The sequence below is a fragment of the Pelophylax lessonae genome (assembly GCF_965119305.1).
Source record: "Pelophylax lessonae genome assembly, chromosome: 4".
Classification (NCBI taxonomy): domain Eukaryota; kingdom Metazoa; phylum Chordata; class Amphibia; order Anura; family Ranidae; genus Pelophylax; species Pelophylax lessonae.
In genome coordinates, this window is record NC_138771.1 from 389136392 (window position 1) to 389208480 (window position 72089).

Below are 72089 nucleotides of genomic sequence, written 5' to 3' on the forward strand. Positions count from 1 at the left end.
CTCCTGCAGCCACAGAATGCCTGCAGAAGGGAGGAGGAGAATCAGGCATCCATCCAGCGGCAGCAGGAGGAGGAAGAGGGAAACATCAAATCCTCTATATGAAGCCGCCCCATCCCCCTCCTATTCAGTAGCAGACAGTACACACGGCCGGTGACACCAGGGCTGCACAGCACTGAAGAAACTGGCGTCGTGAGGAGCCGCACTTACCTTCTCTCTCCGGCCCGTCGCCGCCCCCGCGAGCAGCCCGGAGTCAGAGTGAAGGAGCTGCCATCTGCAGCTGATTGCTTCCATGGCCGATCCTGCGAGTGCGGGCTGTGCTGCTGGCCGCGCCGGGCAGGACACCGGCTGCGGCGGGAAGGAACACACATACGAACTTCTCTTCACTTCCGGCTCCCTAGCCAATCAGCCTCCTGCTCAGGGGGGTGTGACTCACAGCAGAAGGCTGATTGGCCGCGGAGCCGGTGTAGCTGGCAAGAACACCGGCCGCGGCCGCCGCAGTGAGGGTACTTTACATTCTACTGTGAGGAGTCGGACTAAGTGAGAGCGGGCGCCGCGGCCCACCGGGATTATGCCCGGTCCGCCCGATGGTCAGTCCGGCCCTGGCGGAGTTCCTTCTTGGTTCGTGCCGCTGCCAGGAGACGGTCTCGGTCCCGGTAGTTGAGAAGGCGCAGCAGGAAAGGCCTTGGGGGTGCTCCGGGCATCGGAGGAACCGCGGGGACCCTATGGGCCCTCTCCACCACAAAGGTCGGTGGCATAGCGGGGAGGTCCAGCAGCTGCGGCAGAAAGGTCTCAGCAAATTCCGCAGGCCTGGGGCCCTCCGCACGCTCCGGCAGCCCCGAGATGCGGATGTTGTTTCTTCTCAGGCGGTTTTCGGTGTCAATCGCCCTGTCCTGGAGAGCCTTAACCTGTATTTGCAGGGCATGGAGGTCCCTGGAGTCCTCCCTGGTGTTGTCCTCCAGGCGGGAGATGCGGTCCTCCGCTTCAGACACCCGCGAGCGGAATTTGTCCAGATCGTGCCTGATCAGGCTAATGTCCGTGGCCAGGTAGTCTATTTTGACCGTAAGGGTGTCCTTGCAGGCCTGTATCGCCTCCAGGATATCCGACGGAGAGGGATCCCGCTGCTGGCTTGGGCCTGCCTCCGTCTGAGTACTGGCCGACATGTTGGAGGGAGAAGGCCTCGTGACCAAGATGGCCGCCGAGCGTCCCGGGGGACAGGGAGAAGAAGCGGGCGTAACCGAGGATCTAAGCCGCCCAGGCGATAGCGGAGGTGCCCGCTGCTTGCCGCTCGTCTTCTTGGGGGGACCCAGGGTGGTGAAAGGGGGTGCTGAGGATAAACAGGTAGCTCAATGAGGCAAAAGGATGAGATCAGGATCGGAGCTCCAGCGCCACACGTCCGCTCAGTCTCACATCCCGGCCAAGCTCTGTGAATTTAGCTGAAAGTGTCTCCATAGACGTTCATGATGCCACCTAGTGGCCAGTAAAGCACTTTAGTTCACCGTTGCTTCCATATCACATCCAACCCAACCAGCGCAGCGTGGTATCATCAGATTTATGAAATGTCTATTGTTCCATTTTCTTTTGTCATTTAACCTGCTACCCCACTTGGTTTATTTTAGTAAATGTATGTATGTCCTTGTTGTGACTTATTGCCGATAGATGTGTTACATTTTGTATATTTATTCTTTCAATAAAGATATTAATTTTTTAGCCTATACCGCTTGGGTCATCTTTCCAATCTTTTTCAGCTTTCTGGCTACCATTCCTTTTGTTACTGCCCCCTTGACTGTAACTCTTCACTGATTAGGTACCCCTTTGCAGCTAGCTCACACTGGATCCTAGAACCTCTTCCGGAGTGGTCCCCTCTGACTCTAGGCAAACCCCCCAGGGGCAATGCTCAGTACTCACAACCTGTGTAGGCTCTCCTGGGACTGGACCCATCTCACTCTCCGCAGGCTCTTGGCACACCAGATCCCCTCAGCTCAACTCAGCCCTCTCTGGATACTCAGGCGACACCCCGAGATATCTTCTTCCTCAGACAGGAGGAGAGACAGCTGTACTCTCCCTCCTGGGACTCTGCTTCCACCAAAGACACCGTGCCAAGCCCTTCCCCCCAAACCTATACCCACTCCCAGAATTCTTTTCAGCCTAATCTGCCTTCTGGGGTAGTTACAAGCTGGGATGTGTCCGCTGATTGGGCTTCCCACACTGCCCTATGAGAAGCCTCTCACAGGAGCCAGCGGGGATACTTCTCCCTTCAGCAGGCACATCTGGAAGCCCTGACACCATTGCCAAATAAATCACAGCCCTGCTGTTAGGCAGACAAGGCCCACTATACATTTACCTAGCACCTACCTGTAGGGTGCTACACCCACCCCACACCAAATGAGTAAGGTCCCTCTGACTCTGAGGCAGCCGCCTCCTATCAAAACTCTGCCAAAAATCAGGAGTATCCCACAAACCTGGAAAAGGGGGAAAAGGGAAAAACAAATTTACAGAATAAATTAGCGTGAAAATATATATATATATACAATCTGCTGTACATGTATGATACACAATTTAAGGTGCATGAAAACTGATGCACCCCCACCAAATAAACTCACCTAGTGGAGATCAACAAGGAAAAACAATGCAATACAATACTGACTGTCTAACTCTAAGGTGGTCCCACCTGTATAGAGAAAAGGAAGCAAAAGTTAGTCAATCTCATCACATAGAAATCACATCACATTTCTAACTAACTGAACAATTGAATGGAAAGACCCTCCTTCAAAAAAAATAACAAGGGCGACCTTTCCATTCCCTCCCTGACTACCTCTGCCAACCAGTGTCTTCACACGCCAGGGTCCTCCTTTAACTCAAAGGAGCTTGTTCCCTAACACTGGCTGTCTAGACAGAGTCCTCTTTGTTGAAGTGAAACACAGCGCCCTCTGCTGTCCCCTTTGAGCACTTCAGTGAGGAACCAGGGCAGGTCACAGTCTATCATGACCCACAGTCCTGCTGAGTCAGGGAAACATCACAGGGGTCCAGGAGGGCACCCCACACTAAAGTTCTTGACCACTCACGAACTTTGCAGCAATTTCTTCTTCTGTACAGACTGTGGATGAAGTCCCACACAGCCATTTGTAATCAACAACAGATACCGGCCCGATGGCCCAAAGGATCTAGCACACAAGAATTAACTCTCCAAAGACCCGGACCCGATGGCACAAAAAGGTCTAGCAATGCCACATTTGACTTTCTTTCAAAAGACCCTGGCCCGATGGCCCAAAAGGGTCTATTTCACTTCAACAGATGCAATTCAAAGTCAGCATTATATTTTTCAACAACAATTTTCCTTGGTCAGTTGTGGTAGCCAGCCGGGCCACACAAAATTTTCTTTGTTTTAGTCATTCCTGAACTCCTCCCACTTTGATGAGGTACTGAAGAGTCTTACTTTTAGATGTAGTACTCTGGATGAGGCACTTGAACATATTTTCCGTTCTCATTCTTGACCTGGATGGACCAAAAATGTCTCGAGCCATCCGGACGGCGGACCTCCACCCTATCAATATAGATGGAGCGCCCGTATAACCACTGAGCCTTGACTTTAGTGAATTTTTCTTTCAATCCCTCCTCTGGGGGGTCCGTATATTACTTGGGGACAAAGAGATAGTCCCAAATAAGCTCATCACACCACCAGTCCCTGAATTTCTCCACCAGCAGCATGACCTCCCTTGGAGCATAGGGGTAGTTATAACCATACTCCAATGCAACCTTTTTTGCATCCAGAGCTGTATTCTAGATAACCTGGGAAGGGTCCTCGGGTTACCTCTCCCTGGTGGAAAAAATGGGGTGTGAACCAGTGGCGGCTGGTGCTCAAAATTTTTGGGGGGGGCACAAACAGAAAAATGTAATAGGCATTGCTTCGCGGCAAAAAACGCGGTAAAAAATTGCGTGACTTTGAGGTCACACAAGTGTGAAAGGGGCCTTCAGTAATCAAGGTACAGTGCCTTGAAAAAGTATTCATAGTCACCCCTTGAAATAATCCACATTTTGTCATTTTGTGACTTACAACCAAAAACGTAAATGTATTTTATGTGATAGACCGGCACATAATTGTGAAGTGGAAGGAAAATGATCAATGGCTGATTCTGGGCAGTGTCCTCCCCCCCCCAATACTGATCCTGGTCAGTCCCCAGTGTACTCCCCCCCATTGAGGGTACAGTAGTAAGGGAGATAATGCATATGGAGATGAGGGATGTATAGATATTGGGGGGGGGTGTGATTTATATGAAGATAAGGGAGTGCAGTAAGTAAGGAAGTATGGAGATTGGAAGGAAAATAGATATAGATATATATCTCTATATCACTATATCACTAAGAGGTTAAGGAGTTATATATTGCAATGAGGGGGTGCAGTGAGGGGTAATGCAAGGAGAGAGCAGTAAGATTAATGTATGACAAAAGGTGGGGGAAAGAGCAGGGGTTAATTATGTACACAAATGGGGGGTGGTGCAATAAGCGGTAATTCATGGAGATGGAGGTGAGTAAGGGGTTAATGAATAGAGAGGTGCAGCAAAGGGTTAATGGTGTACACAGATAGAGGGGGGTGCAATATGTGGTAATTCATGGAGATGGAGGCGAGTAAGGGGTTAATGTATAGAGAGGTGCAGCAAAGGGTTAATGTTGTACACAGATGGAGAGGGTGCAATATGTGATAATTCATGGATATGGGGTGTGAGCAATGGGTTAATGCATAGAGGGGGTGCAGTATTGGGTTAACGTCATAGGCGCGTACAGCCTATTGCATTAGGGTGTGCACCCCAAAGCTCAAACACACATGCTTGTATGTATATATATATATATATATATATATATATATATATATATATCTACACACACACTATATTGTCAAAAGTATTGGCATGCCTGCCTTTACACGCACATGAACTTTAACCACTTGCCTACAGTGCACTTTCACCCCCTTCCTGCCCAGACCGATTTTCAGCTTTCAGCGCTCTCACACTTTGAATGACAATTACTCAGTCATGCAACACTGTACCCATAAAAAAAAGGTGTCCTTTTCTTCACACAAATAGAGCTTTCTTTTGATGGTATTTAATCACTACTGGGTTTTTTATTTTTTTGTGCTATAAATAAAAAAAGACTGAAAATATTGTGAAAAACGCATTTTTCTTTGTTTCTGTAATAACATTTTGCAAATTAGTCATTTTTCTTGACAAATTTTGGCCAAAATTTATACTGCTACTTATCTTTGGTAAAAAATAACCCAAATAAGTGTATATTATTTGGTCTTTGTGAAAGTTCTAAAGTCCACAAGTTATGGTGCTAGTCATTGAAAATTGACCTTACTTGATCACACCTGATGTACTGAAGGCCTATCTCATTTCTTGAGACACTAAAAAGTCAGGAAAGTACAAATACCCCCCAAATGACCCCTTTTTGGAAAGTAGACATTCCAATGTATTTAATAAGGGGCATGGTGAGTTTTTTTAAGTTGTTTTTCCCACAATTCTTTGCAAAATTAAGATTTTTTTTGTTGTTTCTTTTACAAATTGACGTATTAACAGGTTATTTCTCTCACACAGCATATATATATACTTGCAACTACACCCCAAAACACATTCTACTACTCCTCCTGAGTATGGCGATACCACATGTGTGAGACTTTTTCACAGCCTATCCACATACAGAGGCCTAACATCCAAGTAGCACCGTCCGGCATTCTAGGAGCATAAATTACACATATAATTTCCTGACAACCTATCGCACTTTTGAAGGCCCTGAAGCACCAGGACAATGGAAACCCCCATAAAATGACCCCATTTTGGAAAGCAAACACCCCAACGTATAATTTTTGAGGCATAATGAGTCTTTTGAACATGTCATTTTTTTCCACAAGTTTTTGGAAACTGTGGAAAGAAAATGAAAATGCATTTTTTTTTTTTACACAAAGTTTATGAAATATTTCCAACACATAGCATATACATAGCAAAAATTGCACCCCAAAATACATTCTGCCACTCCTCCTGATTATGTCAATACCACATGTGTGAGACGTTTTCACAGCCTGGCCACATACAGAGGCCTAAAGCTGGATACACACTATCCAACTTTTGTGGTTAGATTTCCTTCAGATTTACCTTTTCTATGTAGTGCAAGGGCCTGCCAGATTGCATACAAATTGAAAGTGTTTAGGTTTGACCTCATATTATATGGTTTTGGTAAGTCTTCAGAAAATCTTATAGTGTGTATGGCCCTTTACATCCAAGTAGCACTTTACACAAAGTTGTCCATTTATCCACTTTAAGACTGGGTCTATTTTTGACACTTGGTGTTTACAAGCTAAAATCATTTTTTTTTGCTAGAAAACTACTTAGTACCCCCAAACATTATATATTTTTTTTAAGCAGAGACCCTAGAGAATAAAATGGAGATCGTTACAATATTTTTTATCACACCATATCTGCGCAGCAGTCTTCCAAATGCAATTTTTTTGAAAAAAATTCACTTTTTTTAATTAAAAAATAAGAAAACAGTAAATTTAGCCCAATTTTTTTCCATAATGTGAAAGATAATGTTACGCCAAGTAATTAGATACCCAACATGTCATGCTTCAAAATTGCGCACGCTCACAGAATGGCGCCAAACATTGGTACTTAAAAATCTCCATAGGCAACATTTTAAACATTTCTACAGTTTACCAGCTTAGAGTTACAGAGGAGGTCTAGGGCTCAATATATTTCTCTCGCTCTAACGATCGCGGCGATACCTCACATGTGTGGTTTGAACACCGTTTACATATGTGGGCGGGACTTGCGTATGCGTTCGCTTCTGCGCGCGAGCTAACGGGGACAGGGCGCTTTAATTTTTTTTTTCCTATTTATTTTATTTATTATTTTTTTATTTTTACACAGTTTTAAAAAAAAAATGTTTTGATCAATTTTATTCCTATTACAAGGAATGTAAACATCCCTTGTAATAGAAATAGGCATGACAGGCCTTCTTTATTGTGAGATCTGGGGTCAAAAAGACCTCAGACCTCACAACTACACTAAAAAAGAAAAAAAAAAAATTGTTGAAAAAGAAAGAAAGAAAAAAAAAAAGCGGCCCTTTAAACCGTTTGCTAGGCAACGACTTTTGACGTAGCTCCGGTCCTCCAAGACCATAGAGTCAAGTGAGGGCCATCTTGCCCTCACTCGACTTCCTGTCTCTGAGGATCCGGGAATCGGATAGTTTTCCCCGCTGCCGGCGGGTCCGGTAAGCTGGGAAAACGTCTGGGACGCGGCGGGAGGGGGCACCTCTTCCCCTGCACCGTAAGGGTAATTCCGCGGCGAATCCGCCACTGGGACCACCCTTATCTGAAAGCCGACCGCCCGCCGTTTAAAAAAATACCGGGGTTATGGAAGCTATCTGCTGCCATAACCCCAGTATTTAGCTTTTAATGGCCGACGTATATAGTCGTTAGGCGGTCAGTAAGTGGTTGCATGTATATAGCAAAAATTTCACCCCAAAATACATTGTATAAAGGAAAGTGTACAGGAATAGTCCGAGTCCATCTCCGATCCGCTACTATTAGCGATTTCAAATTCCGAATCGGATTCGGGCTTTGATTAGGATACTGATGAGAGCTCCCGGTGCTCTCATCAGTCATGGAGAGGACCTGAAGGGCCTCCTCGTTGCTGTACATCCTTTTTGACGTGCTGGCTGTGATGGGCTGTGCGACGGGTGACGGTTGACTGCGGATGATCACTGATGGGTAGCAGGTGACTGATAGGTGGCAGGTGACGGTCAGTGATGGGGTGACAGATGACGATGACTGCTGGGTTGACAGATGACGATAAGTGGTGGGGTGACAGGTGACGATGACTGATGGGGTGACAGATGACGATGACTGATGGGGTGACAGGTGACGATGACTGATGGGGTGACAGATGACGATGACTGATGGGGTGACAGGTGACGATGACTGATGGGGTGACAAATGACAATGGCTGATGGGGTGACAGGTAACGATGACTGATGGGGTGACAGGTGACGATGATTGATGGGGTGACAGATGATGATGATTGATGGGGTGACAGATGATGATCACTGATGGGGTGACAGCCAGGTGACGATGATTGATGGGGTGACAGATGACGATCACTGATGGGGTGACAAGTGACAATGATTGATGGGGTGACAAGTGACAATCACTGATGGGGTGACAAGTGACGATGATTGGGTGACAGGTGACGATGACTGATGGGGTGACAGGTGACGGTGATTGATGGGGTGACAGGTGACGGGCGATGGTCACCGATGGGTGACAGGTGACGGGCGATGGTGTACGGCGGTACTGATGGCAGTCTCTGGTGACAGGTGCACTTTAGGCTACGTTCACATGGGGGGCGTAGCGGATCAGGGCAGAATCACTGTGATTCTGCCCGCATTCCGGAAATCATTGCAAATCGCAGGGCGCCTGTGCGTTGCCTGTGATTTGCAATAGCACCCCAAATGCTGTGCGATGTTGCCGCGATTTCCGCCTGCCGAATCAAGGTAACATCACGCAAACAACGCATGACACCCCAAAGAGCTCTTGTACCTTTTTTGGGCGTCATGCGTTGTTTGCGCGATGTTACTGCAATTCGGCAGGCGGAAATCGCGGCAACATCGCACAGCGTTTGAGGTTCTATTGCAAATCACGGGCAACGCACAGGCGTCCTGCGATTTGCAATGATTTCCGGATTGCGGGGAAAATCGTGGTGATTCTGCCCGCGATCGCTACGCTCACATGTGAACGTTATGGGTGTCAATTTCTGGGCACTGATGAGGTGACTGTTGGGTGACAGGTGCAATTGAGGGGGGGCTGAGGACTGTGTGGGGACCTTTATTAGTGTGCTTTTACATTGACAGGTACACAGAGCAGTAACTCACTGTTTCTGTCTCTGCTCTCCTCACGCTGGAAACTGTGTGAGGGGAGAAGAGCTAGTAACAGTGAGTTACTGCTCTGTGTTTAAATTTTTGTGATCGGCTGTGAATGTATTTACACATCTGTCAGTGACTGTTTACTACTGCCGGTGACTAGCTGTGTTCCTAGGGAACACAGCGCCACCGACATGACCGCGCTGCGCGCTCCCGATCGCGCATGTGCGGTCTTCTTCCTTTCTTTGCTATTGTGTTCGGCTGTGTCATTGGAACACAGCCGATCACGTGGGAAACAGCCATGCCCATTGGCTGTTTCCCCCCTGCCGGTGACGGGCTGTGTCCCGGGGACACGCCGACACCAGCAGTTCAGGGCGGTGCACACACGAACGCGCGCCTGCCCTGCTTGAATGGGCGGACGTCATATGACGTCCGCCCAGAACAATGGCCGCACTGTCCCGCCGTCATTTGACTGTGGGCGGGCGGCAAGTGGTTAATGGCACTCCAGTCTTAGTCCGTAGGGTTCAATATTAAGTTGGCCCACCCCTTGCAGCTACACCAGCATCAACTCTTCTGGGAAGGCTGTCCACAAGGATTAGGAGTGTGTCTATGGGAATGTTTGACCATTCTTCCAGAAGCGTATTAGTGAGGTCAGGCACTTGATGTTGGACGAGAAGACCTGGCTCGCAGTCTTCACTCCAATTCATCCCAAAGGGGTTCTATCGAGTTGAGGTCAGGACTCTGTGCAGGCCAGTCAAGTTCCTCTACCTCAAACTCGGTCATCCATGTCTTTATGGTCCTTGCTTTGGGCACTGGTCCAAATAATTTGGTGGAGGGGGAATTATAGTGTGGGGTGTTTTTCAGGGGTTGGGCTTGGCCCCTTAGTTTCAGTGAAGGGAACTCTTAGGGCGTCAGCATACCAAGACATTTTGGACAATTTCATGCTCCCAACTTTGTGGGAAGAATCTGTGGATGGCCCCTTCCTGTTCCAACATGACTGCGCACCAGTGCATAAAGCAAGGTCCATAAAGACATGGACTTAGCATGGTTGGTGGAAAATTAACTTCAAGTGCAATCATTTACATTATAATAGTAACTAAAACATATTAAATTACGTGTAACAATCTAAAAAATAAAACTTCTAAAGTTCTCTACTGGTGTGAACCTTCCAACTAAAACGTTTTTGCACTTAAATTGTATGACAAATATCTGTAGAGGGGTTCCACCATCCCTGCTAAGTTTTGAAAAAGATATTTGCCTTATTTTCCTTTTGATGTGTATTACATGTGAAATCACATATCTCTGGAATTATTGCACTTGAAGGTAATCTGTATGGCAAATATCTATAAGAGGAGTTTCTACCTTCATGTTTATGTCTTGTTTTCAGTTTTATGTGTGTTGTATGTGCAGTTACATATTGCAGAGACAGGTATTGTGGTAATATTTAACTTTATTAAGATTTCCTTACAATAGAGGGTTCCACCATTAGTGAGTTAACGCTGCAGATTTTTTGTTTTTTTGTGGTGTGGGAACACCTTACAATGCTTAGCAGAAAGTCTTTTTCTAACACTTTTTATTTTACCAGTAGTTTATTGTAAATAGTAATGTGGTGATTAAAAAAGAATAGCGCACACATGCAAAAGAAATGACTATCAAATATAAAGACAATCCATAAATTAAAATGGGGATTTGGTCCCACCATATGGCCATATCGTGCTCAAGCCCACCACTACGTCAAAGTACCCCATTGTCAGTGGGTCCTACACTATCCATAAAAAAGGATGAATCCAGCCTCTCTAACCCTTGGAGACAACACTCCTTGCTGGGAGAGATGTGCTAATGCACTAGAAGGGACTCCTCCTATATCCCCATTTTTATTTATGGATTGTCTTCATATTTGATAGTCATTTCTTTTGCATGTGTGCGTTATTCTTTTTTAATATGCATGTCGCTTGGTTCATAGGTGCACCAGCTTTAGAAATACATGTTCAGGGTTTGCTCCCCCAACTTTTTGCTTGTTTAGTAGTATGGTAATTACCTATTATACTAAAGATCTGCATGTGGCATTAATAAACATCAACAGATTTCACTTGTGCCCAACCAGGCCAGCCCCCCATGGACAATGTACCTGGTTACTGAGTTCATCTCATCTTGATAGCCAGCACTGTTGGGCACTGAGTGGCAGCACTGATAGGTGGCACTGATAGGGACTGATAGGCAGCACTGATGGGCACTGGTTGGCAGCACTGATTGGCAGCACTGATGGGTACTGATTGGCAGCACTTATTGGCAGCACTGATGAGTACTGATAGGCAGCACTGATTGGCAGCCCTCCCGGGCACTAATAGGCAGCATTGGTGGGCACTGATTGGTGGCACTGATAGGCGTCACTGATGGGCACTGATAGGCATCACTGATGGGCACTGATGAGGCGGCACTGGTGGGCACTGATAGGTGGTACTGATGGGCACTGATGAGGTGGTACTGATGGGCACTGATGAGGTGGCACTGGTGGGCACTGATAGGCTGGACTGATAGGCACCACTAACAGGGGAGAGGGGGAGTTTCACATTCAGCAGATAATGAGGCTTGCAAGAGCCGCTCAGTGTATGTGACACTGTCAGGTAATGTAACTGCTTGAAGGGAGAAAGACCAGCTGTCAAAACTCAGCGGTGATGTCGGGGGTGGGCGGGACCGAGCAGCTGTCAAACACCAGCCAATGATTGGGCTGCTTAAGAAAGGGGCGGAGTCACATAAACGAAGTGGCCACCCAGACCCCATCCCATTGGCTGGTGTTTGATAGCTGTTGGTCCCGCCCACCCCTGACATCAACGCTGGGTTTTGACAGCTGGTTTTTTTCCCTGCAAGCAGTTACATTTCCTGACAGTGTCACACACACTGAGCGGCTCTGGCAAGCCTCACTATCTGCTGAATGTGAACCTACCTGCAGGCTACACTCTACTTGGATGCAGCATTTCACGGTCCAGCCTGGTGCTATGCTGCCAGGCTGGACCAATCACAAGATGGCAGGCGAAGAGTGGGAGTGTTCGGGGCGCATCGCTCTGCGGCTCGAGGACATGCTAAAAGGCCGCCAATCACCTTACAAGTAAAGAGGCACATGATGCTAAAGCCCCCACCCCTCCCATAGCCAGCAATGTGTCCGGCGCCCCGCTGCCATATTAAAAGGTACACTTTTTTTTATGCCCCTGCGCCCCCTATTTACCAGCCGCCACTGGTGTGAACTCTCTGGATCATTTCCTCATAGGCAATGTTCTCATCTCAGGCCCTGGCAATGTTCCCTGGTGGGGTGAGGTCTGGGACCCTTGTGACATAGGCCTCACAGAACCCCAATTTCTGAGCCAGTTCTCTTTCAATGGCCTCCTTGGCTTCCTGATCAAAAGGCACAACAACTCCGGGACCTGGGGAGCTACTGCCAGTCTCTGATCCCCATTCCCACTCTGTTTCCTCAATGGATCCCCAATCATCTATATCTTCCTCCACGGACCCATATTTTGCGTAGAAAGATGGGGAATTCACCCTGATAGGGCACTTTTCACCTTCACCACTGGTGCCGGAAGAAGTCACTTGGGGAATTTCTGTCTGCACAGGCTGAGGAATACTGAAGCCGTTAGGGCCCTGACCGGCGGTACTTCTGGCCAGTTCCCTACTGTTTGGTTGGACACGGATCGCCTCCCTATGGAGCTCTGCGACCAAACTCCTTCCCCGCAGAGTGTGAGCCCACCGACTGCTGGCAAGGTCTCCATCTGCATCATCAGCCTGAATACCCCTCTCCCTGCACCACGGAGGAACTTGGACTCGTTCCCCGTAACCTCCAGAGTGAGGCCTGTATCCCACATGACATTAAGCTTCCTGGGACGGCCCTTGCTCTTCTCTGCCCTGAGCAGCAAATCACCACATTGCCCACATTGAACCCACGCCTGCACCCTCAGAGTAACAGTGGCACACTGAGGACATACCACTCCAAGGAACTCCCGACCTCCTCCGGTGCACAACGTGAGCCCGCCGTCCGGGACCATCCAGATACCGGTATCCCAAACTAGCGGGGGATCGGGCTGGTGGTTCTGCTCTCGGCTCTTCATCGCATGGTTTTCGCGCATGGTGGCAGCAATATCGGGAACACCCTTCGCTCCTCTGGTGAACGACATGTCTCCTTCCTCTACACGTGTCTCCCGCACAGCCGTGCCCAAAGGAGGGGATATAAATAGTAAATATAGGAAAAATACTGCGCTAACTGAAAAAATGTGTGCAAGCAGCTACCACCAATCACTAGACAATAAAGTGATAAAAAATACAAAATAACCAAATGTGTAGCGCTAATGAATTAATAGAGTCCAACATAAATAAAGTCCCATGAGAAAATCTTGTGAAGATAAACTTGATGAAAATAATCCAAACTGTAACTATAAACTAGTTGTGCAGCAAATCCCAACACCAGTGAAGATATATATGAATTGCGCTCACCAGATGGATGGGACCCCAGTACCCTATAGCAAGGGGGTCAAACAGACTTGAAAGAGTAAAGATGTATTCCCACAGAATTCACCAACCACGAAGGATGATATGTAGATCCTTGACAGATGTAATCGATCAGAATCTCCACTCTCAAACGTTGGATGGTGTATCAAAAAAGAAGGGGGACATACATAGCGTAATTTTGCTAAAAACAATTTATTTATAAAAAAGCAGATACACTTACAAACATCCGTGATTATAAGGCATATCAAGTATAAACGGCTGAGCTGACTGGTGTCCTCTTAACATGTTTTGGCATATCTGCCTTTTTCAAAAGATAATTTGTCAGCACTGAAACCTCTGCTATATATAACATGTCAATTGGTTCAGTCCACCTGTAAAGGAAATTGGCCTTGGACAACAGGAAGTCAATGGAGCACACCGGCGTGTGCGCTCCAAGCCTCATTATGAAGAACCGCCAAAACGAATATGTAATATCGTCACTTCCAGGAAAAACAAGGAAGTGACCTCATTAAGGCGTGACGAGCGGGACACAGGAAGTAAGCGGTCGCGTCGTCACACGCCCCAAGCCTCGCTATGGAAGGAAACACAGATGCGCCAACGTCACATCCGGGACTCGGCGGAAGTGACGTCAATGAGGCGCAACGCAGTTGAGGTTTGCGATTCACCGTACTTAGACTCGGTATATTAACAGAATCGGCTATGAAAATGAATATACCAGTATTTCTGAAACCGAGAAAGAACATTAATTAACCACTTTACCTCCGCTCACATGGAGGCTACTGCGGCACTTTGCCACGATCCCGTCCAGCGACGTAGACCTACGTCGGGCGGGTTCACGGCTCCCAGATCTGGTCAGATTCGGTAGGGAACCGATCAATCACCAGATACTGACCAATGATTTTTGGTCAGTGTCTGGCGATCGGTCCCCACCAATGGCAATCTGTCCCCTGTCTGTGTAATGTAAACACAGACAGGGGAAGTGATGTCACTGTCCCTCCTGAAGTCCTTTCGGTTCCAGGAGAAGACAGAGAGACATCAAAAACGTGAGTTCCACCAAGCAGCACACTGACACACCTCACATAGGCACATTTAACCCTTTGATCACCTCTGATCACCCCCTGATCACCCCCAAAACCCCTCACAGTGTACACTATATACAGTGGTATACAGATATTTTACTGATCACTGTATAAGTGTCACTTGTGAGCGTAGTTTGCGCTTGCGCTAGGCCCAAATAGGGTTAGGGCACCCGCCACTTATCCCCTAAATAAATTTTAACCCCTTGATCACCCACAGTTAACCCTTTTACACCCTATTACTCTGTGCACTAAATACAGTATATAGGTAAATACTGATCACTGTATTTAGTGTCACTAGTGACCCTAATTTGCGCTTGCGCTAAGCTCATATAGGGTTAGGGCACCCGCCACATACCTCATAATAAACTTTTAACCCCTTGATCTTCCCCAGTTAACCCCTTCACTCTCTATAACACAGTGCACTAATATAAACAGTAAATCAGATAACTACTGATCACTGTATTTAGTGTCACTTGTGATCCTAATTTGCGCTTGCACTAGGCCCGAATAGGTTTAGGCCACCCGCCATCTATCCTCTATAAAGGTTTAACCCCTTGATCTCCCCCAGTTTAACCCCTTCACTTCCCTGTCACAGTGTTCACTATATACAGTGATTACCGATCACTGTATTAGCGTCACGGGTGACACAACTTAGGCTAGCTAGTTAGCGTCAGGGTCCCACTACACCACAGGGTCAAGTACACTAACACACACACACCACCGTTACTAGTATAGTGTTTGAACAGATCAATATCTGATCTGATCAGAACTATACTAGCGTCCTCATAATTTAGTGTTCCCAAAACGGAGTGTTTGCACAATCAGCACTGATTCCTGCTAGCACCAGCGTTTAGCCCTCTTGCCCAGACCACCTTACCCAGGCAAGTGTAGTAATCAATAGATTACTGACACTTCCAAAAAACACAAATCACACAAAACCGCTGCGTTAGCAGAGTCAGGCCTGATCTCTGTTAGCACTAGCAGTTTTTTGTAGCGACCAAATAGTCCTCGACAACCAGGTGCTTTTATTACCTAGTAGTCGCATCACTGTACAGGTAAATTTAGTTACCAAAATGTCCAAACGTTTTGTACAGTGATGAAGCTATATACAGTATAATGACCATGTCAAGTGAGAGCGATGGGGAAGCCTCACTGGCAGAATCAGGGTCAATATACAAACCAGATGATGGCAGCGGCTCCCTGACAGATAGCTCCGACAGAGGGGTCCCTGCTAGGGTCAGGCATACCCGACCCCATTCTGGAGTTGCTGACTTGCAAGAACCGGGGGTTTCTCGTATGCAGCAGAGTGCCAATACTAGTGTCGCTCACACTTCTCGTGATCTGGCAAGCACGAGCGGCCTAGTACAACCTGGACCTTCAACCAGCACTGCAGTATCACCTGACGACGTGGCAAGTCACCTGAGTGCAGTTGAAGCTGGTGCGGTGGCTAGCACGAGTCGTGGCCCGCAGCCACCGCGTATCCGAAGACAGGCCCGTAGAGCCCATAGTGTCCTCCCTGAAGCGCTGGCATATCCTAATTGGCAGCCCACAGATTCCACAGCGCCAGTACTTCCCCCCATTCACCGCCCAACCCGGAATCCAAGTGGAAACAGCTGGTTTTAATCCCATAAACTTTTTTGAGCTGTTTTTCACTGAAGATCTTTACAGATCTATTGTGGACCAATCAAATTTGTATGCTCAACAATTTATCGCCGCCAACCCAAATTCACCTCTTGCCAGACCATTTGCCTGGAATCCTATTACGATTCAGGAGTTTAAAACCTATCTGGGCCTTTCCTTCAACACGGGCATTAAAAGAAAGAATGAATTGCGGTTATATTGGTCCACTGACCCAATTCATCAAATGCACGTGTTCTCTGCTGCTATGTCCAGGGCTCGATACGAACAAATATTTCGGTTCATGCATTTCAACGACAATGAACTCTGTCGTCCTTGGGGAGACCCTGCATATGATCGGCTCCAAAAAATTCGGCCCCTCGTAGACCACTTCAATCAGCGGTTCGCAGCCTTGTTTACCCCCCAACAAGATGTCTGCGTTGACGAGTCCCTGATTAAGTTTACTGGCCGCCTTGCTATCAAACAGTACCTCCCAGCAAGCGTGCCAGATACGGGGTCAAGTTGTATAAGCTTTGTGACAGGGCCACAGGCTATACAGTTAATTTCCGTGTCTACGAGGGAAAAGACAGCACTGTGGAGCCCCCCGACTGCCCAGGCTACATAGGGAGCAGCGGCAAGATAGTTTGGGACTTGGTGTCACCCTTATTCGGAAAGGGGTACTTCTTGTACGTGGACAATTTCTATTCAAGCGTGCCACTTTTTAGACACCTCTTTCAATTGCAAATTGGCGCTTGTGGCACCATGCGATCTAATCGCCGGGGCTTCCCCCAATGGCTAGTAAATGCCCCACTGAGCTCGGGGGAGAGAGCCTGCTTGAGGTGCGAGGAATTGCTTGCAGTGAAGTGGAGGGACAAACGAAACGTTTACGTGCTGTCCTCCATTCACCCAGACACGGCAGTCCAAATTTCTACGGTCACTGGTGTTGTTGAGAAGCCCCCCTGTGTCCACGACTATAACCGTAAAATGGGAGGGGTGGACTTCAACGACCAGATGATGGGACCGTACCTAATTGCCCGTAAGGCCAGACGCTGGTACAAAAAAGTCTCTGTATACCTACTTCAGTTGGCTGTTTACAACGCTTTTGTGTTATACAAAGCATCTGCCGGAACATTATCCTTCTTTCAATTCCAAGAAGAGATAATCAGAGCCCTTCTGTATCCAGATGGTGCTCCTGCCCCAATTCACCAACCAGATGCAGTGAGCCGGCTGCATGAGAGGCATTTTCCGGAATTCCTCCCGAGTACCCCTACCCAACGATACCCCCAAAAAAGATGCCGTGTCTGCAGCAAGCGCGGATTTAGGCGTGACACCCGGAATTATTGTCCCGACTGTCCTGACCAACCTGGTCTTTGCCACGGTGACTGTTTCCGTCGCTACCACACACTACTAGATTTTTAGCGTAGGGTACAGCATGGCACAGTTTAGGGCACATTTACACAGGGTCTCAAAAGATGTTCGATGGCTATCGTCATTTTGAGAGACCCGAACCTGGAACTCGACGTTTGAAGAAAAAAAAAAAAAAAATACATAAAAGCTAAAAATAGTTGTCGTCTCAGTCATTTTTTATGTTCTTTTACACTTCCTATGTACTTTTAATGTCCTTTGTATGTTTTTCATTCTTTTGTGACCTGTTTCTCTTGCAGGTACTCGTCGGCTACCACGCATTGTTTTTATATATTCTGACACAAACAGTGTTTGCGCTCAGCATATATGGATACCTTTGCTGATAGCAGCTGTGGTGATTTTCTGATTTCAGCACTGCAGTTAAAATCCTATTTTGGCATACGTGGATAGTGTCGTGTATACCCATCATTAAATTCAGTGGGTGGTTGTTTGGGCGGTTAATGATGAGTAATACTATGCATTATTCCTGTGCTGATTTCTGATAGGTTCTCTTTTTTTCCGTTCAGCCCACAGGCTGCATGAAAAAAAAAAAAAACCTATATGCCAAACAAGGACCAGCAATGTACTGGTACGTTGCTGGACTTTGAGTGGTTATACCAGGATGATAAATAAAAAGTATACACCGGGCCTTGAGTCTGTGGTGTCTGTGTATACTTGACACACTCCGTCTGGAGACTCATCAGTATATCAGATAGCCTCTACTAGGTCGTGGGGAGCCACCGCAGCCAAATAGCAATAACAAAGTAAAAGAGGATGGGGGCTATAGAACAGCTCCGTAGAACGGCTGCATTAAGGGATGCTCACACCAACTGTGTTAGTTTGAAAAAATCTTTATTGAAGAGCAAAAAGACACATTGTCTAAAATGCCCCCTGTGGGGGAACAGTGTACAAGGTATAAAGGTATCAATGGTGAAAATGAACAACAAACACGACAATCAACATGAAACAATGACTCACACACACAGGGCCGGCCACACATACACTCCGGAGATTCTGACCAACAGAATAACATACAGGCTGCATACGTTCCTTAACGGAATCTATGGATGCTGCTCTGTTATGAGTCTGTTGGTCGGCATGCCACAATAGCAAAAATTGCACCACAAAGTTGTAACTTAGTCACTTCAACTAGATGTGTCATCACAGTGTAGTACACATATTGCATATAATATATGCCTAATTGGTCAGCAGGCTGCTGATAAACCAAGTCCCTGAATATGATTGGAGTTCTGAAAGTCAAAATTCAAAAAAGGATGAAAAAATAGGATAAACCAATAAATTTTCAATCAAAGGCAATACATGTCGTTCTTGAATTCATATGGATTGTAATAATTTTTGGAACTCTGCAACTTCAATTGAAGTCCTCAAAGACTGGAATGCAGTTGGAGGAATATCTGTGTATCACTGCTGACGAGCTGGATGTAATATCAGTGCATTTAACTGAATAGTGATAAATGACTCCTAGTGGGTGACAAAGGAAGTCCACTTTGATTTTAGGGGTAACGGGGTTAGGCCAACATGATCACCCTGCCACAATGAAAGTCTCTCCTTATTTAGAACCAAATACGGGAGCTGGGGAGAGACGCAGTATTGCTTGCTAACTGCGCAGGCTCACACCACTTCAGGGCTATGTCTGGTATGGAAACATAGTGATTGACACTTAGTCGGCCTCAAAGATATGGGTGTCAACTGGATATTTAGCCCAGACCTGCCGGTGTTCACTGCCCTTTCTCTATCCCCTATTTCCAAATAATCGGCGTGCCACGAGGAGGCAGCATGTACCATACGTCGCGGACTTGTTACGCCATAAACAGGAGCTGTTTATGGCGTAACAAGTCCGCGACGTATGGTACATGCTGCATCCTCGTGGCACACCGATAGCGGAACGCAATTTTTGGGCCTTCATGCTCACCTCACCCAAGGAGGGGTCACAGCGGTCTCCCGTCTTTGAGCAACTTTTTTCAGCCTGGAGAACTTACGGTGAGCTACAGTTTATTTGGAAATAGGGGATAGAGAAAGGGCAGTGAACACCGGCAGGTCTGGGCTAAATATCCAGTTGATACCCATATCTTTGAGGCCGACTAAGTGTCAATCACTATGTTTCCATACCAGACATAGCCCTGAAGTGGTGTGAGCCTGCGCAGTTAGCAAGCAATACTGCGTCTCTCCCCAGCTCCCGTATTTGGTTCTAAATAAGGAGAGACTTTCATTGTGGCAGGGTGATCATGTTGGCCTGACCCCGTTACCCCTAAAATCAAAGTGGACTTCCTTTGTCACCCACTAGGAGTCATTTATCACTATTCAGTTAAATGCACTGATATTACATCCAGCTCGTCAGCAGTGATACACAGATATTCCTCCAACTGCATTCCAGTCTTTGAGGACTTCAATTGAAGTTGCAGAGTTCCAAAAATTATTACAATCCATATGAATTCAAGAACGACATGTATTGCCTTTGATTGAAAATTTATTGGTTTATCCTATTTTTTCATCCTTTTTTGAATTTTGACTTTCAGAACTCCAATCATATTCAGGGACTTGGTTTATCAGCAGCCTGCTGACCAATTAGGCATATATTATATGCAATATGTGTACTACACTGTGATGACACATCTAGTTGAAGTGACTAAGTTACAACTTTGTGGTGCAATTTTTGCTAATGTGGCATGCCGACCAACAGACTCATAACAGAGCAGCATCCATAGATTCCGTTAAGGAACGTATGCAGTAGACACTCCAATATATTTGCTGAGAGGCATGGTGAGTATTTTGCATCTCTCATTTTTTTTGGAAAATGAAGAAAAAACAGGAAAATGCATTTTTTTTCCTCTTTTTTAAATTTCCAAAACTTTGTGACAAAAAGTGAGATCTGCAAAACACTCAACATGCCTCTCTGCAAATAGCTTAGGGTGTCTACTTTCCGAAAAGGGGTCATTTGGGGGGGGGGGGGGGGTTGTGCTGTCTAGGCATTTCATGGCCTCCGAAACTGTGATAGGTAGTCAGGAGTGAAATCAACAATTTACGCCCTTGGAAAGCCTGAAAGTGGTGATTGATTTTCGGGGGCCTGTACTCGGCTAGACTGCAAAAAAGTCTCACACATGTGGTATCCCTGTACTCAGGAGAAGCAGCAGAATGTATTTTGGGGTGTCATTTCACATATACCCATGGCATGTGTGAGCAATATATCATTTAGTGACAACTTTGTGTAAAAAAAACAAAAAAAAAAATAAATAATAATATATTTCCCGGAACTTGTGGCAAAATATAAAATATTCCATGGACTCACCATGCCTCTCAGCAAATAGCTTGGGGTGTCTACTTTGCAAAATGGGGTCATTTGGGGGGTTTTGTGCTATCTTGAAATTTCAGGGCCTCCGAAACTGTGATGGGTAGTCAGGAGTGAAATCAACAATTTACGCCATTAGAAAACCTAAAGATGGGGATTGATTATCGGGGTCCCGTACACAGCTAGGCTCCCAAAAAGTCTCACACATGGGGTATCCCCATACTCAGGAGAAGCGGCAGAATGTATTTTGGGGTGTCATTCCACATATACCCATGTCATGTGTGAGAAATTTATCTTTTAGTGACAACTTTGTGTTAAAAAAAAAAAAATAAATAAATTGTAATTTTCCCAAAACTTGTGGCAAAATATAAAATATTCCATGGACTCACCATGCCTCTCAGCAAATAGCTTGGGGTGTCTACTTTTCAAAATGGGATCATTTGGGGGGTTTTGTGCTATCTTGAAATTTCAGGGCCTCCGAAACTGTGATGGGTAGTGAGGAGTAAAATCAAAAATTTACGCCATTAGAAAACCTAAAGATGGAGATTGATTTTCGGGGTCCCGTACACAGCTAGGCTCCCAAAAAGTCTCACATATGTGGTATCCCTGTACTCAGGAGAAGCAGCAGAATATATTTTGGGGTGTAATTACACATATACCCATGGCATGTGTGAGAAATGTATCTTTTAGTGACATCTTTGTGTTAAAAAAAAATTATTTTTTTTTAGTCATTTTTCAAACACCTGTGACAAAAAAATTAAATATTCAATGAGCTCAACATGCCTCTCAGAACATTCCTTAGGATGTCTACTTTCCAAAAAGTGGTAATTTGGGGGGGTCTTGTACTGCCCTGCCATTTTAGCACTTCATGAATTGAGATAGGCAGTCAGAAATTAAAGCTGCGTAAAATTTCAGTATTTACACCATAGTTTGTAGACGCTATAACTTTTGCGCAAACCAATAAAAATACGCTCATTTAATTTTTTTTGTCAAAGACATGTAGCTAAATATATTTTGGCCAAAAAAAATGACATAAATTGAGTATATTGGATATTTTTTAAAAGACAAAGTTGAAAATGTCTTTTTTTTGCAAAATTTTCGCTATTTTTTTATTAATTTTGCAAAAAATAAAAAGCGCAGAGATGATCAAATACCACCAAAAGAAAGCTCTGTTTGTGGGAAAAAAGGACGTAAATTTCGTTTGGGTACCACATTGCATGACCGCACAATTGTCAGTTAAAGTCGCACAGTGCCGAAGCACAAAAAGTGGCCTGGACGGAAAACAGCAAAATCCTCCGGTGGTAAAGTGGTTAATATTGTCCAAACATATTTCCCAAAACAGGGGGACAAAAAACCAACCAGACATGTCAATAAATTATGCTAGAACATGTAAAGAAACCAATTGAGGTATACCTGTAATACATATACATATTTGCATAGCACAAAATACAGTACACCATATGAATAGGTTAAAAAAACACTAAATGGTTTGAAGAATATTTAAAACAAATAATTAAAAATAAATGATTAAAAAATAAATACAATTAATAATATCAATAGGAGAATGGGAACAAGTAAGAGAAATTGATGGAACCAAGAATGTACACATTAAGCTGTATTTATAAAGGCGTTAATGTCCCATTCAATATTTAAACCATAAGGATGGTAAGATTTAAGGGTATAGATCCAGTACACCTCTCTCTTGGAGACACCTCTGATTTTTGAGCCACCCCTCCAAGGAGATGTGTACTGGTCTATAACCTGAAACAAGGTGCCTGTAGGATCTTTGTGATGGACCGATAAATAATGTTTGGATACATTATGTGTGTCCTTACCTGTGATAATGCTAGTGATGTGTTCGTTAACACGTACATTAAATGATCTAATAGTACGCCCCACGTACTGTTTTTTACATGGGCACGTCATCAAATAGACAACGTGGGTAGTTACACATGTAGCAAAAAAATTTATTGAATAGAGACTATTTGTGACAGTGGATTGGAAAGAAGTAAATTTTCTTCTCTTGTCACAATTGTAGTCACACACCCTACATTTGCGGCAAGGATAGAACCCAATAAGATCTGAAAAAACTTTTTCGGCTTAACAGGTTCATCTGGTACGTTGGGGGCTAATTGTCCCCTTAATGCAGGGGCTCCCCTAAAGGTGACAGATGGCCAAACAGGTAAGACAGCATTGAGAACAGGGTCATTTCTAAGCACGTCCCAATGTTTTGAAAATATCTTTTTAATTGATCCATGTTGGATGGAAAAATTAGTAAAAAAAAGACCATTTGGCAAAATTAGACTGATCCTTATTCCTATTTCTGTACCCCGACAATAGCTCCATCCTGTCAATCTGTGCCACCTCAGTAATGGCAGACTCGAGGACCTCAGGTGTATAGCCTTTAGTCAAGAATCTGTTTTTCAGTATTTGGGCTTGTTGGAGGAATTCATGGTCCAGAGTGCAATTCCTCCTAAGCCTAATAAATTGGCTTTTAGGTATCCCGCCCAGCCACGCCTTATGGTGACAACTGTTGATTGGCAGGTAGGAGTTACGATCAGTCTCCTTAAAAAAAGTACTAGTGACAAACTGATTGTCCACCAATGAGATATTTAAATCTAAGAAATGAATAGAACTAGAACTACACTCATAGGATAACTGTATACCCCTAGTGTTATTGTTTAAGAAGGCCATAAACAATTCAAGAGATTGGAGGTCACCCTTCCACAGGAGGAGGATGTCGTCTGTATAACGCACCCATAGCACCAACTCAGGTGCGTCGCAAGGGTAGACAACATCCTCCTCCCATTTGGCCATGAAAAGGTTGGCCAAACTGGGGGCGAATTTCGCCCCCATGGCCACCCCTCTCTGTTGTAAGTAAAACTGGTGGTTGAACCAAAAATAATTACGCCCTGTAGCGAACATCAACAAATCTAAAATAAAATCTCGGTGAGAGGAAGAAACAGAAACATCTGTTTTTAAATAATGATCAACAGCCGCCAGACCCAAATTATGTGGGATACAGGTATAGAGGGAGGTAACATCTGCCGTCACCATAAGATGCTCTCCCTCCAGCCTAATATCCTTAAGTTTGTTAATAACGTCCCCTGTGTCCTTGATGTAAGAGGGGGTTTGGGTAACTAAAGGCTGTAAATAAGAATCAATATATTTTCCAATCCGAGATGTAATAGAGTTGATGCCGCTAACAATCGGGCGACCAGGAGGGTGGACTGGGTTTTTGTGTACTTTGGGTAAATAGTACATTACGGGGATACGGGGAGCAGTAGGAACTAGAAATGACTTTTCTTTTTTATTAAGAATGTTCCTCTCGTATCCCTTTTCCACCAGTCTTACCAATTCTCCCTTGAAGGAAGAAGTAGGATTACTTTGTATTTTGATATAAGTCACTTGATCACTCAAAATTCTATTCATCTCATTATAATAGTCCTGCTTGTCAAGGACAACGATACTGCCACCCTTGTCAGCGGGACGTATTATGAGTTCTTTCTGCTCACACAGGGATTTTAAACCTTTCCTTAACTGAGGTTGTACATAAGGTTTTTTTACTTGTAGATCTGCCAGGTCTTTAAACACAAGGTCTCTGAATACCGCGACGGATGGAGCAACTGGACCGGGGGGGTTAAACAGAGACGGATTTGATAATCCTGAGTGTTTAATAGAAGAAATGTATTCTCGAGGTGTATCAGTTCTAGGTTTAGAAAGGATATACCTCTGTACATTTATTTTACGCACAAATTTATGAACATCAATAAATGTGTTAAATTTATTGATGGGTTTAGGTGGAGCAAATTTCAATCCCCTATCCAAAGTAAACAACTCATCGGGGTTGAGTTGAACCTTGCTGAGGTTGAAAATGCCGGATCCAATTATGTTTTTATTCTTTTTCCTTTGGATCCGCCACCCCCCTCTGGTACCTCGCTTGGCTCTGGACCCCTTTTGCCTTTGTTGTACTGCCGGGGAAAATCCCAATTTTGACTGGGTCCTGGACGCGGTTGGTTATAATTGAAGGGTGAGCTATTTTGGTGGTCATATTCATCCTCATGAGGTCGAGGATGATCATCTCTACGTGGTTGTTGTCTCAGAGGGGAAAACCTATTGTGTGTGTTCACATTAAACTGATTAGAATGATGTGGAGGAGTATACGTTTGATGATGGTATGGTCTGTATGGGGGGAGGAGAGAAATTTCTCTGATGATTATCACTATTATACCAATATCCTCTGGGTGAGCCAGTTGGATAAGGTGGATACCAATTATCCCTCCCAGGACCTTTCCTGTGTGGTGTATGAGAATGATGGTTCCCTTTCCCACTTTGAGGTTTACCCTTTTTATCTTTTTTGGAAGGGGGCCTTTGTTTTTAGGTTTCGCTTGTGTATTGGGTGGACAAGAAACCTGGATAGCAGTGGCCGTAGTAGTGCTATCCTCATTAGTGTGATCCATTTGATTGGCACTATTAATGTCATTATTGAGTAAATTCTTTTGCCATTGAAAGACAGTGTGATTATTATAGTCAGACATATCTCTCATGTACTTTTTTTGTTTTTTTTTAATCTTTTGTTCCCTTTCCTCCTTTTCTAAATACTTTTGTAAATTATCAGATAAAGATTTGTATTCTGCCGAAGTGTTAAAAGGGGATAATTTCTCTTTTAACTCTTTGATCTCTTTATCTAAAGAGATCAACTTAGTGCGTTTAATATCAACTAGATGTTGCATTAATTTTAAACCGGCATCATTAAAATAGTCAAACCAAGCCTCTATGGCAGTATCCCCAGATTGGGGGGATACTTCCCATCTGAGGCTCCTTGGAACCATAGATTTTGAAATGTAGTGTTCCAAAAAAGCAATATCCCATTCAGAATGTAATTCTGAAACCATCAGATTTTTTAGCCTTAGAAATATGCCTCCAACTTCTGTGTCAGATTTGGTGGAAATTAACACTCCACCTGCCGCGAGAGTTATATTGGCTCTATACTCAAACACATCCATTACTGGTTGTCTTAGAGTAAAAGAGCGCAAAAACAATAATCAATACGTGATTTAACACATATGTGAAAAGAAAGCAGCAGTAAAAAAAGTCAAAACATAAACCATAAATATAGGAAAAATACTGCGCTAACTGAAAAAATGTGTGCAAGTGTAACGTTCATGCGTTTTTGTTAGTGGATGGATTTACAGCTGCAGAATTATTACACTCAGTAGCCTTGTAGAGAATCTGTTGAACAAACATATCCAACTCTCAGGACTTCATCACCGTGTACAGCCTTTTATATACCATATATATATATTAATAGATGTTAATGGAGGGATAGAATATATGAGGATATATAGATGAGAGACAGGCTATTGTATGGTGAGCACTAGAAGTAGTATTAGGAGAGTTGCAGGTGATGGTAAAGCAGATAGGTTCTGATGTCAAGTATAGTGCAGATGGTAAGAGGACACAGATGGAGTATACTTAGACAGAGTAACCTAGTGCAAGGATAGTTCAAGGTAGTCCCAAGAGCTAACAGTCTATGCAGATGATAGTGAATAGATAGATACAGATAGTCTTGGTAATTGCAGTAGATGACAGTAGGAGATTGGTTAGTAGGAATCCCCTGCGGGGTACTTATCACTTAGATAGGTTTAGGAGTAACAGTGTCCATTGGAGAGGGGTGATCCCGTAGCGAGATACGGATCACCAGCGAGGTTTCCGGCTTCAGTTCAGCAAGGGAGAATGTCAGCAGCTCCGACTTCACAGGAGTAGGTGCGGTGAACATGCGGTTTGAACGAGCGATGAGTGAGAGCAAACCGGCGATTGAAATAGCCGCTCATAGCGGCGCTCGGCAATGATGTCATCCGGTCTTAAAGGTATATGCGTCCCTTGTTACACAAGATGGGACGCAATTAGGAGAGGAGAAATATGGAGACAAGGGTACCAGAGGTACCAGAACATTACAGCAAGCAGCTACCACCAATCACTAGACAATAAAGTGATAAAAAATACAAAATAACCAAATGTGTAGCGCTAATGAATTAATAGAATCCAGCATAAATAAAGTCCCATGAGAAAATCTTGTGAAGATAAACTTGATGAAAATAATCCAAACTGTAACTATAAACTAGTTGTGCAGCAAATCCCAACACCAGTGAAGATATATATGAATTGCGCTCACCAGATGGATGGGACCCCAGTACCATATAGCAAGGGGGTCAAACAGACTTGAAAGAGTAAAGATGTATTCCCACAGAATTCACCAACCACGAAGGATGATATGTAGATCCTTGACAGATGTAATCGATCAGAATCTCCACTCTCAAACGTTGGATGGTGTATCAAAAAAGAAGGGGGACATACATAGCGTAATTTTGCTAAAAACAATTTATTTATAAAAAAGCCGATACACTTACAAACATCCGTGATTATAAGGCATATCAAGTATAAACGGCTGAGCTGACTGGTGTCCTCTTAACATGTTTCGGCATATCTGCCTTTTTCAAAAGATAATTTGTCAGCACTGAAACCTCTGCTATATATAACATGTCAATTGGTTCAATCCACCTGTAAAGGAAATTGGCCTTGGACAACAGGAAGTCAATGAAGCACACCGGCGTGCGCTCCAAGCCTCATTATGAAGAACCGCCAAAACGAATATGTAATATCGTCACTTCCAGGAAAAACAAGGAAGTGACCTCATTAAGGCGTGACTAGCGGGACACAGGAAGTAAGCGGTCGCGTCGTCACACGCCCCAAGCCTCGCTATGGAAGGAAACACAGATGCGCCAACGTCACATCCGGGACTCGGCGAAAGTGACGTCAATGAGGCGCAACGCAGTCGAGGTTTGCGATTCACCGTACTTAGACTCGGTATATTAACAGAATCGGCTATGAAAATGAATATACCAGTATTTCTGAAACCGAGAAAGAACATTAATTAATATTGTCCAAACATATTTCCCAAAACAGGCGGACAAAAAACCAACCAGACATGTCAATAAATTATGCTAGAACATGTAAAGAAACCAATTGAGGTATAATACATATACATATTTGTATATTATAAATAGGGTCCCCTCTGCCTCTCCGGATTGGCCAGATGTTCCCGCTGTCTCCACCCTTTCGCCATGTTGGGCGATCACTCCTCCCCTTGGGCAGTCCTGCTCGTGGTGCGCTTTCCTGCGCGGTACTGTAACTCTTCCCCCGCCATGCTGCTGTGCTGCAAGCATTTGGGAAATAGTTGCAAAGCGGAGTATGTCACTTGCTAGACATACATCCGCCCACCTTAATTGCACTAGGGCCTCCACTGCGCTTTTCTTGTATAAAGCCAGCCGCCCTCTCTTGCTCGGCAAGAGTTGCATCCCGCCACCGACTGCACGGTCGATACTCCTCTTCCTTGCCACACACGTGCAATTAACATCTTCCATGCTGGCTCCGGGACTAGCTCCACAGCCCTCCTCGGCATGGCCAACTACAATCCCCACAGTATGTGTGCACCAGCCATAAAGAATAAATGTCCCGCTGTCAAATGCACGGTCAACATTCTTCCACAGCTTGCTCCACCACCTGGCCCCTGGCCTCCATTTTCACCGTCCACACTAGGACCTCCAGCATCCACTTCTCTGTCCTTCCCTGGACCCTTGACACCATTTTCACTGTCCACACTAGGACTCCTTGCTATCAGGCAGTTGCTGCATTCACGCATCCTGACTAGAGTTGAGCAAACACCTGGATGTCCGGGTTTGGCGGGTCCGGCCGAACTTGAAAAAAAAGTCTGGGTTCGTGACCCGGACTTAACCCAAACTTTACCCCGATCCCGAACCCCATTGAAGTCAATAGAGACCCAAACTTGTGAGCACTAAAATGGCTCTAAAACAAACATGGAAAGGGCGAGAGGGCTGCAAATGGCAGCAAAATCATCTTAAGAGCATGGCAAGTGCTCTTCAAACAAATGTGAATAGGGAAATAACTTAAAATAACACCCTGCTGTGAACATGGTTCCATGATTCCATATCCTCCTCCATCTCCTCCTCCTCATCCTCCAGAACTGTGCCCCTGCTGGACAATTGTGTCCCTGGCGTTTGTGGGTGCAGGAACCCACCCTCGGAGCCACTTGCGAATGACTGCCCTGAAAGCCTTGGAAATGATACCTCTTCATCCTCCTCCTCCTCCTGTGCCACGTCCTCTTTCATCATCGCCCGAAGTGTTTTTTCAAGAAGACATAGAAGTGGGATAGTTAAGCTGAGAACTGCGTCATCGGCACTGGCCATGTTGGTGGAGTACTCGAAACAGTGCAACAAGACACACAGGTCTCGCTTGGTGGCCCAGTTATTGGTGGTGAAGTGGTGCTCTTCTGCAGAGCGACTCACGCGTGCATGCTGCAGCTGAAACTCCACTATGGCCTGCTGCTGCTCGCACAGTCTGGTCAGCATGTGCAAGGTGGAGTTCCAACTTGTGGGCACTGTCGTGGAAATTAATAGGGCTTGGAGCATAGAAACCTGCTTCAGTGCGCTTAAGATTATTACGCACCAAGCTCCATTAATAGCTTGTACTGAAAAGTACAAATGCACCGCTCTTTTGTATAACGGTTTACCAAGCGCTCGGCGACAAAGAAAGGAACAGACGCGCTGGGTCATTTCAATGCCATCTGCCAGGTCTCTCTCCGGATATGTATGTGTGTGTCTGTGTGGGGAACAGCAAGTGTTTGTGGGTAAGAGTTTCTGTATGTCTGCATGGATCAAAATGGCTGTGTGAGCTTGTGTCTGTCTGTGTCTGTGTGCCAGGGAGTGGCTTCAAGACCACCAATCACAGACACGTATACATTCAAAAAGCACAATAGAAACTGTAGAGCACATGCCCATGAATGGACACGAGCAAACAAAGGGCTCAACTGCCACAAGGGGCACATGGCTTTCCATTGTTCGTTCATGTCAATCCATAAACATGTACTCATACTTATTACTGGGTCCAATCATACATGATTCATATATAAACCAAATATGACAGTGACCATTCTAACTGTTCCAGTTGATGAGGCTTTATCTGCATAAGACAATAGTAGCAGTGTTTCAATCACACGGATCCGAATGTGACTAAAAGATGCCCTCTATTAATCTTGGTAATATAAGAATTTCCATATCACAAACATAACTCGGCAGTTCAGGGCCCCAAACTTCAGACATAGATCTGTGCGATGGACTCTCTTTGCTACTAGTATTGTGCCATCTCATCCAATGGAAGATTTTCACCAACATGTCTTTCCTGCAATGACAGTTAAAGCGATAATCACTGTAAATAGCGATTATCGGTAAAACCTGACACTGGGAGACATTATGACTATTTAAACTAAAGAAAATGTCCACAACCAAAATTTCCACAACAGCACGTCACATATGAGGGAAGGCCGAATTTACGCTGCAGCGCTGACAGGCGAGTAGCAGCAGGGTGAGAACGCCGAGAGTGCGCACAGACGGCCCGCACATTCTGCAGCAGCTCTGACATATCGGGGTAATTTCTAAGGAACCTCTGCACCACCAAATTCAGCACATGTGCCAGGCAAGGGATGTGTGTCAAACCGGCTAGGCCCAGAGCTGCTACGAGATTTTGTCCGTTATCGCACACCACCAGGCCGGGCTTGAGGCTCACTGGCAGCAACCACTCATCGGTCTGCTGTTCAATGCCCCTCCACAACTCCTGCGCGGTGTGTGTTTCTTCACCCAAACAGGCAAGTTTTAACCACTTGCCGACTGCCGCACGACTATTTACGTCGGCAGTCAGCCCCTCACAGGCAAAGTGACGTAGATCTACGTCGCTAGCCTGTGAGGGTCTAGGGAGCGAGCGCGCGCCCCCGGAGGCGAGCTCCCACTCCCGCGTGGTCAAGGACCCCCCCGCGCGTGTGACCGGCGGACCCGATGTCCGCCGGTCACTCGGCGATCGTCGCTGCAGAGGGAGAAAGGGAGGCGGCTGATGTAAACAAGCCGCCTGTCATTCTCCCCTGTGTAGAAACAGTGATCACACGGTTCTACTATGTAGGACCGTTGATCATTGTTCCTACAGCCCAAGCCACAGCCAATCACAGTTAGAATCACGCCCCTAGGGACACACACAGCCCCTCCCTCTCAAAAAAAGTTAACCCCTTCACTGCCAGTGTAATTTTACAGTAACAGTGCATATGTATAGCACTGATTACTGTAGAAATGTCACTGGTAACCCCAAAAGTGTCAAAAATGTAAGTCAAGGGTTCGATCTGTCCCGCCATTACTCGTTAAAAAAAAAAACAACAAAAATGACAAAAATCTTTCCCTTTGTTACTAAACGCGATAACTTTTGCGCAAACCAATCAAAATACGCTTTTTGCAATTTTTTTTACCAAACATATGTAGCATAAAACAAATTGGCTGAAAATGTTAAAAAATGTTGATTTTTACATTTTTTTTGGGGGGAATTTCATATAAAAAAATTTGAAAAATATTGCTATTTTTGCAAAATTGACGCTCTTTTTTTTGTTTATAGCGCATGATCAAAAAAATCGCACAGGTGATCAAATACCACCAAAAAAAGCTCTGTTTGTGGGAAAAAGGGACGTCAAATTAATTTAGGTACAGCGTCGCACGACTGCGCAATTGTCCGTTAAAGTCACGCAGTGCCGAATGGCAAAATAGGCCCTGGTCAGGAAGAGGGTAAAATCTTCCGGGGCTTAAGTGGTTAAAATTGCCTGCTGTCGTTTACCCCTGGCTGTGCTGAAGTTGGTGGTGAAGGTGTCATGCTGACCAGAAGAAGAGGCGGTAGAGGATGAGGAAGCGGATTAGGAGGAGTTAGGAAAACTGAAGCGACCTGCAATCCTCGGTGGTGGAAGGACATGCGCCAAACTGCTATCCGCCTCAGGCCCAGCCACCACTGCATTTACCCAGTGTGCTGTTAGTGAGATATAATGTCCCTGACCGTGCTTACTGGTCCACGTATCGGTAGTTAGGTGGACCTTGCCACAGATGGCATAGCGCAGTGCACACCTGTTTTTGTCACCCACTTGCTTTTGCAGGGAAGGGATGGCTTGCTTGAAAAAGTAGTGGCGGCTGGGCACGACGTACTGTGGGACAGCCACCACCATAAGGCTTTTAAAAGTCTGCGTCTCCACCAGCCGGAATGTCAGCATTTCAAAGGCCAAGAATTTTGAAATGCTGACATTCTGGGCCAGGGATCGCGGGTGGGTAGGGGGATACTTCCTCTTCCGCTCCAGTGTTTGGGAGATAGAAAGCTGAATGCTTCCACGGGACATTGTGGAGATGGTTGTTTGTGACCCAGGTGGTGGTGTTGCTGGTGGATCCTCTGTTTGCGGGGTGGCAGGTGCCACTGTCACTACAGAGGTGCATGAAGAGGCCAAGACTGCAGCAGCAGAAGAGGAAGCAGGAGGAGCCAGAGACCTTTCTTGGTTTTTGAGGTGTGCACTCCACTGCAGCTTGTGCTTTGCACTTAGATGCCTGGTCATGCAGGTTGTGCTCAGGTTGAGAAGGTTTATGCCTCGCTTCAGGCTCTGATTGTACAGCGTGCAAACCACTCGTGTCCTGTCATCATCACATTGTCGGAAGAACTGCCACGCTAGGGAACTCCTTTGAGGTGGCTTTGGTGTGCTCGTTCCCTTGCTGCATTGGGCAGTAGCAGACGTAGTGTCTAGGGCATGGCCACTCCGCTTTTGCACCCTGCTCTCTCTTCTGCTGTGCTGGTGGCTCTGTGCGACCACCGCCTCTTCCTCCAAACTACTCAGGTCACCTGCATGAAGTTCATTCCATGTGGGGTCGAGGACCTCATCATCTCCACATCGTCTTCCACCCAGTCTTCACCCCTGCCCTCCTTGTCGGTCCCCACAATTCGGAATTCCGCAGCAGTTGGCCCCTGTGTTTCATCATCATCCGAGACGTACTGCGATGGTCCTCCCATGTACTCATCTGGAGACATAAGTGGTTGGGCATCGGTGCACTCAATCTCTTCCACTTCTGGGGCAGGGCTAGGTGGATGGCCCTGGGAAACCATGCTAACAGAGTCATCAAAAAGAAGAAGAGACTGCTGCATGACTTGGGACTCAGACTGCTTAGCTGATTTGCAAGGGGGTGAGGTGAAAGATTGATGGACATCGGCTGCAGGTGCCAACTCTGACCTTTCAGCAGAAGACTAGGTGGGAGACAATGTGAAGGAACTGGAGGCACTGTCAGCAACCAAATCTACTATTGCCTGTACTTGTTCTGGCCTCAAAATTTGTAAAGGCGCATTAGGCCCTGTCAAATACTGCTGCAGGTTCTGTCGCCTACTCGCAGCTGAGAAAGGTGTTTCACCTGTGCGTGTAGCTGGCACAGATCGACCACGTCCTCTCCTTGCAACAAGAGCTCCACCAGCAACACCACAACCCAGGCCATGTCCCTTATTTGACCTTCTCCTCATATTTATCGAATTTTGGATCTTCCCCTAAATGGGTTTTTATTGATAAGCGGAATACAACAGTATGCAAAGGGTGTATCTCACTGTACCATATGCAGACTAGGCCGTAATTCTTTTCCCCCTAAATGGGTTTTTATTGCAATGCGCAATACAACAGTATGCAATGGGTGTATCTCACTGTAACATATGCAGACTAGGCCGCAATTAACTTTTTATCCCCTAAATGGGTTTTTATCGCAAAGCAGAATACAACAGTATGCAATGGGTGTATCTCACTGTAACACATGCAGACTAGGCCGCAATTAACTTTTTTTCCCCTAAATAGGTTTTTATTGCAATGCACAATATAACAGTATGCAATGGGTGTATCTCACTGTAACATATGCAGACTAGGACGCAATTAACTTTTTTCCCCCTAAATGGGTTTTAATTGCAATGCGCAATATAACAGTATGCAATGGGTGTATCTCACTGTAACATATGCAGACTAGGCCGCAATTAACTTTTTTTCCCCTGAATGGGTTTTTATTGCAATGCGCAATACAACAGTATGCAATGGGTGTAGCTCCCTGTAACATATGCAGACTAGGCCGCAATTAACTTTTTTTCCCCCTAAATGGGTTTTTAATTGCAATGCACAATACAACAGTATGCAATGGGTGTATCTCACTGTAACATATGCAGACTAGGCCGCAATTAACTTTTTTTTCCCCCTAAATGGGTTTTAATTGCAATGCGCAATATAACAGTATGCAATGGGTGTATCTCACTGTAACACATGCAGACTAGGCCGCAATTAACTTTTTATCCCCTAAATGGGTTTTTATCGCAAAGCAGAATACAACAGTATGCAATGGGTGTATCTCACTGTAACACATGCAGACTAGGCCGCAATTAACTTTTTTTCCCCTAAATAGGTTTTTATTGCAATGCGCAATATAACAGTATGCAATGGGTGTATCTCACTGTAACATATGCAGACTAGGCCGCAATTAACTTTTTTCCCCCTAAATGGGTTTTAATTGCAATGCGCAATATAACAGTATGCAATGGGTGTATCTCACTGTAACATATGCAGACTAGGCCGCAATTAACTTTTTTTCCCCTGAATGGGTTTTTATTGCAATGCGCAATACAACAGTATGCAATGGGTGTAGCTCCCTGTAACATATGCAGACTAGGCCGCAATTAACTTTTTTTCCCCCTAAATGGGTTTTTAATTGCAATGCACAATACAACAGTATGCAATGGGTGTATCTCACTGTAACATATGCAGACTAGGCCGCAATTAACTTTTTTTTCCCCCTAAATGGGTTTTAATTGCAATGCGCAATATAACAGTATGCAATGGGTGTATCTCACTGTAACATATGCAGACTAGGCCCCAATTAACTTTTTTCCCCCTAAATGGGTTTTAATTGCAATGCGCAATATAACAGTATGCAATGGGTGTATCTCACTGTAACATATGCAGACTAGGCCGCAATTAACTTTTTTTTCCCCTAAATGGGTTTTTATTGCAATGCGAAATACAACAGTATGCAACGGGTGTATCTCACTGTAACATATACAGACTAGGCCGCAATTAACTTTTTTTTCCCTTAAATGGGTTTTTATTGCAAAGCGGAATACAACAACAGTATGCAATGGGTGTATCTCACTATAACGTATGAATGAAAATCTGAAAAATAATTGTCCCCTTAATTGGTGCTTGTTGAATAGCAGATTTGAAATGCAGTGTCTAAACGCTGTAAGTCACAGTAAAATATGAAGGAAAAACGTTTTTTTTTTAAAATGCAGATTAAGCAGACACATATGCACTCAGCTTGCATGAAATGGCCGCTACACACCGCACGCCTAACAGGTTGGATACTGTTGTTCTATTCCGCTATTGAATAAAAAAAACCCCATTTGAATGAAATACTGAAAAATATTTTTTTTCCCTAAATACTGAAAAATAATTATTTTCCCCTTACATTGGTGCTTTTTGAAGAGCAGGTTAGAAAAGCAGTGTCTGTCTAAATAATGTATGTCAAAGTAAAACATGAAGGAAATTTTTTTTTTTTTTTTTAAATGCAGATTAAGCAGACACATATGCACTGAGCTTGCATTAAATGTGCAGCACCGCACGCCACCCACCTAACAGACTCATAAAAGTTTTTTTTCCTCCTTTCTCCTCCTCACTGGGCTCAGGTGAGGGCATAAAGATCATGCACTGCCCCCCCACACAATACAATCAATATAGATTGCTGTCTGATTAAAGAAGATTCTTCCTATTCTTTCCCTCAAAGCAATCTCCAGCCTGACCCTACAATAATCTCCTATCTCTCCCTCCGGGCAAAAAGATTGTGCACTGTACCCCCACACAATCAAATCAATGTAGATCGCTGTCTGATTAACCACTTGCCGCCCGCCCACCATCAAATGACGGCGGGACGGTGTGGCCATTGTTCTGGGCGGACGTCATATGACGTCGGCCCATTCCGGCAGGGCAGGCGCGCGATCGTGTGCGCGCCGCCCTGCACTGTCGGTGGCGGCGTGTCCCCGGGACACAGCCTGTCACCGGCAGGGGGGAAACAGCCAATGGACATGGCTGTTTCCCACGTGATCGGCTGTGTTCCAATGACACAGCCGATCACAATAGCAAAGCCCGGAAGAAGACCGTGCATGCGCGATCGGGAGCGCGCAGCGCGGTCATGTCGGTGGCTCTGTGTTCCCTAGGAACACAGCTAGTCACCGGCAGTAGTAAACAGTGACTGACAGTGACTGTTTACTATGTGATCGGCTGTGAATCCATTCACAGCTGATCACAAAATGTAAACACAGAGCAGTAACTCACTGTTACTAGCTCTTCTCCCCTCACACAGTTTCCAGTGTGAGGAGAGCAGAGCCAGAAACAGTGAGTTACTGCTCTGTACACCTGTAAAAGTAAAATCACAGCAATAAAGGTCCCCACACATACCTAAGACCCCCCAATTTCACCTGTCACCCAACAGTCACCTCATCAGTGCCCAGAAATTGCCACCCATAAGGCTACGTTCACGGTAACGGAAATCATTGCAAATCGCGGGACGCCTGGGCGTTGCCCGTGATTTGCAATAGCAACCCAAACGCTGTGCGATGTTGCCGCGATTTCCGCCTGCCGAATCGCGGTAACATCGCGCAAACAATGCAGGACGCCCAAAAAAGGTACAAGAGCTTCACCAGAGACTGCCATCAGTACCACCGTGCACCATCGCCCGTCACCTGTCACCAATCGGTGACCATCACCTGTCACCCCATCAGTGATCATCACTTGTCACCCCATCAATCATCGTCACTTGTCACCCCATCAGTGATTTTCATCTGTCACCCCATCAATCATCATCACTTGTCACCCCATCAATCATTGTCATCTGTCCACCCCATCAATCATTGCCACCTGTCACCCCATCAGTCATCGTCACCTGTCACCCCATCAGTCATTGTCATCTGTCACCCCATGAGTCATTGTCATCTGTCACCCCATCAGTCATCGTCACCTGTCACCCCATCAGTCATCGTCATCTGTCACCCCATCAGTGACCGTCACCTGCCACCCATCAGCGATCATCCGCAGTCAACCGTCACCCGTCGCACAGCCCATCACAGCCAGCATATCAAAAAGGATGTACAGCAGCGAGGAGGCCCTTCAGGTCCTCTCCATGACTGATGAGAGCACCGGGGAGCTCTCATCAGTATCCGAATCCATATCCGAATCCGATTCGGAATTTGAAATCGCTAATAGTAGCGGATCGGAGATGGACTCGGACTATTCCTGTACACTTTCCTTTATAGAATGTATTTTGGGGTGCAATTCTTGCTATATACATGCAGCCACTTACCGACCGCCTAACGACTATATACGTCGGCCATTAAAAGCTAAATACTGGGGTTATGGCAGCAGATAGCTGCCATAACCCCGGTATTTTTTTAAACGGTGGGCGGTCGGCTTTCAGATAAGGGTGGTCCCAGTGGCGGATTCACCGCGGAATTACCCTTACGGTGCAGGAGAAGAGGTGCCCCCCCCTCCCGCCGCGTCCCAGACGTTTTCCCACCGGCAGTGGGGAAAACTATCCGGTCCCGGATCCTCAGAGACAGGAAGTCGAGTGAGGGCAAAATGGCCTAGCAAATTTCTAGCAAAAAAAATGATTTTAGCTTGTAAACACCAAGTGTCAAAAATAGGCCCAGTCTTAAAGTGGATAAATGGACAACTTTGTGTAAAGTGCTACTTGGATGTTAGGCCTCTGTATGTGGCTAGGCTGTGTAAAAGTGTTACACATGTGGTATCGCCATACTCAGGAGGAATAGTAGAATGTATTTTGGGGTGCAATTTTTGCTATGTACATGCTATGTGTTGGAAATATTTCATAAATGGACAACTTTGTGTAAAAAAAAATGCATTTTCATTTTCTTTCCACAGTTTACAAAAACTTGTGGAAAAAAAATGACACGTTCAAAATACTCATTATGCCTCAAAAATTATACGTTGGAGCGTTTGCTTTCCAAAATGGGGTAATTTTATGGGGGGTTTCCATTGTTCTGGTGCTCCAGGGCCTTCAAAAGTGCGATAGGTTGTCAGGAAATGATATGTGTAATTTGTGCTGCTAGAATGCCGGACGGTGCTACTTGGATGTTAGGCCTCTGTATGTGGCTAGGCTGTGAAAAAGTCTCACACACGTGGTATCGCCATACTCAGGAGGAGTAGTAGAATGTGTTTTGGGGTGTAGATGCAAGTATACATATGCTGTGTGAGAGAAATAACCTGTTAATACGTCAATTTGTAAAAAAAAAAAAAAAATCTTAATTTTGCAAAGAGTTGTAGGAAAAAATTACAACTTCAAAAAACTCACCATGCCCCTTATTAAATACATTGGAATGTCTACTTTCCAAAAAGGGGTAATTTGGGGGGTATTTGTACTTTCCTGACTTTTTAGTGTCTCAAGAAATGAGATAGGCCTTCAGTACATCAGGTGTGATCAAGTGTGATACATTTTCAATGATTATCACCATAACTTGTGGACTCTATAACTTTCACAAAGACCAAATAATATACACTTATTTGGGTTATTTTTTACCAAAGATAAGTAGCAGTATACATTTTGGCCAAAATTTGTGAAGAAAAATGACTAATTTGCAAAATTTTATGACAGAAACAAATCAAAATGCGTTTTTTCACAATATTTTCAGTCTTTTTTTATTTATAGCACAAAAAAATAAAAAACCCAGTAGTGAATAAATACCATCAAAAGAAAGCTCTATTTGTGTGAAAAAAGGACACAAATTTTTTATGGGTACAGTGTTGCATGACTGAGTAATTGTCATTCAAAGTGTGAGAGCGCTGAAAGCTGAAAATCGGTCTGGGTAGGAAGGGGGTGAAAGTGCACTGTAGGCAAGTGGTTAAAGAAGATTCTTCCTATATGCTTTCCCTCAAAGCAATCTCCAGCCTGACCCTACAGTAATCTCCCTATCGCTCCCTCAGCAGCATTAGGAACCTCTCCCTAGTATAGTTTGAGCAGAGTGATGCGCGGCGCTATGTGACTCCAGTTTATATAGACTCTGGGTCACATGCTGCACTGGCCAATCACAGCCATGCCATTAGTAGGTATGGCTGTGATGGCTTCTAAGGGCACACTAGTTAAACGCTTGCTGATTGGCTGCCTTGCTCCTGTTGAAACCGCGCCATTAAAACCACGCCAAAACATCAAATAACATTACCGAACAACGGACAGTACCCGAACATACAGTGAAATGTTCGGGTCCGTCTCTGGGTACCGAATACCCAAAAGTCCAGTACGATCCCGAACAATACAGTCCGGGTTCGCTCAACCCTAATCCTGACACACTTATCTCCTGCTTTCCACTTCCTGACAGCAGAATACATCTCAAAATCCATATGAAGAGTGTTGGTCACTTTACAGTCTTTCTTGGAGCATTTGCATTGCCACAAGCATCCCTCTCTGTGGGCCTCTAGCCTCAGTCCTCTCTCCCTGCCTCCCGCAGTTGCAGTCTCACACCCGGCCTGATGCTGAGGTAGCAGTTCCAGACACAAAAATTGATTTTTTGGACTTTTTCTTGTGTCGTTGCCAATGGCAACTAGCCCAGTAGCTAATGGCAAAATCCCGGATGAGCCCCCAAATGTAGCAAGGTTTCCAGGCCTGTGGCCTGATGTGGGTCTGCCATTAGTACCGGAATCCTCTCCAGCCCATGCGAGCTGAGTCCCTGGGTGTTACAACTGAAGCAACGACAACTACGGCATCTTTGTGGTTTTTATTATAAGTTAAAGGGGATGGGAGAAGGGAATGAGTAATGAGTGGGATACTCCTTTAGGCTCTAACTAATTACAATTGGGACTTTGATCCTGAAAATGCCCTTTGGTGCTTCCTTGACGCCAGCCAGCGCCAGCCAACGCTCACTAACACTGAGTACACACTGCAACTTGATAGAAGTGCTGAAAACTCGACTGAAAGTCCAGAAGATCCAGGACTGTAAAACTGTAGAACTCCTGACACTGTTATGCTGTACAATTCACTGAATACTGTCCCCCGCTTTGGCCAGCTTGAGGTAGTATGAAGTAGAACTCTGCAAATATGTACTTGCAACTGACACACTCTATGCAATTCAGGGCCCAGATGCAGATGCCCCCTTCACTGTAACTCTTCAGGGTCCACTGACTTTGCAGCTTGCTGACAATGGATCCTAGAAACTCTTCCGGAGTGGTCCCCTCTGACTCTAGGCAGACCCCCCAGGGGCAATGGTCAGTACGACCTGTGTAGGCTTTCCTGGGGCTGGACCCCTCTCGCTCTCCGCAGGCTCTCGGCACACCGGATCCCCTCAGCTCAACTCAGCACTCTCTGGATACTCAGATATCCTCTTCCTCAGACAGGAAGAGAGACAGCCGTACTCTCCCTCCTGGGACTCTGCTCCCGCCAAAGACACTGTGCCACGCACTTCCCCCCAAACTTATACCCACTCCCAGAATCCTTTGTAGCCTAATCTGCCTTCTGGGGTAGTTACAAGCTGGGATGTGTCCCCTGATTGGGCTTCCCACACTGCCCTATGAGAAGCCTCTCACAGGAGCCAGTGGGGATACTTCTCCCTTCAGCAGGCACATCTGGAAGCCCTGACACCCTAGCCAAATAAATCACAGCCCTGCTGTTAGGCAGACAAGGCCCACTATACATTTACCTAGCACCTACCTGTAAGGTGCTACACTATAAAATATTTATAGGCGAAAATAGGAGAGAGCTAGAACGGGGCTCTGTTCAGTGCTGCTAGCAGTGACAGAACTACCAGGATTGCAGCAGTCGCACTTGCGACTTGGCCCTGGCGTTCTGCCATTGTGGGGGGGCCCCAAGACCCGGCATCTCCCCCTGTACAGTACATTCGGCTGTTAGTTCACTATGCAGTGGAGGTGGAAGGGGGCCATTGGCAACTCTGTGCTGCCCACAAGCTGCTGGATCTTCCTCTGGCTAGCAGTTGACTTTCCTTTCTACACTACAGTGGAGAGGGGTGGGGCCTCTGTAGTGGCCAACTGTCCCAATCTGCGGAGCAGAAGATCAGAACACTCGCTCCTACTCTGGCAGAATGTGCCCGAGGCGGAGCCTGATGAGGCATGCATTTTGATTGGACTGGACTCTGGGAGGGGGTGCGGCCAGCCTTGAAGTTGATGGTGCCCAGTCCATGTTCTGGTGCAGGTACGAGGCTCAAGCTACATGGAGAGACCCTGAGAGAGACTACAGCACATGGTGGAGGATTCCAGGTTGTTAATTTGCAGCAGGTGGAGCTTCTCTTAAATCAACAGGTCTGGTAAGCAGCAAAATGTGACCAGAGCAGTGCGTCCGGAGCCCACCCATTGTGTGACAATAGCGAATGAAAATTCGCTATTGTCACACCAATCCTCCTCCTGGCCAATCAGGAAGCGCGTCCGATACGCGCTTCCTGATTGGCCACAAGGCAAACCCCTTGCCATTGGCCGAGGAGGAGGCGGGAGCGGAAGGAGACGCGCCGCCGGTCACCGGGAGGCGGGACTCAGAAGAAGCCGCCCGCTGCCGCTGCTGCTGGAAGGACTCGTGGAGCCGCCCGCTGCTGCTGCTGCTCCAGGTAGGTAAGGGGGCACGCACGCTGATCTCTGCATTGGGGGCATGTATGCTGGTCACTACATTGGGGGCACGCACGCTGATCTCTGCATTGGGGGCATGTACTCGGCATTGGGGGCATGTACTCTGCATTGGGGGCATATACTCTGCATTGGGGGCATGTATGCTGGTCACTACATTGGGGGCATGTTCTCTGAATTGGGGGCATATACTCTGCATTGGGGGCATATACTCTGCATTGGGGGCATGTACGCTGCATTGGGGGCATGTACGCTGCATTTGGGGCATGTACTCTGCATTGGGGGCATATACTCTGCATTGGGGGCATGTACTCTGCATTGCGGGCATGTACTCTGCATTGCGGGCATGTACTCTGCATTGGGGGCATGTATTTTGCATTGGGGGCATATACTCTGCATTGGGGGCATATACTCTGCATTGGGGGCATATACTCTGCATTGGGGGCATGTACGCTGCATTGGGGGCATGTACTCTGCATTGGGGGCATGTACTCTGCATTGGGGGCATGTACTCTGCATTGGGGGCATATACTCTGCATTGGGGGCATGTATGCTGGTCACTACATTGGGGGCATGTATGCTGGTTACTGCATTGGGGGCACACACACTGATCTCTGCATTGGGGGCATGTATGCTGGTCTCTGCATTGGGGGCATGTATGCTGATCTCTGCATTGGGGGCATGTACGCTGATCTCTGCATTGAAGGGGGCATGTACGCTGGTCACTGCATTGAAGGGGGCATGTACGCTGGTCACTGCATTGAAGGGAACATGTACACTGGTCACTGCATTGAAAGGGGGCACGCTGGTCACTGTGATTTGAAAGGGGGCACGCTGGTCACTGTGCATTGAAAGGGGGCATGCTGGTCACTGTGCATTGAAAGGGGGCACGCTGGTCACTGTGAATTGAAAGGGGGCACGCTGGTCACTCTGCTTTGAAAGGGGGCATGCTGGTCTCTCTGCGTTGAAAGGGGACACGCTGGTCTCTCTGCATTGAAAGGGGGCACACTATACCTTAATTACTGAAGGCCCCTTTCACACTTTTGCGACCTCAAAGTCACGCAATTTTTTACAGCGTTTTTTTGCCGCAAAGCAATGCCTATTACATTTTTCTGTTTGCGCCCCCCCAAAAATTTTGAACACCAGCCGCCACTGTTTTTTGTAGAATCATGCCCATTTTCAATGTCCCGCCCCTAATTAAGATACGTTCTCCGCCTACAATGGCTGACTAAACATACAGAAAAAAAGGTGTCCCTGAAATTTTTTTGGAAAGGTTGGCAACTATGCAGGAAGGGGGTCATGCTACAGAACACGTGAAAGGGTTCTGCTGTGGGACCACAATAAAGGACCCCGCGATGGGAGTAAAGGGCCCTGGATCAATGGCAAGAGCCCTGGGATGGGGTCAGGGGGGCCCTTCATGGTTTCTTGCACCGGGGCCCTGAAGTTTCTAGTTATGCCTCTGGCTGCTAGTGAGTTATTGTGCTATAGTGTGCTATTGTGCTTCTATTGTCAGTGTAGAAAATAAGTTTACTGTGAATCTAGCGATAGTTCAGTGTGAGTTTAGTGTGACCATTCATTCTTACTTTAGTATTAGTTTTTGTGATTGCAGTGTGACCATTCATTTTACTTTAGTGTCAGTTTAATTTGTCAGGGCTGGTTTCCTGCAGTATATATCTGTGCGTTACTGCACATTTAATGCAGTATATAGCCGTGCGTTACTGCATGTTTAATGCAGTATATATTAGTACGTTACTGCATGTTTATTGCAGTACATATCCATGTGTTACTGCATATTTAACGCAGTATACAGTATATCTGTGCGTTACTAGACTTTTAACGCAGCATATCTCAGTGTATTGTTACTGTACATTTAACGCAATAAATAAGTTTAGCGCAGTATATATCCATGCGTTACTGCACATTTAACGCAGTATATATTCATGCTTTACTGCATGTTTAACAAAGTATATTTAAGTGCGTTACTATATGTTTAATGCAGTATACATCAGTGCATTTCTGTATGTTTAACGCAGTATAAATCCGTGTGTTGCTGAAAATTTACTGCTGCATATATTCGTTACTGAACGTTTAACGCAGTATATATCAGTGTGCTAGTGCACATTTACCACAGCATATTGCAGTGCATCAGTGCAGTTTTACTGCAGTATAGTGATGAGCCGAACACCCCCCGGTTCGGTTCGCACCAGAACACAGCGAATAGAGGAAAAGTTTGTTCGAACAATCAAACTCCATTGAAGTCTATGGGACTCAAACTTCAAAAAGTCCTAATTTTAAATGCTTAAATGCAAGCTATTGCCAGATAAAAGTGTATGGGGGTCCGGGAACCTGGGGAACATGTACAAATGCAAAAAAATGTTTTAAAAACAATCGTTTTTAAAGGAGCAGTGATTTACTGATTTTATGATGCTAAAGTGAAACAATAAAAATGAAAAATTCCTTTAAATATTATGCCTGGGGGATCCCCTTAATGTGCCTGTAAAGTAGCGCATCTGTACGATGTATGTAGCCTACTGTAGCAATACTGACATTCCTAAATGGAGCAGGTTTTCCAGGCATTGGGCCTGATGTGGGTCTGCCATTGTTACCGCTGACACCTTCAGCCCATTTAAGCTGAATACCCAAGTGTGAGATTGGAGACGATGACCATTCCAGCATCTTTGGTTTGTTTTGTTTATTTGATAATGGGGATGGGAGAAGGGAATGAGTGGGATACTCCTCTGGCTCAACTAGGTACAACTGGGACACTTTGCAGTGTCCTGTTAGCGCTTTCTTGAACTTCTTGAACTTGACTTTTGACACTCTGGTTAGCTCAAAAAGTCCTGGACTATACTGAGACATGACTCTTGACACTCTGGTTAGCTCAAAACAGCTCCCTCCATCCCTTCACTGACTGAGGTAGCTCTTTGTAACTGCTTGTGCTTGCTGCAACTCTCAACACTGTACGCTGCACGCTGTACACTTTAACTCTTCAGGGCTCAACCGCTGGCGCCCCCTTTACACTTCAGGGTCCTCTCACTAGGCACCCCCTCTGAACTTCAGGGTCCTCTCACTAGGCACCCCCTCTACACTTCAGGGTCCTCTCACTAGTCACTCCCTCTACACTTCAGGGTCCTCTCACTAGGCACCCCCTTTACCGCTAGCTGGCTCCTGGATCCCTTGGACCTTCCCCGGAGTGGTCCACTCTGCTAGGCAGACCCCCAGGGGCAGTTTACAGTACTCACGAACTGGGAATGCTTTCCTGAAACTGGACCCCCTCTGCTTCGCTGGTCCTCGGCACACCGGATACTCTCTGCAGCTCAGCTCAGCTCACTCCATCCCCTCAGGCAAGCTGCCCGGGACACCCGATCCTGCTGACAGGAGGAGAGACAGCCGCACTCTCCCTCCTGGGACTCTGCTTCCCACCAAAGACCCGGCGTCATGCGCTCCCCTCAAACTTATACCCACTCCCAGAATTCTGTGTGGCAGAATCTGCCTTTCTGGGGTAGATCCAGGCCTGAATGTGCCATTGATTGGGTTTCCTCCACTGCCCAATGAGAGCCCTCTCTTGGAGCCAGTGGGGAGACTCCCCTCTCAATGACCACACCTGGGAGACATGACAGCCCAGCTGAAAATCAGGTCCCTGCTGTTAGGCAGCTAAGGCCGACTATACTTTGCCTAGCACCTACCTTGTAGGGTGCTACATCCACCCCACACCAAACTGAGTCAGGTCCCCATGACTCTGAGGCAGCCGCCTCCTATCAAAACTCTGGCCAAAAATTCCGGAGTATCCCACAAACCTGGAAAGGGGGAAAAGGGAAAGAACGAATGTACAAATAAGTTACGGTGGAAAATATAGCTATGCATACAAATTTACAAACACTTTAAGGTGCATGGAAACGATGCACCCCCCCCCACCAAACTTACTTGCTTGATGTGGATTTCAAAGCAAACAAATGTACATTCCCTAACTGACAGTCTCTAAGATGAGCCCACCTGTAGAGAACTGGAAGGAAAAGTTAGTCAACTGCATACATTATAGAAAATACAAAACTAACTGTCTAGACAGTTGAGTGGGAAGACCCTCCTTTTAGGGCGACCTTTCCACTCCCTTCCCTGACTACCTCTGCTGACCAGTGTCTTGACTCGCCGGGTCCACTCCTTGGCGGTAAGAAGTCTGTACCCTAATACTGGCTAACTAGGCAGAGTCCTTGGATAAAGTGAGACACAGCGCCCTCTCGCTGTCTCTTAAAGTACTTCTTGAAGGAAACAGGGCAAGTCACTGTGCTGAGTGACCTGCAATCCTGCTTAGTCAGGGAACTAGCAATGTGAGTCCTTGAGGGCACCCCCCACCAAAAAGTTCCTGGATACCGTTGCTGCCCCTCCTCCCCATTCACTGACTTATGCTGAATCAGCATTAATTAGCAGCAGCACTACCAAAACTGGTATTACATTACTTTTCTCTCAACAGTTTCAACTTGGTTAGTTGTGATGGCCAGCCAGCCAGATATTTATTATTATTATTTCAGGTACTTATATAGCACTGTCAATTTATGCAGCACTTTACATATATATATTCATTACACATCAGTTCCTGCCCTCAAGGAGCGTACAATCTAAGGTCCCTAACTCACATTCATTCATACATACATAGTAGGGCCAATTTTTTATACAGGATCCAATTAACCTACCAGCATGTCTTTGGAGTGTGGGAGGAAATCCACGCAGGCACAGGGAGGACATGCAAACTCCAGGCAGGTAGTGTTGTGGTTGGGATTCGAACCAGCGACCTTCTTGCTGCTAGGTGAAAGTGCTAACCACTACACCACTGTGCCGCCCTACAGCTTCAAGTGTATCCAGGAACTTTTGGTGGGCGGGTGCCCTCAAGGACTCCCATTGCTACTTCCTTGACTAAACAGGATTGCAGGTCACTCAGCACAGTTTTGAAATTTTGAAATGAACCGCTTGCTCCTTTTTAGATATAATAGTCAGGGTGGGGAGCCCGGACATAAGTGCCTTGTTCATCCTTAACTCTGATGGACCAGGCCTGACCTGACCCATCTGGGCGACGGACCTCCACTCTTTCAATGTAAATGGAGCACCCAAAGTTCCACTGAGCTTTTACAGCATTGAACCTCTCTTTTAACTTTTCTTCTGGTGAGTCTCTGTACGGTTTGGGAATAAACAAGAAATCCCATATGATCTCGTCACACCAAAAATCCCTGTGTTTCTCTACAAGTAACATCACTTCTCTGGGAGTATGTGGGTAATCATACCCGTACTCAAGTGCCACTTTTTCCCGTAGCCACCTCTGCATCCAGGACAGCCGGGGAAGAGTTCTCCTGTTACCCCCCCCCCCCCCAGGTAGAGAAAATAGAGTGGATACTCGCTGTATCATATTTTTATGAGCTGCATTTTGATTTCTCGCTCTAGCAATGTTTCCTGGAGGGGTGAGATCTGGGATCCTCTCAACATAAGTGTCACAGAATCCCAACTTTTGTGCTAGAGCCCCCCTCTCCATAGCTTCCTTGGCCTCCTTGTCAATAGTTACTGCCACTTCAGGACCTGGGGAGCTGCTCCCAGCTTCTGACCCCCAGTCCCACTCGGTTTCATCAGCTGACCCCCAATCATTGATCCCCTCTTCTATAGAACCATACTTGTATTGGAAGGATGGGGATCCAAGGGACACAAGCCCTGCTTCTTCCTCACCACTAGTACTGGTGGGTGAGGCTTGGATTACTGCAGGCTTTACAGGCTGCTGAATACTAATAGGAGCGGATCCTGCCACTACTGCTGCGGTAGATGCATCCTCCGGCCACCCTCTGGCCACTGGTGCTGGCATGCATCCTCTCCCTAGGGATCTCTGCGACCGAGTCCCCCTACAACCACTGAAGGCCCACTGGCTGCTGGCATTGCCTCCAATTGCATCATCAATCGCAACATGCCCCGTCCGCCTCCGCGGAGGAACTTGGATTCAGTCCCGGTTACCTCCTGAGTGAGACCTGGCTCCCAAGCAACATACAACTTTTTGAGTCGGCCCTCGCTCTTCTCTGCCCAGAGCAGCAAATAGCCACCCTGCCCACACTGGACCCACGCTTGCACCTTTAACGTTACAGTGGCACACTGAGGACATACCGCTCCTGGGAACTCAAGGCCGCCTCCTGCGCAAAGCGCGAGTCCACCTTCAGGCACCATCCGGATGCCTGTGTCCCATACCAGGGATGGATTGGGCTGGTGGATCTGCTCTGGTGCCTGCCTAGCAGAGTCTTTGCGCATGGTGGCAGCGATAGCAGTTACACTCTTTGGCTCTCTCACAAAGCCATATTTTTCTCTCCTACACGTGTCTCCCTCACAGACACACCAGAAGGAGGGGGCATTAATAGGGCCCCCTTGGTCACTCCTGATTGGCTGGATGTTCCCGCTGTCTCCACCCTTTTGCCATATTGGACAATAACTCCTCCTGTTAGGCAGGTCTGCATGTAGTGTGCTTTCCCGCGCGGTGCTGTAACTCTTCCCCTGCCATGCTCTCTTACTTTAGCCCACAGGAAAGTGGCTGCTAAGTGGATTATGTCACTTGCCAGACATGCATCCACTCTCCTCAATTGCACCAGGGCCACAACTGTGCCTTCCTTCACTGAAGCCAGCTGTCCCTCCTTGCTTGGCAAGAGTAGTATCCCGCTGTCGGTCGCACGGTCGATAGTTCTCTTCCTAGCCACACATGTGCAATTTACATCTTCCGTACTGTCTCCGAGGCTAGCCCCACTGCCCTTCCCGGCATGGCTGACTACGATCCTCACAGTATCCATACACCCACTTTATAGAATAAATGTCCCACTGTCAGTCGCACAGTCAACATCAGTCCATATAGCATGCACATACACCCGGCCCGTGGCACCTCTCTTCCCGTGCCCCCAGCCTCTATCTTCACCGTCCTCACCGGGACCATGGGCATCCTCTTCTCTGCCCCCACTGGGACCCCTGACGCCATCTTCTCCGTCCCCACCGGGACCTCTTCCTGTTAAGCAGTTGCAGCATTCATGCCCTTTCACATTTTTTCCCTCTGCCCTCCAATATCTGACAACAGAGTACAAATCATAGTCCATATCAAAGGTTCTCATCATTTTGCAGACTTTGCTTGAACACTTGCATTGCCATGAGCAACCTTCCATGTGCACTTCTATCTTCATCCCACTCTCCCTGCCTCCCGCAAATCTGGCCTCACACTTGGCTTGGTACTTGAACAACAGTTCTGGGCAAAAACATTGACTTTTCTGACGTTTTTCCTCTGCCGTTGCCAGGGGCAACTGGCCCAGTAACCAATGGCAAAATCCTGGATGAGCCCCGAAATGTAGAAGGTTTTCCAGGCTTGTGGCCTGATGTGGGTCTGCCATTGTTACCGGTGACACCTTCAGCCCATTTAAGCTTAATACCCAAGTGTGAGATTGGAGACAATGACCATTCCGGCATCTTTGTTTTGTTTTGTTTATTTGATAATGGGGATGGGAGAAGGGAATGAGTCGGATACTCCTCTGGCTCAACTAGGTACAACTGGGACACTTTGCAGAAAAATGCCTGTTAGCGCTGTCTTGACGCCAGCTGGATGCCGATCAACGCCTGCCGGCGCTTGAAAAATTCTGACTTGCTGAACTGTGCTTGAACTTGCTTGGCAAGAGTAATATCCCGCTGTCGGTCGCACGGTCGATAGTTCTCTTCCTAGCCATACATGTGCAATTTACATCTTCCGTACTGTCTCCGAGGCTAGCCCCACTGCCCTTCCCGGCATGGCCGACTACGATCCTCACAGTATCCATACACCCACTTTATAGAATAAATGTCCCACTGTCGGTCGCACAGTCAGCATCAGTCCATATAGCATGCACATACACCCGGCCCGTGGCACCTCTCTTCCCGTGCCCCCGGCCTCTATCTTCACCGTCCTCACCGGGACCGCGGGCATCCTCTTCTCTGCCCCCACTGGGACCCCTGACGCCATCTTCTCCGTCCCCACCGGGACCTCTTCCTGTTAAGCAGTTGCAGCATTCATGCCCTTTCACATTTTTTCCCTCTGCCCTCCAATATCTGACAACAGAGTACAAATCATAGTCCATATCAAAGGTTCTCATCATTTTGCAGGCTTTGCTTGAACACTTGCATTGCCATGAGCAACCTTCCATGTGCACTTCTATCTTCATCCCACTCTCCCTGCCTCCCGCAAATCTGGCCTCACACTTGGCTTGGTACTTGAACAACAGTTCTGGGCACAAACATTGACTTTTCTGACTTTTTTCCTCTGCCGTTGCCAGGGGCAACTGGCCCAGTAACCAATGGCAAAATCCTGGATGAGCCCCCAAATGTAGAAGGTTTTCCAGGCTTGTGGCCTGATGTGGGTCTGCCATTGTTACCGGTGACACCTTCAGCCCATTTAAGCTGAATACCCAAGTGTGAGATTGGAGACAATGACCATTCCGGCATCTTTGTTTTGTTTTGTTTATTTGATAATGGGGATGGGAGAAGGGAATGAGTGGGATACTCCTCTGGCTCAACTAGGTACAACTGGGACACTTTTCAGAAAAATGCTGTCTTGACGCCAGCTGGATGCCGACCAACGCCTGCCGGCACTTGAAAAATTCTGACTTGCTGAACTGTGCTTGAACTTAACTTTTGACACTCTTGTTAGCTCAAAAAGTCATGTGAACAGCTCCCTACAGCCCTTCACTGACTGAGGTAGTTCTTTGTAACTGCTTGTGCTTGCTGCAACTCTCAACACTGTACACTGCACGCTGTACACTTTTTAACTCTTCAGGGCCCAACCGCTGGCGCCCCCTTTACACTTCAGGGTCCTCTCACTAGGCACCCCCTCTGAACTTCAGGGTCCTCTCACTAGGAACCCCTCTACACTTCAGGGTCAACACTGGCACCCCCTTTACCACTAGCTGGCTCCTGGATCCCTTGGACCTTCACCGATGTGGTCCCCTCTGCTAGGCAGACCCCCCAGGGGCAGTTTCAGTACTCACAAACTGGGAATGCTTTCCTGAAACTGGACCCCCCCTGCTCCGCTGGTTCTCGGCACACCTGGTCCTCTCTGCAGCTCAGCTCACTCCGTCCCCTCAGGCAAGCCGCCCGGGACACCCGATCCTGCTGACAGGAGGAGAGACAGCCATACTCTCCCTCCTGGGACTCTGCTTCCCACCAAAGACGCTGCGTCATGCGCTCCCCTCAAGCTTATACCCACTCCCAGAATCCTGTGCAGCAGAATCTGCCTTTCTGGGGTAGATACAGGCCTGAATGTGCCATTGATTGGGTTTCCTCCACTGCCCAATGTGAGCCCTCTCTTGGACCCAGTGGGGAGACTCTCTTCTCAATGACCACACCTGGGAGACATGACAGCCCATCTGAAAATCATGGCCCTGCTGTTAGGCAGCTAAGGCCCACTATACTTTGCCTAGCACCTACCTTGTAGGGTGCTACATAAAGATAAAAATGTCATATACAAATATACATACTGTAACATGGGGGACCATTAGCTGAGTGGCAGATGCGTTTCTCCAGTGATTCACTGTAGTCAAGTACTAGATTTTAAGGGCCTGGTAGCCCATTTTTATTAAAAGGCAAAAATAAACAGTTCGTAACATAGGTTTTCTAACACAGGGGTTCTTCTCCAGTAAACACTCAACTGAAAATACTAGTCCACCTGGCTCTCTACCTTTGGCACTACCTCTGCTCTTGGTGCTGGTCACACAGACCACAGGTTCCTTCAGTGTGGATGACTTCACACTAATGCACACGGCTCCACACTGACGCACACCATTCTTCTGGCCCCAGGCCGTTTACTGTCTCCTACAGACACTCAGGCTTTGGCTGCCACATGTCACCTCTCCAACTACTGGAGACAACCTGTCTTCCTTGGATAGAGCAGTCTCTAACTGGGAGTCCTAAGGTCTTCCTATAACTTAATTATAAGGGCTGCATGCAGCTGAGTACACACCCTGCTGGTCCTCCACAAAACATGGACACAGGGTTAGAGATTCCATCGCACCCAAAACACTGTGGAATCTCCCAACAACAGAGCCCCTTCCAGTAATACCAAAAGCTGGAGAAAGCTGCAAAAGCAGTTTTCTCCACTCCACAGCTACACTCTGTAGTCCTGCACAGAGCCAATGTGCACACTCTGTGTCTTTTAAATTGCTATTTTTTTTTAAAAAACTTTATTGAAGCAATGGTACGGTACATGAATAATGCAAGTAAAACTTTGAACAACACATTTTACATTTTATGGGAGTTAGAAGCCCAGCAAGAGTAGGAGCTCGTAGCTGACTCTAGAGTAGGGGCAGTGTTGCCAACCGCCCGTAGATTTACGGACAGCCCGTAAAAAAAGGGCACTTTTCTCCTGCCCGTAAATGCCCGTAGCAGGAGAAAAGTGCCCGTAAATCTACTGCGGTGGCGGCACTGTCAGAACTGCGCATGCGCGGCGCGCAGTTCCGGAGGTGCCCGAGTTCTTCTCTCGACTCTCGCACAGTGTTGCCAACCGCCCGTAGATTTACGGACAGCCCGTAAAAAAAGGGCACTTTTCTCCTGCCCGTAAATGCCCGTAGCAGGAGAAAAGTGCCCGTAAATCTACTGCGGTGGCGGCACTGTCAGAACTGCGCATGCGCGGCGCGCAGTTCCGGAGATGCCCGAGTTCTTCTCTCGACTCTCGCACTCGCAGCGATGCAGACTGCCAGACTCGCACTGTTCGTTGGACGAGTGTCACTGCACTGCCCGCCTGCGCCCGCCCCTAAGTCCGCCCCCGCCCCTGCCATAATTTAAGTTTTCCCGCCGCCGCCGCCGCCGCCGCACCGGCCATGCAGAGTCACTCTATCTGGAGTGGACTAGGAGATGCTGCCGCTAAATGGATGCCTGGTGGAGTGGACAGAGCAGTCACAGACTGACAGCCGAGGCAGAGGACTGGTAAGTGCTGGGGCTCCGAGCCTCCGACAGCTAGCAGGAGCAGACTGGAGTAGAGAGATGAGTCAGGGGGCAGAGGACATCAGTGTCCTGCTCCTGTGCCCCCTTCACCTCTCCACAGGCAGTGTCACAGCTTCACTCTGCACTAGTAATGTCACTGATGTTTGTGGCTGTGGAGAGGTGAAGGGGACTTAGGAGGAGGACACTCATGTGGAGAGCTCTGACCATCTCCTGTACCATGTACACAGTCCCTGACCACCCCTCTGTACCATGTCCGCAGTCCCTGACCCCCCCTCTGTACCATGTCCGCAGTCCCTGACCCCCCCTCTGTACCATGTCCGCAGTCCTTGACCCCCCCTCTGTACCATGTCCGCAGTCCCTGACCCCCCCTCTGTACCATGTCCGCAGTCCCTGACCCCCCCTCTGTACCATGTCCGCAGTCCCTGACCCCCCCTCTGTACCATGTCCGCAGTCCCTGACCCCCCTCTGTACCATGTCCGCAGTCCCTGACCACCCACTGTACCATGTCCGCTGTCCCTGACCCCCCCTCTGTACCATGTCCGCAGTCCCTGACCCCCCCTCTGTACCATGTCCGCTGTCCCTGACCCCCCCTCTGTACCATGTCCGCAGTCCCTGACCACCCCTCTGTACCATGTCCGCAGTCCCTGACCCCCCCTCTGTACCATGTCCGCAGTCCCTGACCCCCCCTCTGTACCATGTCCGCAGTCCTTGACCCCCCCTCTGTACCATGTCCGCAGTCCCTGACCCCCCCTCTGTACCATGTCCGCAGTCGCTGACCCCCCCTCTGTACCATGTCCGCAGTCCCTGACCCCCCCTCTGTACCATGTCCGCAGTCCCTGACCCCCCTCTGTACCATGTCCGCAGTCCCTGACCACCCACTGTACCATGTCCGCTGTCCCTGACCCCCCCTCTGTACCATGTCCGCAGTCCCTGACCCCCCCTCTGTACCATGTCCGCTGTCCCTGACCCCCCCTCTGTACCATGTCCGCAGTCCCTGACCACCCCTCTGTACCATGTCCGCAGTCCCTGACCACCCCTCTGTACCATGTCCGCAGTCCCTGACCACCCCCTTTACCATGTCCTCAGTCTCTGACCACCCCCTTTACCATGTCCTCAGTCTCTGACCACCCCCTTTACCATGTCCGCAGTCTCTGACCACCCCCTTTACCATGTCCGCAGTCCCCGACCCCCCCTCTGTACCATGTCCGCAGTCCCTGACCCCCCCTCTGTACCATGTCCGCAGTCCCTGACCCCCCCTCTGTACCATGTCCGCAGTCCCTGACCCCCCCTCTGTACCATGTCCGCAGTCCCTGACCCCCCCTCTGTACCATGTCCGCAGTCCCTGACCCCCCTCTGTACCATGTCCGCAGTCCTTGACCCCCCCTCTGTACCATGTCCGCAGTCCCTGACCCCCCTCTGTACCATGTCCGCAGTCCCTGACCCCCCCTCTGTACCATGTCCGCTGTCCCTGACCCCCCCTCTGTACCATGTCCGCAGTCCCTGACCACCCCTCTGTACCATGTCCGCAGTCCCTGACCACCCCTCTGTACCATGTCCGCAGTCCCTGACCACCCCTCTGTACCATGTCCGCAGTCCCTGACCACCCCCTTTACCATGTCCTCAGTCTCTGACCACCCCCTTTACCATGTCCTCAGTCTCTGACCACCCCCTTTACCATGTCCGCAGTCTCTGACCACCCCCTTTACCATGTCCGCAGTCTCTGACCACCCCCTTTACCATGTCCGCAGTCTCTGACCACCCCCTTTACCATGTCCGCAGTCTCTGACCACCCCCTTTACCATGTCCGCAGTCTCTGACCACCCCCTTTACCATGTCCTCAGTCTCTGACCACCCCCTTTATCATGTCCTCAGTCTCTGACCACCCCCTTTACCATGTCCTCAGTCTCTGACCACCCCCTTTACCATGTCCACAGTCTCTGACCACCCCCTTTACCATGTCCGCAGTCTCTGACCACCCCCTTTACCATGTCCGCAGTCTCTGACCACCCCCTTTACCATGTCCGCAGTCTCTGACCACCCCCTTTACCATGTCCGCAGTCTCTGACCACCCCCTGTACCATGTCCGCAGTCTCTGACCACCCCCTGTACCATGTCCGCAGTCTCTGACCACCTCCTGTACCATGTCCGCAGTCTCTGACCACCTCCTGTACCATGTCCGCAGTCTCTGACCACCTCCTGTACCATGTCCGCAGTCTCTGACCACCTCCTGTACCATGTCCTCAGTCTCTGACCACCTCCTGTACCATGTCCGCAGTCTCTGTCCACCTCCTGTACCATGTCCGCAGTCTCTGTCCACCTCCTGTACCATGTCCGCAGTCTCTGACCACCTCCTGTACCATGTCCGCAGTCTCTGACCACCTCCTGTACCATGTCCGCAGTCTCTGACCACCTCCTGTACCGTGTCCGCAGTCTCTGACCACCTCCTGTACCATGTCCGCAGTCTCTGACCACCTCCTGTACCATGTCCGCAGTCTCTGACCACCTCCTGTACCATGTCCGCAGTCTCTGACCACCTCCTGTACCATGTCCGCAGTCTCTGACCACCTCCTGTACCATGTCCGCAGTCTCTGACCACCTCCTGTACCATGTCCGCAGTCTCTGACCACCTCCTGTACCATGTCCGCAGTCTTTGACCATCTCTTGTCTTTTATCATGTCTGCAGGGGAGTCTGGACTCTGGAGAGGAGTCAAGAGTGAGAGCGCTGCCAGGATGGGGGGTCACAGGAGAAGTCAGATGTGCGGGGCCTGCGGAGTGGAGACAGGGGCCATCTGACTGAGCCCTGCACAGTGCACCTGAGAGGAGGTCAGTGACAGAGCCGCCAGACCAGTCTGATGGGGGGGGGGGGTCACTGATGTAAGGGGGCACTGATATAAAGATCCCTCTATATTAGTAACCCCCCCCCCCATATCTTAATGTATTCACTCCACTGTGTAAGGTGGTCTCTGGTCACAAGATTGCCCCCCACATCAGAGTTCCTGGCGTTCCCCTTTACATCAGAGTCTGCAGGATTCTCCCCTTACAGTGCGAAGAGGGAACTCTGCGGACCCTGATTTAAAAGGGAACTCTGATGTAAAGGAGAATGCAGTGGACTCTGATATATGGGGGAACGCTGTGCTGGCTGGGTTATATTAACCTGATCTTCATGTTAATGGAGAAATATGGTTTTTGACTTTTGTTTAACCTAAACACGTTGCTAATAGCTCTATCTACATGTTTATAGTTTAAGTATTGATATTTGCACGGTTTAGCACTGAAAACAGCCTGTTTATGTACATTTTTGCACTGCCAGTAAAAAATTGGTGCCGTCCGTAAATTTTGGACGTTCTGCCAGTAAATTTCCCTCTCGGGGGTTGGCAACACTGCTCTCGCACTCGCAGCGATGCAGACTGCCAGACTCGCACTGTTCGTTGGACGAGTGTCACTGCACTGCCCGCCTGCGCCCGCCCCTAAGTCCGCCCCCGCCCCTGCCATAATTTAAGTTTTCCCGCCGCCGCCGCCGCCGCCGCACCGGCCATGCAGAGTCACTCTATCTGGAGTGGACTAGGAGATGCTGCCGCTAAATGGATGCCTGGTGGAGTGGACAGAGCAGTCACAGACTGACAGCCGAGGCAGAGGACTGGTAAGTGCTGGGGCTCCGAGCCTCCGACAGCTAGCAGGAGCAGACTGGAGTAGAGAGATGAGTCAGGGGGCAGAGGACATCAGTGTCCTGCTCCTGTGCCCCCTTCACCTCTCCACAGGCAGTGTCACAGCTTCACTCTGCACTAGTAATGTCACTGATGTTTGTGGCTGTGGAGAGGTGAAGGGGACTTAGGAGGAGGACACTCATGTGGAGAGCTCTGACCATCTCCTGTACCATGTACACAGTCCCTGACCACCCCTCTGTACCATGTCCGCAGTCCCTGACCCCCCCTCTGTACCATGTCCGCAGTCCCTGACCCCCCCTCTGTACCATGTCCGCAGTCCTTGACCCCCCCTCTGTACCATGTCCGCAGTCCCTGACCCCCCCTCTGTACCATGTCCGCAGTCCCTGACCCCCCCTCTGTACCATGTCCGCAGTCCCTGACCCCCCCTCTGTACCATGTCCGCAGTCCCTGACCCCCCTCTGTACCATGTCCGCAGTCCCTGACCACCCACTGTACCATGTCCGCTGTCCCTGACCCCCCCTCTGTACCATGTCCGCAGTCCCTGACCCCCCCTCTGTACCATGTCCGCTGTCCCTGACCCCCCTCTGTACCATGTCCGCAGTCCCTGACCACCCCTCTGTACCATGTCCGCAGTCCCTGACCCCCCCTCTGTACCATGTCCGCAGTCCCTGACCCCCCCTCTGTACCATGTCCGCAGTCCTTGACCCCCCCTCTGTACCATGTCCGCAGTCCCTGACCCCCCCTCTGTACCATGTCCGCAGTCCCTGACCCCCCCTCTGTACCATGTCCGCAGTCCCTGACCCCCCCTCTGTACCATGTCCGCAGTCCCTGACCCCCCTCTGTACCATGTCCGCAGTCCCTGACCACCCACTGTACCATGTCCGCTGTCCCTGACCCCCCCTCTGTACCATGTCCGCAGTCCCTGACCCCCCCTCTGTACCATGTCCGCTGTCCCTGACCCCCCCTCTGTACCATGTCCGCAGTCCCTGACCACCCCTCTGTACCATGTCCGCAGTCCCTGACCACCCCTCTGTACCATGTCCGCAGTCCCTGACCACCCCCTTTACCATGTCCTCAGTCTCTGACCACCCCCTTTACCATGTCCTCAGTCTCTGACCACCCCCTTTACCATGTCCGCAGTCTCTGACCACCCCCTTTACCATGTCCGCAGTCCCTGACCCCCCCTCTGTACCATGTCCGCAGTCCCTGACCCCCCCTCTGTACCATGTCCGCAGTCCCTGACCCCCCCTCTGTACCATGTCCGCAGTCCCTGACCCCCCCTCTGTACCATGTCCGCAGTCCCTGACCCCCCCTCTGTACCATGTCCGCAGTCCCTGACCCCCCTCTGTACCATGTCCGCAGTCCCTGACCCCCCCTCTGTACCATGTCCGCAGTCCCTGACCCCCCTCTGTACCATGTCCGCAGTCCCTGACCCCCCCTCTGTACCATGTCCGCTGTCCCTGACCCCCCCTCTGTACCATGTCCGCAGTCCCTGACCACCCCTCTGTACCATGTCCGCAGTCCCTGACCACCCCTCTGTACCATGTCCGCAGTCCCTGACCACCCCTCTGTACCATGTCCGCAGTCCCTGACCACCCCCTTTACCATGTCCTCAGTCTCTGACCACCCCCTTTACCATGTCCTCAGTCTCTGACCACCCCCTTTACCATGTCCGCAGTCTCTGACCACCCCCTTTACCATGTCCGCAGTCTCTGACCACCCCCTTTACCATGTCCGCAGTCTCTGACCACCCCCTTTACCATGTTCGCAGTCTCTGACCACCCCCTTTACCATGTCCTCAGTCTCTGACCACCCCCTTTACCATGTCCTCAGTCTCTGACCACCCCCTTTACCATGTCCTCAGTCTCTGACCACCCCCTTTACCATGTCCGCAGTCTCTGACCACCCCCTTTACCATGTCCGCAGTCTCTGACCACCCCCTTTACCATGTCCGCAGTCTCTGACCACCCCCTTTACCATGTCCGCAGTCTCTGACCACCCCCTTTACCATGTCCGCAGTCTCTGACCACCCCCTGTACCATGTCCGCAGTCTCTGACCACCCCCTGTACCATGTCCGCAGTCTCTGACCACCTCCTGTACCATGTCCGCAGTCTCTGACCACCTCCTGTACCATGTCCGCAGTCTCTGACCACCTCCTGTACCATGTCCGCAGTCTCTGACCACCTCCTGTACCATGTCCTCAGTCTCTGACCACCTCCTGTACCATGTCCGCAGTCTCTGTCCACCTCCTGTACCATGTCCGCAGTCTCTGTCCACCTCCTGTACCATGTCCGCAGTCTCTGACCACCTCCTGTACCATGTCCGCAGTCTCTGACCACCTCCTGTACCGTGTCCGCAGTCTCTGACCACCTCCTGTACCGTGTCCGCAGTCTCTGACCACCTCCTGTACCATGTCCGCAGTCTCTGACCACCTCCTGTACCATGTCCGCAGTCCCTGACCACCCACTGTACCATGTCCGCTGTCCCTGACCCCCCCTCTGTACCATGTCCGCAGTCCCTGACCCCCCCTCTGTACCATGTCCGCTGTCCCTGACCCCCCCTCTGTACCATGTCCGCAGTCCCTGACCACCCCTCTGTACCATGTCCGCAGTCCCTGACCCCCCCTCTGTACCATGTCCGCAGTCCCTGACCCCCCCTCTGTACCATGTCCGCAGTCCTTGACCCCCCCTCTGTACCATGTCCGCAGTCCCTGACCCCCCCTCTGTACCATGTCCGCAGTCCCTGACCCCCCCTCTGTACCATGTCCGCAGTCCCTGACCCCCCCTCTGTACCATGTCCGCAGTCCCTGACCCCCCTCTGTACCATGTCCGCAGTCCCTGACCACCCACTGTACCATGTCCGCTGTCCCTGACCCCCCCTCTGTACCATGTCCGCAGTCCCTGACCCCCCCTCTGTACCATGTCCGCTGTCCCTGACCCCCCCTCTGTACCATGTCCGCAGTCCCTGACCACCCCTCTGTACCATGTCCGCAGTCCCTGACCACCCCTCTGTACCATGTCCGCAGTCCCTGACCACCCCCTTTACCATGTCCTCAGTCTCTGACCACCCCCTTTACCATGTCCTCAGTCTCTGACCACCCCCTTTACCATGTCCGCAGTCTCTGACCACCCCCTTTACCATGTCCGCAGTCCCTGACCCCCCCTCTGTACCATGTCCGCAGTCCCTGACCCCCCCTCTGTACCATGTCCGCAGTCCCTGACCCCCCCTCTGTACCATGTCCGCAGTCCCTGACCCCCCCTCTGTACCATGTCCGCAGTCCCTGACCCCCCCTCTGTACCATGTCCGCAGTCCCTGACCCCCCTCTGTACCATGTCCGCAGTCCTTGACCCCCCCTCTGTACCATGTCCGCAGTCCCTGACCCCCCTCTGTACCATGTCCGCAGTCCCTGACCCCCCCTCTGTACCATGTCCGCTGTCCCTGACCCCCCCTCTGTACCATGTCCGCAGTCCCTGACCACCCCTCTGTACCATGTCCGCAGTCCCTGACCACCCCTCTGTACCATGTCCGCAGTCCCTGACCACCCCTCTGTACCATGTCCGCAGTCCCTGACCACCCCCTTTACCATGTCCTCAGTCTCTGACCACCCCCTTTACCATGTCCTCAGTCTCTGACCACCCCCTTTACCATGTCCGCAGTCTCTGACCACCCCCTTTACCATGTCCGCAGTCTCTGACCACCCCCTTTACCATGTCCGCAGTCTCTGACCACCCCCTTTACCATGTCCGCAGTCTCTGACCACCCCCTTTACCATGTCCGCAGTCTCTGACCACCCCCTTTACCATGTCCTCAGTCTCTGACCACCCCCTTTATCATGTCCTCAGTCTCTGACCACCCCCTTTACCATGTCCTCAGTCTCTGACCACCCCCTTTACCATGTCCACAGTCTCTGACCACCCCCTTTACCATGTCCGCAGTCTCTGACCACCCCCTTTACCATGTCCGCAGTCTCTGACCACCCCCTTTACCATGTCCGCAGTCTCTGACCACCCCCTTTACCATGTCCGCAGTCTCTGACCACCCCCTGTACCATGTCCGCAGTCTCTGACCACCCCCTGTACCATGTCCGCAGTCTCTGACCACCTCCTGTACCATGTCCGCAGTCTCTGACCACCTCCTGTACCATGTCCGCAGTCTCTGACCACCTCCTGTACCATGTCCGCAGTCTCTGACCACCTCCTGTACCATGTCCTCAGTCTCTGACCACCTCCTGTACCATGTCCGCAGTCTCTGTCCACCTCCTGTACCATGTCCGCAGTCTCTGTCCACCTCCTGTACCATGTCCGCAGTCTCTGACCACCTCCTGTACCATGTCCGCAGTCTCTGACCACCTCCTGTACCATGTCCGCAGTCTCTGACCACCTCCTGTACCGTGTCCGCAGTCTCTGACCACCTCCTGTACCATGTCCGCAGTCTCTGACCACCTCCTGTACCATGTCCGCAGTCTCTGACCACCTCCTGTACCATGTCCGCAGTCTCTGACCACCTCCTGTACCATGTCCGCAGTCTCTGACCACCTCCTGTACCATGTCCGCAGTCTCTGACCACCTCCTGTACCATGTCCGCAGTCTCTGACCACCTCCTGTACCATGTCCGCAGTCTTTGACCATCTCTTGTCTTTTATCATGTCTGCAGGGGAGTCTGGACTCTGGAGAGGAGTCAAGAGTGAGAGCGCTGCCAGGATGGGGGGTCACAGGAGAAGTCAGATGTGCGGGGCCTGCGGAGTGGAGACAGGGGCCATCTGACTGAGCCCTGCACAGTGCACCTGAGAGGAGGTCAGTGACAGAGCCGCCAGACCAGTCTGATGGGGGGGGGGGGTCACTGATGTAAGGGGGCACTGATATAAAGATCCCTCTATATTAGTAACCCCCCCCCCCATATCTTAATGTATTCACTCCACTGTGTAAGGTGGTCTCTGGTCACAAGATTGCCCCCCACATCAGAGTTCCTGGCGTTCCCCTTTACATCAGAGTCTGCAGGATTCTCCCCTTACAGTGCGAAGAGGGAACTCTGCGGACCCTGATTTAAAAGGGAACTCTGATGTAAAGGAGAATGCAGTGGACTCTGATATATGGGGGAACGCTGTGCTGGCTGGGTTATATTAACCTGATCTTCATGTTAATGGAGAAATATGGTTTTTGACTTTTGTTTAACCTAAACACGTTGCTAATAGCTCTATCTACATGTTTATAGTTTAAGTATTGATATTTGCACGGTTTAGCACTGAAAACAGCCTGTTTATGTACATTTTTGCACTGCCAGTAAAAAATTGGTGCCGTCCGTAAATTTTGGACGTTCTGCCAGTAAATTTCCCTCTCGGGGGTTGGCAACACTGCTCTCGCACTCGCAGCGATGCAGACTGCCAGACTCGCACTGTTCGTTGGACGAGTGTCACTGCACTGCCCGCCTGCGCCCGCCCCTAAGTCCGCCCCCGCCCCTGCCATAATTTAAGTTTTCCCGCCGCCGCCGCCGCCGCACCGGCCATGCAGAGTCACTCTATCTGGAGTGGACTAGGAGATGCTGCCGCTAAATGGATGCCTGGTGGAGTGGACAGAGCAGTCACAGACTGACAGCCGAGGCAGAGGACTGGTAAGTGCTGGGGCTCCGAGCCTCCGACAGCTAGCAGGAGCAGACTGGAGTAGAGAGATGAGTCAGGGGGCAGAGGACATCAGTGTCCTGCTCCTGTGCCCCCTTCACCTCTCCACAGGCAGTGTCACAGCTTCACTCTGCACTAGTAATGTCACTGATGTTTGTGGCTGTGGAGAGGTGAAGGGGACTTAGGAGGAGGACACTCATGTGGAGAGCTCTGACCATCTCCTGTACCATGTACACAGTCCCTGACCACCCCTCTGTACCATGTCCGCAGTCCCTGACCCCCCCTCTGTACCATGTCCGCAGTCCCTGACCCCCCCTCTGTACCATGTCCGCAGTCCTTGACCCCCCCTCTGTACCATGTCCGCAGTCCCTGACCCCCCCTCTGTACCATGTCCGCAGTCCCTGACCCCCCCTCTGTACCATGTCCGCAGTCCCTGACCCCCCCTCTGTACCATGTCCGCAGTCCCTGACCCCCCTCTGTACCATGTCCGCAGTCCCTGACCACCCACTGTACCATGTCCGCTGTCCCTGACCCCCCCTCTGTACCATGTCCGCAGTCCCTGACCCCCCCTCTGTACCATGTCCGCTGTCCCTGACCCCCCTCTGTACCATGTCCGCAGTCCCTGACCACCCCTCTGTACCATGTCCGCAGTCCCTGACCCCCCCTCTGTACCATGTCCGCAGTCCCTGACCCCCCCTCTGTACCATGTCCGCAGTCCTTGACCCCCCCTCTGTACCATGTCCGCAGTCCCTGACCCCCCCTCTGTACCATGTCCGCAGTCCCTGACCCCCCCTCTGTACCATGTCCGCAGTCCCTGACCCCCCCTCTGTACCATGTCCGCAGTCCCTGACCCCCCTCTGTACCATGTCCGCAGTCCCTGACCACCCACTGTACCATGTCCGCTGTCCCTGACCCCCCCTCTGTACCATGTCCGCAGTCCCTGACCCCCCCTCTGTACCATGTCCGCTGTCCCTGACCCCCCCTCTGTACCATGTCCGCAGTCCCTGACCACCCCTCTGTACCATGTCCGCAGTCCCTGACCACCCCTCTGTACCATGTCCGCAGTCCCTGACCACCCCCTTTACCATGTCCTCAGTCTCTGACCACCCCCTTTACCATGTCCTCAGTCTCTGACCACCCCCTTTACCATGTCCGCAGTCTCTGACCACCCCCTTTACCATGTCCGCAGTCCCTGACCCCCCCTCTGTACCATGTCCGCAGTCCCTGACCCCCCCTCTGTACCATGTCCGCAGTCCCTGACCCCCCCTCTGTACCATGTCCGCAGTCCCTGACCCCCCCTCTGTACCATGTCCGCAGTCCCTGACCCCCCCTCTGTACCATGTCCGCAGTCCCTGACCCCCCTCTGTACCATGTCCGCAGTCCCTGACCCCCCCTCTGTACCATGTCCGCAGTCCCTGACCCCCCTCTGTACCATGTCCGCAGTCCCTGACCCCCCCTCTGTACCATGTCCGCTGTCCCTGACCCCCCCTCTGTACCATGTCCGCAGTCCCTGACCACCCCTCTGTACCATGTCCGCAGTCCCTGACCACCCCTCTGTACCATGTCCGCAGTCCCTGACCACCCCTCTGTACCATGTCCGCAGTCCCTGACCACCCCCTTTACCATGTCCTCAGTCTCTGACCACCCCCTTTACCATGTCCTCAGTCTCTGACCACCCCCTTTACCATGTCCGCAGTCTCTGACCACCCCCTTTACCATGTCCGCAGTCTCTGACCACCCCCTTTACCATGTCCGCAGTCTCTGACCACCCCCTTTACCATGTCCGCAGTCTCTGACCACCCCCTTTACCATGTCCGCAGTCTCTGACCACCCCCTTTACCATGTTCGCAGTCTCTGACCACCCCCTTTACCATGTCCTCAGTCTCTGACCACCCCCTTTACCATGTCCTCAGTCTCTGACCACCCCCTTTACCATGTCCGCAGTCTCTGACCACCCCCTTTACCATGTCCGCAGTCTCTGACCACCCCCTTTACCATGTCCGCAGTCTCTGACCACCCCCTTTACCATGTCCGCAGTCTCTGACCACCCCCTTTACCATGTCCGCAGTCTCTGACCACCCCCTGTACCATGTCCGCAGTCTCTGACCACCCCCTGTACCATGTCCGCAGTCTCTGACCACCTCCTGTACCATGTCCGCAGTCTCTGACCACCTCCTGTACCATGTCCGCAGTCTCTGACCACCTCCTGTACCATGTCCGCAGTCTCTGACCACCTCCTGTACCATGTCCGCAGTCTCTGACCACCTCCTGTACCATGTCCTCAGTCTCTGACCACCTCCTGTACCATGTCCGCAGTCTCTGTCCACCTCCTGTACCATGTCCGCAGTCTCTGTCCACCTCCTGTACCATGTCCGCAGTCTCTGACCACCTCCTGTACCATGTCCGCAGTCTCTGACCACCTCCTGTACCGTGTCCGCAGTCTCTGACCACCTCCTGTACCGTGTCCGCAGTCTCTGACCACCTCCTGTACCATGTCCGCAGTCTCTGACCACCTCCTGTACCATGTCCGCAGTCTCTGACCACCTCCTGTACCATGTCCGCAGTCTCTGACCACCTCCTGTACCATGTCCGCAGTCTCTGACCACCTCCTGTACCATGTCCGCAGTCTCTGACCACCTCCTGTACCATGTCCGCAGTCTTTGACCATCTCTTGTCTTTTATCATGTCTGCAGGGGAGTCTGGACTCTGGAGAGGAGTCAAGAGTGAGAGCGCTGCCAGGATGGGGGGTCACAGGAGAAGTCAGATGTGCGGGGCCTGCGGAGTGGAGACAGGGGCCATCTGACTGAGCCCTGCACAGTGCACCTGAGAGGAGGTCAGTGACAGAGCCGCCAGACCAGTCTGATGGGGGGGGGGTCACTGATGTAAGGGGGCACTGATATAAAGATCCCTCTATATTAGTAACCCCCCCCCCCCCATATCTTAATGTATTCACTCCACTGTGTAAGGTGGTCTCTGGTCACAAGATTGCCCCCCACATCAGAGTTCCTGGCGTTCCCCTTTACATCAGAGTCTGCAGGATTCTCCCCTTACAGTGCGAAGAGGGAACTCTGCGGACCCTGATTTAAAAGGGAACTCTGATGTAAAGGAGAATGCAGTGGACTCTGATATATGGGGGAACGCTGTGCTGGCTGGGTTATATTAACCTGATCTTCATGTTAATGGAGAAATATGGTTTTTGACTTTTGTTTAACCTAAACACGTTGCTAATAGCTCTATCTACATGTTTATAGTTTAAGTATTGATATTTGCACGGTTTAGCACTGAAAACAGCCTGTTTATGTACATTTTTGCACTGCCAGTAAAAAATTGGTGCCGTCCGTAAATTTTGGACGTTCTGCCAGTAAATTTCCCTCTCGGGGGTTGGCAACACTGAGTAGGGGCATGGTGCAATACACAAGATATAACTATCAAACATACTAGAATCCTAGTTGGATGGATCTTGATCATTTATCAAACTCTCTAAGCAAGAAAAGAGGGGGGGGGGGTGAAGGAGCAGGAAACAAGTGGGTGGAAGCAGACTATGAAGGGGGGGCTAACTCCAAGCCCATTGCACCCGAGTGCTACCCCGGGAGATGGTATGGGAACGTATCATCTTGCAGAGTTGTGTTAACATCTTGGGGTAGTGAATCCATAAAGTCCTGCCATGTGTGAGAATAGCGATCAGCAGATGATGGAAGATGAAAGTCCGTATTAAGTCGATCTTTGGTCATAAGAGTTAACAGTTCCTTGTGAACCTGAGATACGGATGGAGCCACTGCCGTTATCCAGTTGGCCAGTATTACTCTGCGGGCAATCAGCAAACACGTGAGAGTCCATACCTGAGGGTATAGTGGTGGGCGGCTAGACCAAATCTGGAGCTGTTTATCCCAATGTCCAAATATCAGTAGGAGGGGATCTTTGGGCAGTTGAAGGAGAGTGATCCTTTTAATAAGTAAAAGTACCTGATCCCAAAACGTGGATATGAAAGAGCACGACCAGAAACTATGGTGTAGGTTCGGCCTGATGGCCTTGCAATAGGGACAGAGGCTGGTAGAAGGATCGTCTTTGTTGCAAGTGAATGGAATATAAGCCCTATGTAGGATTTTCAGCTGTGTTTCTCTCCAGGTTTCATTAGGGGTTAAGCGTAATGCTCTGTTGTATCCCTGAAATAGTTTGGTCACTATGTCCTCAATAGGAAAGTCTTTCGCCCAATTAGCCGCCGAGGAACTAGCATGGTGGAAGGTTGTGAGCATTTGAAAAGGTTTGTAGATATCAGAAATACAATATTTCCCGGCCATCAGTAAAGGGTCCAGTAGAGGGTCAAGAAAGCTATTGTGTGGGCCTCTGTTCGTTGACTGAAGAAAGCTGAAGCATTGTAAAACAAAGAAGGTATGTGAGGCCGGTAAATGCTAGGTTTCCAAGATATCACTTATAGACCATGGCTTGCCAGATACGGGGTCACAGAGATCGGAGAAGTTTAGCAAGCCCAGACGTTGCCAGGTGTCAAAAGTGTGTGAATGCAGTCCCGGGACGAAAGCTGGGTTTCCCTTGATGGCTAAGTATTTGGATACGGAAATTGGAAGCTTTAACCATTTTCTAGTCTCTCTCCAGGCAATCACCGTGTCTCTCAGAAGTACATTATGTTGAAGCCTGGGGGGCATACTTTTCCATTTGGCGTGTAACAACGCCGCCAGAGATAAGGGGGCAGACATTTGTGATTCTAGGTCATAATTAGAGTAGCAGGAAGACTGCGAGAGCCAATCTAAAGATATCCTAAGAAGGCATGAGAGGTTATACATTCTAACATCAGGCAGACTAGTACCCCCCTCGCTCCTGGGAAGACAAAGTTTACTGAAAGAGATGCGTGGTTGCCTGCCCCACTAGACAAACCTGGAAATAGCCTTATTAATTAATTTGGTGTCTTTATGCTTGATTAACAGGGGAATCGTTTGTAGTGGATACAAAAGTCGGGCAAAGCTGACCATTTTGACCAAATGACATCTTCCCAAGAGCAAGAGAGGCAGATCCATCCAACTATCCAATTCCTGTATGAGTTTCTGAAACAGTGGAGGGTAATTCAGAGAGTAAATTGAAGATGGGATTTTGCCTATCTTGATACCCAAGTACATAATGTGGGGTGTGGCCAGGGTGAAGGGAGCAGAAGAGGCCCAAGTTGGTCTACGTCTGGTACCTAGGGGAAGTATCTCGCTCTTTGCGTAATTTATCCGCAGACCAGAGCAGAGTTTAAACGATGTTTAAAAGATAAAAGATGTTTTATGGTAGCTTGTATTTCTGAAAGGGTCACCGGGGCGTTCAAAGCCTCCAACTGGGTCGGTGATGTCTTGGGGAGGACTACGCTGTCGAGAAAAAATTTTGCCTGAGTAACATCGAAAGGGTCAGGGGAATAGAGAGACGTATAAAAGTCGTGCATGATCGACTGCACTCCTGTGGGAGTGGACTCCACCATGCCCGATGCGCGCTGGAGGGAGGCTATACTGTATGTGTGGGTTTGTAAGGGGCCCTGCACAGCTGCGTCAGTAGTTTGCCCGCCTTATTCCCAAACTTGTTCATAGTGGCCGTAAGATGCGCTCTTTTAATAGATTCCAATTTGTCAGCCCATGAATCAAAGGCCTGTTTAGCAAGAACCCATGCCTGCCTGTGCGGGGGGGAGTCTGAGGACAACAATGTACGTTGGGCCAAACAAAGGCGCTCACTAGCTCGGAGATAACTCGCCGAGGCATTTTTCCGATAGGCGGAGGCGTAGGATATGATTCTTCCGCGAAGGAAGGCTTTACCAGCCTCCCAAAACAGATTTGGCTGAGAGATATGGGATACATTGTCTGTTGAGTACTCAGTCCAGGCCCGGGCCAGAAAGGCCTGGAAGTCTGAGTTATTGTGTAAATAGCTCAGGAATCTCCACAGAAGGGAGTCCGCGTGTCTATCTGGGGAATCTAGTGTGAGTGAGATAGGGGCGTGGTCAGAAATGACAATGTCATGTATTTCAGGGTCTTCGATCCTATGCGTGGCAGAAGTGGAAGAGAAAAAGTAATCTATTCTAGTGAACACGTTATGGGGGTGGGAGTAGAAAGTGTACTCTCTGTCGGTGGGGTGGTGAAGACGCCACACATCCGTCAGGTTGAGGGAGTCTACGATATTTAAAAAAGAATAGCGCGCAAATGCAAAAGAAATAACTACCAAATCTGAAGACAATCCATAAATAAAAATGGGGGTTTGGTCCCACCATATGGCCATATCGTGCTCAAGCCCACTACTGCGTCAAAGTACCCCATTATCAGTGGGTCCTACACTATCCATGAAAAAGAGATGAATCCAGCCTTTCTAACCCTTGGAGATAATACTCCTTGCTGGGAAGGATGTGCAAATGCACTACAGGGGACTCCTCCTATATCCACTTGATGGTGGACACTGATTGAGTACAGGTGTGTGTGGGGGGGGGTGGGGAGGGTTGCTCAACCTCGATAGTCTGGTCAGACTGAATACATAATAAACAGGCAAAAAATTTTGGGGGAGCATACCCATGTATTTCTAAAGCTGCTGCAGCTATGAACCAAAAGACATGTATATTAAAAAAGAATAGCGCGCAAATGCAAAAGAAATAACTACCAAATCTGAAGACAATCCATAAATAAAAATGGGGGTTTGGTCCCACCATATGGCCATATCGTGCTCAAGCCCACTACTGCGTCAAAGTACCCCATTATCAGTGGGTCCTACACTATCCATGAAAAAGAGATGAATCCAGCCTTTCTAACCCTTGGAGATAATACTCCTTGCTGGGAAGGATGTGCAAATGCACTACAGGGGACTCCTCCTATATCCACTTGATGGTGGACACTGATTGAGTACAGGTGTGTGTGGGGGGGGTGGGGAGGGTTGCTCAACCTCGATAGTCTGGTCAGACTGAATACATAATAAACAGGCAAAAAATTTTGGGGGAGCATACCCATGTATTTCTAAAGCTGCTGCAGCTATGAACCAAAAGACATGTATATTAAAAAAGAATAGCGCGCAAATGCAAAAGAAATAACTCTTTTGGCTTTAGAAATACATGGGTATGCTCCCCCAAAATTTTTTGCCTGTTTATTATGTATTCAGTCTGACCAGACTATCGAGGTTGAGCAACCCTCCCCACCCCCCCCACACACACCTGTACTCAATCAGTGTCCACCATCAAGTGGATATAGGAGGAGTCCCCTGTAGTGCATTTGCACATCCTTCCCAGCAAGGAGTATTATCTCCAAGGGTTAGAAAGGCTGGATTCATCTCTTTTTCATGGATAGTGTAGGACCCACTGATAATGGGGTACTTTGACGCAGTAGTGGGCTTGAGCACGATATGGCTATATGGTGGGACCAAACCCCCATTTTTATTTATGGATTGTCTTCAGATTTGGTAGTTATTTCTTTTGCATTTGCGCGCTATTCTTTTTTAATATACATGTCTTTTGGTTCATAGCTGCAGCAGCTTTAGAAATACATGGGTATGCTCCCCCAAAATTTTTTGCCTGTTTATTATGTATTCAGTCTGACCAGACTATCGAGGTTGAGCAACCCTCCCCACCCCCCCACACACACCTGTACTCAATCAGTGTCCACCATCAAGTGGATATAGGAGGAGTCCCCTGTAGTGCATTTGCACATCCTTCCCAGCAAGGAGTATTATCTCCAAGGTTTAGAAAGGCTGGATTCATCTCTTTTTCATGGATAGTGTAGGACCCACTGATAATGGGGTACTTTGACGCAGTAGTGGGCTTGAGCACGATATGGCCATATGGTGGGACCAAACCCCCATTTTTATTTATGGATTGTCTTCAGATTTGGTAGTTATTTCTTTTGCATTTGCGCGCTATTCTTTTTTAATATACATGTCTTTTGGTTCATAGCTGCAGCAGCTTTAGAAATACATGGGTATGCTCCCCCAAAATTTTTTGCCTGTTTATTATGTATTCAGTCTGACCAGACTATCGAGGTTGAGCAACCCTCCCCACCCCCCCACACACACCTGTACTCAATCAGTGTCCACCATCAAGTGGATATAGGAGGAGTCCCCTGTAGTGCATTTGCACATCCTTCCCAGCAAGGAGTATTATCTCCAAGGGTTAGAAAGGCTGGATTCATCTCTTTTTCATGGATAGTGTAGGACCCACTGATAATGGGGTACTTTGACGCAGTAGTGGGCTTGAGCACGATATGGCCATATGGTGGGACCAAACCCCCATTTTTATTTATGGATTGTCTTCAGATTTGGTAGTTATTTCTTTTGCATTTGCGCGCTATTCTTTTTTAATATACATGTCTTTTGGTTCATAGCTGCAGCAGCTTTAGAAATACATGGGTATGCTCCCCCAAAATTTTTTGCCAGTCTACGATATTAACTAACGGGTTCAGTGTTGGGGCATTCGTTTGAGAGGGCCTAGATTTCACTGTGGATCTATCCAAGATTGGGTCCATAAGCAAGTTAAATTCGCCGCTGAGAAGGTGTGGGACGTGGGGGAATTTAAGCAGATGGGTCGATAGGGCCCTATAAAACGATTGATCGGGTACATTGGGGGCATATACGTTTGTCAGCAAAATTTCCCTATTGTTCAGCTTCAAATGTGCCGAAACATAGTGACCGCTATCATCCGCAAATAGGGACAGAAGTTCACATGACAAATTTTTGTGAATTAAAATCAGGACGCCAGCTTTGCGACCTACCGCCGCTGATCCATATACCGTGCCCACCCACATTTTTTTCATACGAGAGAAATCTGCTAGGGGTAGATGGGATTCCTGAATCAGTGCAACATCCGCCTTAAGTCGTTTGAGGTGTCTAAGGACTTTCATCCCTTTAAAGGGGGATCGCAGACCCCTGACATTCCATGAGACAATTTTTATGGAGGGTCAGGGTGACTGGGGTGTGGTGCAAGAGGTGTCAGCATGACATAACAAGGGGCAGCAAGGAGAGGCAATGCCAAGTATATGGGTGCTGTAATTTTCGGGAGTACATATGACACTAGGAGCCAGAACTGGTTCCAACCGTGGAGTTAGTTAGGAGTGTGGGGAATAACCCAGGATAAAGAGGAAAACAACCAGAACAACAAAACATACATAGGGAATCGGGAAAAACATAGTGAACTTCACTTTTTTCCGGATGCTGCAACTGTGGTAGGTGGCAAGGTCCTTGGTACAGACTTAGAACGGGTCTAGAAACACCTCGGCCCACCTCACCCCGAGGGCGCACGGAAGCAGAGGGGTTGTCAAAGGCCCAGGACGAAATTGCCCGAGTCCTCCACAGTGCCAGCATTTTTAGTGCCGGATCACAGGAACCACCTGTAAATATAACAAGCAGACTCAAAACTACTGATAAAGAATATCGCAACAGTGCAGTAACTACATTTCAGAGGCCTAGCCTCACAGATAGACCAAAGTGCTAATATACAGAGTACATAGAGAGTAATACTTCACGTTTCGTCGCAGTACCTCAGTAAGAGGAGAGTAGGATGTCCCGCAGCGTTGGTACATCAGCGATGATGATGAGAGCGGCCGCTGCTGACCGCCTCAGAGTATTTCTGTCTTTTGGGTGACTCTTTACGATGACTCTTCGGGACCAGAGATTGCGGGACCGGCGAGAGCCTGGTGTCCATGCAGCCAGAGCCATCTTTATTGAGAGAGTTGATGAAGGAATCCGCTTCCGATGGATCCTGGAAGGCCAATTGTTCGCCTGAAGGAGATCGCAGTTGAAGGATAGCTGGGTATGCCAGCGTAAATTTGATCTGAGCTTGATGCAGCTTGGCGCATACAGTCTGGAAAGCTTTTCTCTTTCTGGCCACTTCGACCGAATAGTCAGCAAAGATCAGTACTTTGGTGCCGTCGATCTGGAAAGACTTGGCTTGCCTGAACTTTTGAAGAATTGCCGATTTGTCGGCGTAATTCAGATATTTGGCAATAATCGGTCGCGGAGTCGATCGCTCAGAAGAATGGATCCCCATGCGGTGGGCTCGTTCAACAACACAAATGCCTTGTAGGCCCAAGGCCTCTGGAATTCTCTTAGAGCATAGGTCAGGAATGGCTGATGGCGGCACAGATTCCAGTATCCCTATAAACCTGAGGTTACTTCTGCGCGCTCTATTTTCCAAGTCCTCCAGTTTTTGTAATATAAATTGGTTGGTCTTGTCCTGCGTTTGTTCAAAGCTGTGTGAACTGTAGATCTCCTCTTCCACACTGGCTACCCGGAATTCCACTTCATGCAGCCTGTGGGAATGCTCTGCAAGCTGCTGTTTGATCTCCTGCATCCCAGCTGCAACCGCGGTTTGCACTGCTGCGGTTATGGTGGGGGGGGAGGAGAGCCACCACAGTTTGTGCGATGCGGTCTGACTGAGGGTCCCCCAGAGAGGGCACTATGGAAGCCTGGGGAGCGTGGGTGTCCATATGAGAGGCATCCGCCTCTCCAGCAGAGATGGCCAAAGCCGGG